The sequence below is a fragment of the Neovison vison genome, chromosome 7 (assembly GCF_020171115.1).
Source record: "Neovison vison isolate M4711 chromosome 7, ASM_NN_V1, whole genome shotgun sequence".
Lineage (NCBI taxonomy): Eukaryota > Metazoa > Chordata > Mammalia > Carnivora > Mustelidae > Neogale > Neogale vison.
In genome coordinates, this window is record NC_058097.1 from 195,249,928 (window position 1) to 195,322,016 (window position 72,089).

Sequence of the window (72,089 nt, forward strand, 5' to 3'; positions counted from 1 at the left end):
CCAGGGACACACTCAGAGAGGGCAGTTACCTTTGAGAGAAATCCAGAAACTTGCAGAACAACTTCTACACTTCAGGTGAATGAGAGAAGAGCCGCATTGAAATGGATAGGATGGGCTAAGATATGCTCACCATAAACCCCACCCCACCACAGCACCTTACAATCAAGAGAGAACCCCCATCTCCCAGTTTCTTCCTGAGAAGCAAAGGGTTGGACCACACAGCTAGTGCCCAGTTTTTAAGGCTACCACCCAAGGGATGGGTCCACAAATCACTTTGCTCTGAGAGCCATTGTGGCTTGGCATACATGAAACTCACAGGGACACACCAAATAAGGAAGTTTTTAAATGGGTGCATGAGCATTTTTTTGTAGCTATCCCTTCCAAGATCAGCACAGAAGGAGCAGACAAAATGCCATCTCCCAGTTTCTCCCTGAAAAGGATTTGACCATATACTTTCCCAGTCACAGCCTTAGGTTCTGGCTTCTAAACAACCCACATGTGGAAGCTCATTGGGGGTATTCCCAGCTATCTAAAAGAGCTGGGGGCTACATCAGCTTTCTCTCCTCAGCTAACCGCAGTAATAAAACAGTCTCCAGCTTCTTCCTGAAAGGAGTTTGTCTATAAATCTAGTACTTCATCATCTTTTCTCTACTCCCTTTTTTTTAAGCACCTCATCTTCTAAGGTTGCCTTTGATGGACTGACTTCTAAATTACCTAGCTTTAGGAGGTGATGAGGTTCAGTATTCATTGTGTGTTCCAACCCACAAAATAGAGAGGTAGCTCTAAATAGGTACAAAAACATTCCCAGAGGGTATCCCTTCTGCCTTAGCACAGAGTAAGTAGACAAAAACACCCAGTTCCCAGTTTCCCCCCGATGGGCTAGATTGTATATTTAATATCTTGACTTTCCTGGGTGCTGCCTGGAGGTTGGGCTTCTAATTAGCTTGCATTGAAAGCTAAAGGGGCTGGCAAATAATAGCTCTCTGGGAGCCTAAAGAGGCATGTGGGCAATTCCCACGCTGTTGGGACACCAATAGATCTTGACAGACCCTGATCTCCTGACCACAAAAAACAAAGACAGTGGTTTAGGCAAACACCGAGGCTTGAGGGAAATAAAGCCTCAGGTCAAGGTTATTTTTTTTAAGATTTTATTTATTTATTTGACAGACGGAGATCACAAGTAATCAGAGAGGCAGGCAGAGAGAGAGGAGGAAGAAGCTTCCCCACAGAGCAGAGAGCCCAATGTGGGGCTCGATCCCACGACCCTGGGATCATGACCCGAGCCGAAGGCAGAGGCTTCAACCCACTGAGCCACCCAGGTGCCCCTCAGGTCAAGGTTATTAACAAAGATTATTTCCTACATAAGGCAAGTCTGTCAAGACTGGGAGATGGGACTGTTTTATCTAATATGCAAAAACCAATATAGAAAGTCAAGGAAAATAAAGAACAGAGGAATATGTCCCAAACAAACAAACAACAACAAAAGAACAAGATAAATCTCCAGAAACCAATCTTAATGAAACATAGATAAGTAATTTACCTGACAGGGACTTCCAAATAATGGTTGCAAAGATGCTCACCAAGGTCAGGAGGGCAATGCATGTGTACAGTGAGCATTTCAACAAAAAGACAGACTATATTTTAAAAGTACCAAACAAATCCCAATAACCAAACTGAAAAATTCAATAGAGTGGTTCAACAGCAGATAAGATCAGATGGAGAAAAGGATCAACAAACTCAAAGCTAGATCAGTGGAAATTATCTAATCAGAAGAGCAAAAATTAAAAAAAATAATTAAAAAGAGTGAAATAGCTTAGCTAATTTATGGAACACAATCAAGTGGACAAATATACCTATTATAGGTGTCCTAGAAGGAGAAAGAGAGAATCGTGCAGAAATGTGTTCAGAAAAATAGTGATTAAAAACTTCCCAAATGTGGGGAGAGAAACAGACACTAAAATCCAGGAAACTCAAAGAGAAACAACAACAACAAAAAATTAATCCAAAGAGACCCACACCAACACACATTATAATTTAATTGTTAGAAAGTAAAGACAAAGAATAAAACACAACAAAAGAAAAGTGAGTTTTTACAAACAAAAAACTCTCTTAAGACTATAAGCATATTTTTTCAGCAGAAACCTTTCATGCTTGAAGGGAGTGGAATGATATATTCAAAGTGCTAGAGAAAAATAACTACCAGCCAAGAAATGCTTTATCTGTGAAATTTTCCTTCAGAACTGGAGGGGAGATAGATTTTAGCAGATAAACAAACCTGAAGGAGTTCATTTCCACTAGATCAGGCTTACAACAAATGTTAAAAGGAATTTCTTCAAGTTGGAATATATTCAGTACAAATGGAAACCAGAAGAGAGTAGGACTATCTATACTTATATCAGGCCAAATAGACTTCAAGGTGAAAGTATGGTAATAAAGAAGGCCATTATGTAATGATAAGAAGGTCAGTTTATTCAAAGAATATAACACTTAAAAAATGCATATGTACCAAACAATGGAATGCCTGAATATATAAAGCAGATATTGACAGATCTGAAGGGAGAAATAGAAAACAGTAAAAATAAGAGTAAGGGCCTTCAATATTCCACTTTCAAGAATGACTAGATCATCCAGGGAGACAATCAGTAAAAAAATATTGGATTGGAGCTACATATTAGACCAAATGGACCTAACAGATACATACACATATTCCATCATACAGCAGCTGAATACACATTTTTCTTCATTTGTTAGAGAGAGAGAGATACAGAGCGCAAGTACAGGCAGACAGAGTGGCAGGCTAGAGGCAGAGGGAGAAGCAGGCTCCCTGCCGAGCAAGGAGCCTGATGTGGGACTCGATCCCAGGACGCTGGGATCATGACCTGAGCCGAAGGCAGCCACCTAACCAACTGAGCCACCCAGGCGTCCTGAATACACATTTTTCTTAATTGCACATGGAACATTCTCCAGGATAGGTTATATGTTAGATCGCAAAGCAAGTCTTCACAAATTTTAAAAGATTGGAATCATACCCAGAATCTTTTCTGACCACAATGGCATACAACTAGAGATCAACATCAAAGACAAAAACTGGAAAATACACAAATATGTGGAGATTAAACGATATGTTCCTAAACAACAGTGAGTCAAAAATTCTTTCTAATTAAAAATTTTTTCAGGCAATTGAAAAAGGAAATACTATATACCAAAACATACCATGCAGCAAAAACAAGTCAAAGAGAAAAGTTTATGTTGATAAATCCTTATCTCAAGAGAAAGATCTCAATCTCATCTCACACCTCAAAAAACTAAAAAAAGAAGAAATAAGCATAAAATTAGTAAAAAGAAGAAAGTAACTACCAGAGCATAAATAGGTAAAATGAGACTAGAAAAATAATGGAAAAGATAAATGAGACTAAGGGTCTTTTTAAAAAAGATAAACAAAATTGATTAACCTTTAGTTAGACCTACTAAGAAAAAAAGAGAAAAGACTCAAATGAATAAGACCAGACATAAAAGAAGGGAGATTACAATAATGACACAAAAATGAAAAAAATCATGAGACCACCATGAACAGTTATTAACTAACAAATTGGATAATCTAGAAGAAACTGTTGAATTCTTAGAAACATGCAACCTGTAAAAACTAAATCATAAAGAACTATAAAATTTGATCAAACCAAATACTAGTAAGAAAGCCGAATCGCAACAAATAAAAGCTCAGGACCAGAGGACTTCATTGGTGAATTCCATCAACCATTCAAAGAATTAATGCAAACCTTTCTCAAATCTTTCAAAAAATTAAAGAGGAGGATACACCTCCAAACTCATTTTATACGGTCAGCATTATCCTGATACCAAAGTTAGACAAGGATACAACAAGAAGATGCAAAATTCCTCAAGGACGCCACATTCAGCAACATATTAGGAGGATCATACACCAGTAGCAAGTGGATTTTATCCCTGTATATTAGCCCACAGCTAACATCATACTCAATGATGAAAAGCTGAAAACTATTCCTCTAATATTAGAAAAAAGACAGAGATGTCTACTCTTGCCACTTATCTTCAATATAGCACTGCAGGTTGGGAAAAGAGATAAAAGTCATCCAGGTAAGAAAGGAGGAAGTGAAATTGTATCTACCGATAACATTATCATATGTATAGAAAACCTTAAAGATTCCATTCCCCCCACAAAAACCTACTAAAACTAAGAAGCAAATCAGTAGAGTTGCAGAATACAAAGTCAGGATACAAAAATGAGTTGTATTTCTAGACTCTAACAATTGTGAAGAAGAGAAATTAAGAAAGTACCAATTATAATAGTAACAAAAAGAAAAAAATGCTTAGGAATAGTTTTAATCAAGAAGGTCAAAGATCTGTACACTGAAAACTATAAAACATTAATGAAAGAAGTGTAAGAAGATGCACATAAATGGAAAAAGATTCTGTGTTCATGGACTGAAAAATTATTATTGTGCAGATGTCCATTCCACCAAAAGCAGTCCTTATTAGGGCAATCCTTACCAAAATTCTGATAGAAATAGAAAAAATAATCTTAAAATTTGTATGGAACCATAAGAGACTCCAAATACCAAAAAGTTGTTGGGAAAGAAAAACAAGGCAGGAGACGTTATACTTCATGACTTTTAACTATGTTACAAAACTATAATAATCGAAAGAGTTTGATATCAGCATAGAAGCAGACACATAAATTACTGGAACAGAATAGAGATCCCAGAAATAAACCCATGTATATATGGTCAGGTAATTTTAATCAACTTGGTTATGGGAGGTCTTTCACAACGTGTGTGTGTGTGTGTGTGTGTGTGTGTGTGTGATCACCACTTTTTACACTTTACATTACAGTGTTAATTGTGAATTATACCTCAGTGAAGCTAGTTGAGGGTAGGGCAGGGAGCGGGAGGGTAAAGGCAAGAGAGAGGAAAATTATACTACCCTTGAGATAATGTCACATCTTGGCAAAAGTGGCAGGATATGCTTATTAGCAATACCTCGCTTGTAAGATAGGCGATCCAGGAGAAGCAGGAGGGCAGAATGTAGCGGAAAAGAGTATCACTGAGATCCAGAAGTGTAGGAAACTGAACAAGACCGGAGTCTGCCGCAGGAAGGTCTGGCCATGCCAGATCTTCCAGACCCAAAGGGGAGTACTACATGAATGGTTTGAGAACAGGGACTGTGGTGGTTCTGTTGACCTGGTTTGAGAACAGGGACTGTGGTGGTTCTGTTGACCATTTGTACTGCTTCTCAGAGCCCAGACAACACATATCACTTTACTACTGATTACAGTTTGTTCTTTCTCCCTGTCCGCCCAACCACTTCTCCTGCCACATCAGCCCACCCAACTCGGTCTTGTGCTCAGGATTGCTTCACAGTGGCACACAGTGCCACTGGTTCCAGTTACAAGGCAGGGTGATATGATTCAGACTGTGACTCATTTTCTGAATGATTTTGTTGGTTAAAGCTGTATGGTAATAGCTAGGGTAGTCAAGTTTGTCCAGAGCATGGATGTGAACATCCATGAGATAGGAGATGAGACCCTTGCCCCGGTACTCAGGCACAGTACCCCCCATCCGTATCTCGCCTGTCTGGTCCATCAGGCTCCAGGACACCGGGGTCCCCTCAGGCCCCAGCAGGCAGAAGGTGGGGAAGGTCCGGATGCAGCGCTCAATGAACATCTGGCTCCTCTCATTGCCCCCAAAATGCCAGAATTTATTCACCAACGGAGCATGGGTAACGTCCAGGGAGGAGAGCTGAAACATCTCTTGGTTGCTATTGAGAACAAGGAAAAAGAATACCCCAAAATATCACATATACTGTGGAGTATTATGTTTGTTTTCCCCCAAATTGTCTTCAGGCAATGCAGAGTGGAGTGGAGTAAAGGCATAGACTCTGCAGCCAGATTGCCTGAGTTAATCATCTTGTTATAAAATGGAGATATTAACAGAGTGGTGCTATTAATAGCAGCTCTGTAAATAATATAAGAGCTATCCCATGATTAGTACCTAGGACCCATGCCACACAAAAAATAATTACACAAAAATCAACATTATTTTTGTCAATATTACTGTGACTCTCCGCTTAAGATGGGAGAATTGATAACATCCCTGTTCTACACATAACAGTAGGTAAGCAGAAAATAAGCAAGTGCCTCAAAGCATACGCTAGCAAGATATAAAGCCAGGGCTTGGAATCTTGTAATCCTGGAATCTTTGTCTGTTGGTGTCAGAGGCTCCTTGACCACTGTGGGAGAGCTGAAGCCCAGGGAAGGGCAGTGATGTGGAGTGTGGACAGCCCCCACTTGACAGAACACTGAAGTCTGAAGACTGCTACAGGGGTGGAGAAGGTTTCTCTCTCTCCTGTAAAGAGCCCAGAGTGTGGAAGCAAGAGATGTAAACATGAGCCCCAGTTATGTCCTTAACCATCCACATGACTCTGACAAGCTGTTTTATCAACTGGACCTGTTTTCCATCAGGAAAATGGGGATAATGTCTCCTCCCTTGTCTGTCTCATGGGATGAACAAGAAATCAAATGAAAGTATAGATTTGGAGGTGACTTTCAGATGTAAGTTGCAATACACTGTGAATAAATCTTTTCCAAGTGTATTAACACAGAGAGGGCTATAGGATTGGATATCTCAAGATAAAATCCCTATATCGGTTTTAATTCTATTCAGGCATAAGTGGAGGGCAATATATAACGTGTTTTGCTCTGGGATGTAAATTCATTGCATATTTATGAAGCATCTATTTGACGCTTTGTTGTGGCTCCTGAAAACTTACTGGTGACCACCATGAAGAGTGTCCTCTGCTCTTGTGGAGTTTGAATCGTTGCAAGGGAGGAATCCAACAACAGAGACGTCAATAAATTCACAAATAAGCTGGTTTTGGATAGTGATAAGTGCACTGAGGAAAATAAAAACTGTATTTCGTGATGAAGAATTATGGGAAAGGGTGGTTTTGGGTTGCTCTGAGGAGAACTCTTGAAGGAAATGACATTGGAGATAATGAGTGGCAAGAAAGAAACAGATGTGCAAAATCAGAGGGAAGGAGATTTTAGGCAAATAATAAATGCAACGGTCCAAAGGCATTATGTGAATGTATGAAATCAAGTCGGAGAAAAAAGGCCAAAGCTGCTGGTGCAAGTAAGCAAGAGGGACATGATGAAGTCCAAGAGGTGGTGGATAGCAGGTCTGCTAGGACCCCGAATGTCTGTAATGGGCATGTGAGCTGAGGAACACTGATGGCTTTTAAGTGGATGAATTGACACAATCCATGTCCAAAAGGATCACGCTGTAAATGGATTGTAGGGAGGCAATAGCGAAGATAGGGGAAGATGTTGGGAGGCCTCTTCCATGCAGAAAGATGAGCGTATCCCAGAGTATCTTTTTCCAAAACTCACATGACTTTGTGTCTGCCAGATTTAAGAGGTAAGTTCTTTGCCTCCAGCAAGGAAGGGAGCAGTTTACTTGCTCTCTCGGGCAACATATACATAATCCCTTGTTGTTGCTCGACCTTGACCAGTTTAACAGCTGCAAGATTTTGTATCACTTCGTTCAGGCTGGACTGTGAACCTAGAGAGGGGTAAGGTGAAGTGAGAAGTAAATGGCCGTGTAGATGCTACAGAAGCTTCCTGTGGAAATATGCAGATCTTAAAGTCAGGCAGTGTTGCTTCTGGGGTCATCATTAACCATGTGACCATGTCCAAGTCACTCTCTTCTGCAAGCAGATAATACTAGAAATCCTGACTATATCACTGCACAATCAATGAGAAATGGTATTTTAAAAGTAGTAGCTAACCTTGAGTGTGTGCCTACTTCATGCCCAGTTATTGGTCTAATACTACGTTTAATTCTTCCCTTGAACCTGTTTTAAGTACTTTTACTGCCCTCTTTTTTTACACATACAAAAACCGAATAATAGATACACCACTTGCTCAAATCACAAAGCAGGTATCAGGCAGAGCAAGGATGCCACCCTAGAGAATCTGACCCTGGAGGGTGTGCTCGCAGTCATGGTAGTTGTACTTGTGACCTGGAGGTGTTCTCTGGCACAAGCAACTGTCATTCTTATTCTAGGAATGGAAGACCAGAGAGGGAGGGAGCTCTGCTCTCACACCTAATCCCCCTAAGGGACCCTGAATATGTCTGAAAAATATATCATGAATCCTTAGCTAACAAGAAATTCCATTACTCACAGTCCCTTGTGTCAAGTCCACAGTTCGCAATGTTTGAATTCTGTTCCACTGAAGAGGTGGGAGCAGCTGATGCAAAGAATGAACATCAAGCTGAGTCGGGTTTGGTAGAGCTTCCTACCTACAAAGGCTGTAGGGGAATGTTCTCAGGATGAAAAGTGACCCTGTAGGAGTAGCCAGGAAGAGTCATAGAAGCCAGCACACATCCCAGATCCCAAACTTACTTTGGATCTGCAAATGTTGTTTCCAGTTGATGACACCCGATGCGCCAAGGAATTCTTGACAGTTTGGGGGATTCTTAGAATAGATTTGGTAGGTGTTGGTGTAGTAATCAAAATCATCTGTCATTTCCTGTTTGGTTAGTTAATGTAAAATAAATTACATTGATTATACCCAGTGATTGGAATACTTTGCCTTAGTCTGTCATTATACTGTGCTATTTTATAAACTTATAAATATTTGGTATTATTCTTGATGTACTAGCATTATTCCTGAATCATTTACATCATGAGAGCAAGTAAGGGATTTAATGACTCAATTTTTGGTTAAGAAAAACTTGCTGAACTAGGTATTTATATGGTGTGTTACAATTTCAAATCAACCAAATGTGCACTGGTTTAGAAAGCATTCTTCTATGATTCTGTAATCTTCAGGAGAAAGAAAGTATTACTGTCAAAGGCAAGTTTCCTTTGAAAGAGTAAATTTTATTCTATTTAAGAGTCTCAGAAAAAAAAAAACCCAGTCTCAGAACCAATGGATTGTAAACATAACAATGTTGAAATTGATACAGGTAACCTTATATTAGAATTTTCACTTATATATGACATAGCTACATGAATAAAGACATATGATGTCTTTATTTTTCCTTTTTAAAAAATTTTAAATTTTTATTTAAGTATAATAAATATGCAGTGTTATATTAGTTTCATATATTTATAAGAAATATAAAATATATTTTTTATAAATATAATGATTCAACAAATTTTTTAGTACACGACTCAGTGCTCATCACAATAAATGTACTCTTAATCCCCTTCCCCTACTTCACCCATCCTCCTACACCCCTCCCTCTGGCAACCACCAGTTTTTTTTCTGTATTTAAGAGTCTGTTTTTTTGTTTGTATCTTTTTTCTTTGTTTATTCATTTGTTTTGTTTCTTAAATTCCACGTATGAGTGAAATCATATGGTATTTGTCTTTCTCTGACTGACTTATACACTCTTAAGTACATCTACATTGTTGTAAATGATAAGATTTCATTCTTTTTTAATGGCTTAGTAATTTTTATTATATATATAATATATATTATATATAATATTATGTTTATATGTAAAGTTATCTTTATATTATAAAATCATTTTCTTTATTTGTATATTGATAGACACTTGGATTGCTTCCGTATCTGGGTTATTGTAATAATCTTGCAATAAACATAGGGACACATGTATCTTTTCAAATTAGTATTTTTACCTACTTTGGTTAAATACCCTATATATATGTACATATATATTGGGTAAATATGCAATAGTGGAATTACTGGATATATAGTAATTTAATTTTTAAGTTTTTTAAGGAACCTCCATACTGTTTTCCATAGAGACTGTACTAATATACATTCCCAACAGTATATGAGTGTTCCTTTTATTCCACATCCTCACCAACACTTACTTCTTGTGTTTTTTCATTTGAGTCATTCTGATAGGTATAAAGTGATATCTCATTGTGGTTTTATTTTGCATTTCCCTGATGATTAGTGATATTGAGGATCTTTTAAATGTGTTGGCATCTGTATGTCTTCTTTGGATAAATGTCTATTTAGGTCCTCTGCCCATTTTTTAATTGGGTTATTTGTTTTTTTGGTGTTGAGTTGTATAAGTTCTTCATATATTCATATATAGTTCTTCATATATTTTGGATATACTTTATTTGGCACATGATGTCTTTAAAATGTAAACCATAATGCACTATTATTTTTTAAAAAATAATTTGCATTCCCCCAAAAATTGAAACAAAATTTGTTCAAGAAGTTCTTCTCAAAGTTAACAAATCAGAGTTCAGGTTATTTGAAGTTGGAGGAAAGAGTCAGGAAACAACTACCCAACAAGGGTAGAATAGCTAGAAAGTGCTACTCAGAAATGCACTCATAGTTTTATTTTTCAGTTCAATAATTAATGTAAATGTCTTCATTTTTGTATTCTGTTTAGTTCAAAAGACTATACATTTAAATTTTATTTGAAAATATTTGTATTAAAATGACATTGTATGATTACACATTTTGTATGCATACATTTTTACTTTATATTTTCCAATATGCTTATAACATATTTGTCTTTGAAATATATTCAGCACTTAGTTTAAGTAATCTTTAAAAGTTGACACTGAAAATACATTCCCAAATACAGGCATTGCAGTTTGTTCTTTATATTTTCTTAACTTTCTTCATATTTAGCTCTACACATTTTTAGGTGTTATGTTTTTCTGTTTAAAATGCATCCTCTCTTCTTGTCAGTCTGCCAAAAACCTATTTATTTTCAAAATCCAGTTTTGCTGAAATGTCTGCCTAGAAGCCCTCTGATCCTCTACGTGCATACCCCGACATCTGTGGTTTTAACTGTCTCTTACACAGTATTGCTGGTATCTTATATAGTGTGTGTTTCTATATGTTTTTGTGCATTTTCACTCCATGTTGTAATTTATTCCTTTATCTGTCTTCTCTGAACTTCTTGAGGACAGCAACTCACTTACCATCAAACAATTCATTTCTTTTTTTTTTTTTTTTAAGATTTTATTTATTTATTTATTTGACAGGCAGAGACACAGCCAGAGAGGGAACACAAGCAGGGGGAGTGAGAGAAGAAGAAGCAGGCTTCCAGTTGAGCAGGGAGCCGGATGTGGGTCTTGATCCCAGGACTCTGGGGATCATGACATGAGCCAAAGGCAGACGCTTAATGACTGAGCCACCCAGACACCCCTCACACAATTCATTTCTGTATCCCCTGGGTCTACCACATTGCCAGGTGCATGGTAGGCACATAGCAAATAAGAACACAAAAGTGTACTCATTCTACATCTGGCACCTTACCTCCTCCTGAGGTCGGATAACCACTGTTGTAAAGTCAGGCCACTTGTCCACGAGGGCCGTTAGCTTGAATGGGTTTCTCTGATTCATGTGGAAGACAGTCCCATAAACCTACAGCATCCCAAGAAAGTCAGCTCATTAGGAAAGGATGGTAAAGTAACTTATTTGATCAGTACAATGATTATTTCTATGAAATCAAGGTGATAACTGATAAGCATGTGGTTCAAATCACCTTCAGATTCCACTTCATTACTCCAAATAGAAATAGGTTTGGGGGGTCAAACCATGAACATTATATCAATAGAGTTAAACATCCAGATAAACAAATTAATTAAAAATCATCCACTATCACACTGTAGAACTTAGTATTATATCTTTCCATTTTATTTCATTTATTGACAAATACATACATTTTTAAGCAATGAAATTACTTAATGTATATTAGTTTACCACATACCCCCTCCAGACACACAATATACTATAGACATATTTCCATGTCAATAAATACCAATCTATAGAATCATTTTTAATGACTGTATAATATCCATCATAGGAAAGAACTCCAGTTCAATTTTATTTTCTACATCTATTAGGAGAAGATCATCTGGCTTTTTTCTTTAATCTATTGATACAATGAAATACACTGAATATTAATGTTGAACCTGCCTTGGATTCTCAAGATAAATTTCCCTTGGTTATAATTACTATCCTTTTGATATATTGATGGATTTGACTTGATAGAATTTTGTTGAGGATTTTTGGGTATATGTTCATGTCTTCTAGTCCTCTCTTTTTAAAAATAAAATCCAGGGGCACCTGGGTGGCTCAGTGTGTTAAAGCCTCTGCCTTCAGTTCAGGTCATGATCCCAGGGTCCTGGGATGGAACCCTGCATCAGGTTCTCTGCTCCTTAGAGAGCCTGCTTCCTCCTTTCTCTCTCTCTGCCTGCCTCTGCCTACTTGTGATCTCTGTCTGTCAAATAAATAAATAAAATCTTAAAAAAAATAAAATCCACTTCTGGTTTTCATATTAGAGTAATTCTGGATTCATAAAATGAGTTGGGAAGTGTTTACTCCTCTGATCTATTCTGCAAGAGTTTGCAAAGAATCGATATTATTTCTTCCTTACATGTGTGATAGAAATTGCCATGAAAGCCATCTGAGCAACGGTATTTTCTTTGTTGGAAAATTTTAAATTATAAAATCAGTTTCTGCAATGCATACAGGATGATTTAGGTTATATTTTTCTTCTTTAATGACTTGGTAATTTGTCCTTTTCACAGAACATAAGCTGTGAAATCTATAGGCACAGTATTGATAATGGTGTGTCTTTATTATCCTTAAAATGTTTATGGGATTGGTATTAGTGTCCCTGTTTGTTTCTCTTTTTTTTAAGTATAACTTTTTTTTACATTTCTTTTTAGCGTAACAGTATTCATTGTTTTTGCACCAGTGCTCTATGCAATCCATGCCCTCTCTAATACCCACCACCTGGTTCCCTCAAATTCCCACCCCCCGCCCCTTCAAAACCCTCAGATTGTTTTTCAGAGTCCATAGTCTCTCGTGGTTCACCTCCCTTTCCAATTTCCCCCAACTCCCTTCTCCTCTCTAATACCCCTTGTCCTCCATGATATTTGTTATGCTCCACAAATAAGTGAAACCATATGATAATTGACTCTCTCTGCTTGACTTATTTCACTCGGCATAATCTCTTCCAGTCCCATCCATGTTGCTACAAAAGTTGGGTATTCACCCTTTCTGACAGAGGCATACTCCATAGTGTATATGGACCATATCTTCCTTATCCATTCGTCCATTGAATGGCATCTAGGTTCTTTCCAGAGTTTGGCGACCGTGGCCATTGCTGCTATAAACATTGGGGTACAGATGGCCCTTCTTTTCACTACATCTGTATCTTTGGGGTAAATACCCAGTAGTACAATTGCAGTGTCATAGGGAAGCTCTATTTTTAATTTCTTGAGGAATCTCCACACTGTTCTCCAAAGAGGCTGCACCAACTTGCATTCCCACCAACAGTGTAGGAGGGTTCCCCTTTCTCCACATCCTCTCCAACACATGTTGTTTCCTGTCTTGTTAATTTTGGCCATTCTAACTGGTGTAAGGTGGTATCTCAATGTGGTTTTAATTTGAATCTCCCTGATGGTTAGTGATGGAATAGTGTCCCTGTTTCATTCCTGATTTGATTTGTGTCTTCTCTCTGCATTTCTAAGTCAGAAGTTTATCAACATTATTGATCTTTTCAATGAGTCAGATTTGGTTCATTTTCTTTTTTTTTAAGATTTTATTTATTTATTTATTTGACAGAGAGAGAGAGATCACAAGTAGGCAGAGAGGCAGGCAGAGAGAGAGGAGGAAGCAGGCTCCCTGCTGCACAGATAGCCTGATGTAGGGCTCCATCCCAGGACCCTGAGATCATGACCTGAGCTGAAAGCAGAGGCTTTAACCCACTGAGCCACCCAGGTGCCCCTTGATTAATTTTAATTGATTTTCTCCTCTCAAATTCATTGCTTTCTGCGCTTATATTTTATAATTTCCTTAATTCTCTTTGCTTTGAGGTTAATTTGTTCTTTTTCTGATTTTTCAGGTGGAAACTTAAAGTGCTGATTTGAGATCATTGTTTTTTTTTCCTTTCAGTAAAGCACTTGATGCTATATATTTCTCGCTTATCACTGCTTTAGCTGCATCCCCAAACTTTTGATATCTTTTGCTTTCATCTTTATTCAAATATTTTCTGATTTTTCTTGTGACTTTAAAGTATGGTTTATTTAGAAATGTGTTGTATATTTCTTAAATTTGGATGTCTTTCTAGATACCTTCCAGGGTTTTTTAAAGTTTAGTATCATATTGTTGAAGGACATACTTATTACAATTTCAGTTCTTTATAAAGTCTTAAGAATGTGGTCTATCTTTGTACACATTCCATGTGAACTTGGAAAGAATGTGTATTCTACTATTGCTGAGGGATGTACTCTGTAAATGTCAATTAAGTTGGTTCATAGTATTTTTCAGGTCTTCTATATAGGCTATAGGTTTTCTGTCTATTCTATAAGTTACTCAGAGAGGAGTGTTAAAAATGTTTAATTACACATGTGGCTTTATCTATTTGTTCTTTCAGTTCTATCCATTTTTGTCCTATGTCCTTTGAGCCTCTGTTGTTAGGTGTATACACTTCAGCATTTTTAATGCCTTCATGGTGAATTGATACCTTTATTAAAATGCAATGACAGTCTTTATCCCTGGTAATATTCTAGTACTTTGAAACATATATTATTGCATCCCCCCCAAAATCCCACCTCTTTATATACAAGATCGTTGATCTATTTTTAAAACATATTTCTGTCTCATCCCATATTAAACATAGCCTTTTTGGGTTTGACAAAATAGAATTTGGCCCATCCTTAATTTCGAAGAAAAATCATAATGGTTAACTTCTGTTAGGCACTCAACTGTTTAGAAAAAATAAGTTAAACATTAATGTGTTAGTTCAGTCAACTGTGCAATTCTGGCAACTCTTCCAGTTATATAATTCTCGGAATGGCACAAAGAGATGTTTTGGGTCATCGCACAGCAAAGATCATAGTGGATTTAAATCATATGATTGTCACTCACTAGTGATGTGGTCAAGTCCTAAAACCGAGTTCCTCTTTGGGTTACATGGGTATAAGGTACAGAGTAGGTGCTCAGAGAATGTTTGTTCTCCTTCCTACTTCTTTTATAGGCAGTTACCAGTCATTTTAGTTCCCTCTAAAAATGTTCTGTCACCTTTAAGGACTCTGGGAGGCTCTTCCTCAATGATTTCTCTAGCATCTGCAGCACTTGTGGGCCTTGTAAGTGGAACATCTTACCTTAAACCTAAAGAGAGGATCAAGAAATATCAAGGAATGAGAAGTGATGGAAAACATACAAAGACGCAAAACAGACACAGCAGGTAATTCTGGCTAATGGTCAGGACTTCATTCTTGCTGTTTTCTTGGTGCCCCATTCACTGAACTCCTCACTAAATCCTAGGAAGAATAAGACTGGCACAAAGCACAGGTGTATACTTCCAAAACTATTTTTTTGACATTTTCTAACCTTTAAAAATCTGTATGAAATGTTTATTTTAACTTTATATCATCCAGCATACCAATAATTAAGGATGCACTAAGATTATCATATATAGTATCTAAACATGCATGAACATATTTAAAAAAAAAAGATTTTATTTATTCATTTGACAGAGAGAGAGATCACAAGTAGGCAGAGAGGCAGGCAGAGAGAGAGGGGGGGAAGCAGGTTCCTTGCTGAGCAGAGAGCCTGATGTGGGGCTTGATCCTAGGACCCTGAGCTGATGGCAGAGGCTTAACCCCCAGAGCCACCCAGGCACCCCAACATGCATGAACATCTTAGAGATTAAGTTCCTCTCCATGACAAGCCTGAGTCTGCCAGCTAGAAGCTATAGGATGTTGGGCAAATTACTCAACTTCTCTGTGCCTTGGTTTTCTCATATATAAAATGCCAGTGACTACATGCCTGTTCCATATAGTGGTTATGCCAGTTAAATAAATCAATACATTAGGTGCTTTGACCAGTCCATTTGAGCAAACGCTTTTAGTCCTCTTGAGTAAACATGTAAAGGTACATTTGCATGGTCATATAGCAAGCCTATGTTTAACTTTTAAAAAACTGACAGACTGTTTTTCCAAAGTGGCTGAACTACTTTATATTCCCTTAGCAGTGTTTGAGTTACATTTGGTCCTCATTCTCTCCAGCACTCGTCCAGATGATTTTCTTATACAGCCATATTCAGGAATCATTGATATAATAGGTAACAGATAAAATCCTTAACAAAACCCATCACAGGTCAGATAAAGGAAGATAACTAGGCTGATCCCATCCTACAAACACAACTAGGTAAATATAAAATCATCCTAAATACCCTAGAAATCAACCAGAAGATGGGCAGAACAAACTCCGCAACCAGAGAGAGAGAGAAGAGGCCACACCAAGGAAGGTAGAAGTGTGGAGATATGATTTGGGAGAAAATGGATCAAGGATGCTGTGTAAGGGTGGGAGCCATGGTCTCAGAGAAAGATGAGTGAGAGAACAGGGGATGGGGGGGGGGAACACATGTGGATGTACAAGGAGAATGTTTGTCCAAAGTCATTGGCTTGAAAAATGACAGGGGTTGATTTTTGTGAGCTCTTGCAACCAGTGGAGCTTACAGCTTGGAGTTTTAAAGATCAGCAGGACAAGGGGAGATGGAGAGGAGAAGGGAGTTGAGGGAAACTCCCCCATGGTTCACCAGGGAGGTGAACCATGAGAGACTATGGACTCTGAAAAACAATCTGAGGGTTTTGAAGGGGCGGGGGATGGGATGTTGGGGGAACCAGGTGGTGGGTATTGGAGAGGGCACAGATTTCATAGAGCACTGGGTGTGGTACAAAAACAATGAATACTGTTATGCTGAAAATAAATTAAAAAAAAAAAAAAAGATCAGCAGGCTCAGCTGGCACCATTTTCCTACCCCATACTTGGCTTAAATACAGAACCACCTATGGGAAGCAAGTCAGCACAGACACTGATTACATAATCTGTAATCTTGGTGTAACACCAAGGTCAACCTCCGTGCACTCTGGCAGGACTGTCCTTCTCAGTCAAATTTGCCTTGGACCGAGCATTACAGTCCCCTCCTCTAGAAGACCAGCACAAACCCCTGCCCATACCACATCTCCTAACCAGTGAGTTCTGCAGGGTCTCAGTTCTGGTATAGTAGGTATTAGGTCTCCTTTCACAAACAGACCAGAACACACCTAGTTAAAATTCACCTTCAGGCTGGGGACCAAACACTACCCTCTGGATGAAAGGACTCTCTGTAGATGACTGGCGTGAAGGATAGAACCACCAAAACAACAACAGTGGAACAATGTAGCACACACCAGAGATACTCCCTGATGTATTGGGCCCTGGACACTACATTACTTCTTCTTTATAGGCCATTACTTTCAGAAGCAAGAGACATAACTGGCTTTTCTAATACAGAGAGAAAGGCAGAGACTTAGACAAAATGTCAAGATGGAGGAATTTATCCCAAATGAAAAACAAGATAAGGCCACAGCCAGAGATCTAAGCAAAGCAGACATAAGTAACATGTCTGATGAAGAATTTAAGGCAACAACCATAAGGATACTTGCTGTACTTGAGAAAAAAATAGAAGACATCCTGATGGGAAACCCTTACTACAGAGATAAAAGAGTTAAAAAAGAATCAGAGAAGAATACAATAAACAAGACTGGAAATAGGCTTGATACATTGAACAGCGGGCTGGAAGAAGTAGAGAAATGAACAGTGATCTAGAAGACAAAATAATGGAAAATAATGAAGCTGGACAACAGAGAGAAAGAATAATTATGGAACACAAAAATAGACTTAGGGAAATCAATGACTCCATCAAACATAATAACACTTGTATTATAGAAGTCCCAGAAGAAGAAGATAGAGGAAAAGGGGGCAGAAAATTTATTTCAAGAAATAATAGCAGAAAACTTCCCTAATCTGGGGAAGGAAACAGATATCCAGGACCTGGAGGCACAGAGGACTTCCATCAAAATCAACAAAAGCAGGCTGACACCAAAACATAATTCAAGTTGCAAAATACAGTGATAAAGAAAAAATCTTAAAAGCAGCAAGACAGAAGCCATCCTTAACTTACAAGGAAAACTCATAAGACCACCTGGAGATTTCTCAACAGAAACTTGGCAAGCCAGAAGACAGTGGCTGATAGATTCAACATACTGAATGGGAAAAATCTGCAGCTAAGAATAGTCTATCCAGTAAGGCTATCTTTCAGGATGAAAAGAGAAATAAAGAGTATCTCAGACAAACAAAAACTAAAGGAGTTTGTGACCACTAAACCAGCCCTGAAAGAAATATTAAAACAGACTCTTTAAATGCAAAGGAGAGACCATAAGTAACAAAGACAAGAAAGTATCAGAGAAAATCTCCAGAAACAACAACAAAATAAGTAATAAAGTGGTAATAAATATATATCTATCAATAATTACTTTGAATGTAAATGAAGTAAATGCTTCAGTCAAGAGACACACAGTGTCAGAATGGATAAAAATCAAGAGCCATCTATATGTTGCTACAAGAGACCCATTTTAGACATAAGGGCACCAGCAGACTGCAAATGAGAGGGTGGAGAAACATCTGTCATGCAAATGGATGTCAAAGGAAAGCCTGAGTAGCAATACTTAGACAGACTAGACTTTATAGATTTTATTTATTTGTGTATTTATTTATTTATTTTTTAAATTTTTAAAATTTATTTTCAGCGTAACAGTATTCATTGTTTTTGCACCACACCTAGTGCTCTATGCAATCCGTGCCCTCTCCAATACCCACCACCTGGTTCCCCCAACCTCCCACCCCCCGCCCCTTCAAAACCCTCAGATTGTTTTTCAGAGTCCATAGTCTCTCATGGTTCACCTCCCCTTCCAATTTACCCCAACTCACTTCTCCTCTCTAACTCCCCATGTCCTCCATGCTATTTGTTATGCTCCACAAATAAGTGAAACCATATGAAAATTGACTCTCTCTGCTTGACTTATTTCACTCAGCATCTCTTCCAGTCCCAGCCATGTTGCTACAAAAGTTGGGTATTCATCCTTTCTGATGGAGGCATAGTACTCCATAGTGTATATGGACTACATCTTCCTTATCCATTCGCCCGTTGAAGGGCATCTTGGTTCTTTCCACAGTTTGGCGACCATGGCCATTGCTGCTATAAACATTGGGGTACAGATGGCCCTTCTTTTCACTACATCTGTATCTTTGGGATAAATACCCAGTAGTGCAATTGGCTCAAAGATACAGATGTAGTATTTATTTATTTTTTGAGATAGAAAGAGAGAGAGTCGGGGGAGGGGGAGAGAAAGAGGGAGAGGGAGAAGCAGACTCCCCACTAACCAGGGAACCTGAACCAGGGCTTGATCCCAGGACCCCGGGATTGGGACCTGAGCCAAAGACAGATGCTTAACTGACTGAACCACCCAGCTGCCTCCAAACTAGACTTTAAGACAAAGGTTGTTAAACGAGGCAAAGGAGGGCATTATATAATTATGAAGGGGATAATCCAACAAGAAAATATAAAAGTTATAAATATTTATGCACTAAACATAGGAGCACCCCAAAATATAAAACAACAACAAACATAAATGAACAAATTGATAATAACACAATAATAGTAGGGGACTTTAACACCCCACTTACATCAATAGACAAGTCATCAAAAAGAGAAAATAAACAAGGAAACAATGGCTTTGAATGACATATTGGACCTGATGGACTTAACATATATTTAGAACACTCCAACCTAAACAGTAGAATACACATTCTTACCAAGTGCACATGGAACATTCTCCAGAATAAATCACATATTAGGTCACAATACAGAATGCAAAAAATACAAAAAGATTGAAATCATACTGGGTACCTTTTCTGACCACACTTTGAAACTAGAAGTCAACCACAAGAAAAAAAAAAGACCACAAATATATGAAGGCCAAACAACATGCTAGTAAACAATGAATGAATCAACCAATCTTGGATTTCTTTGAAATCAAAGAAGAAATTTTAAAAATACGTGGGAAACATATAAATGAGAATACAGTAGTCCAAAACTTTTGGGATGTAGCAAAAGCAGTCCTAAGAGAGAAGAATATAGCAATACAGGCCAACCTCAAGAAGCAAGAAAAAAATCTTGAATAAACAAAATAACTTTACATCTAAGGAGCTAGAAAAAGAATAATAAATAAAGCCTAAAGCCAGCAGAAGGAAGGAGATAATAAAGATTGGGACAAAAATAAATGATATAGAAACTAAAAAACAGTAGAACAGATCAATGAAATAAGGAGTGGATTCTTTGGAAAAAATTGATAATTTCCTTCATAAATTAATATTAATAAGCATAAAAAGAAAAAAATTAATAAAATTGGTAAACCTCTGGCCAGACAGATACATGAATTCAGGAAAGTCACAGGATACAAAATCAATGTACAGAAATCTGTTGCATTTTTATACACCAATAATGAAGCAGTAGGAAGAGAAATTAAGGATTCAGTCCCACTTACAATTGCACCAAAAACAATAAGATACCTAGGAATAAACCTGACCAAAGAGGTGAACGACCTGTACTCTGAAAACTATAAAGCACTGATGAAAGAAGTTGAATGCCACCAGGGTGGCTCAGTCAGTTAAGCATCTGCCTTTGGCTCAGGTCATGATCCCAGAGTCCTGGAATCCAGCCCCAGTTCGAGCTCCCTGCTCAACATGGAGTCTGCTCCTCCCTCTCCTTCTGCCCCTCCCCCTGCTTGTGCCCCCTCTTTCAAATAAATGAATATAATCTAAAAAAAAAAAAAGAAATTGAAGGAGACACACACAAAAAATGGAAAAACATTCCCTGCTCATGGACTAGAACAACAAATATTGTTAAAATGTTTTTACTAGCCAAGGTAATCTATACATTTAATGCAATCCCTATCAAAATATCAACAATATTTTTCACAGAACTAGAACAAACAATTCTAAAATTTATATGGAACCACAAAAGACCTAGCCAAAGCAAACTTGAAAAAGAGAAGCAAAGCTGGAGGCATCACAATTCTCTATTTCAAGTTACATTACAAACTTTAATGATCAAGACAGTATAGTACTGGCACAGACAGTATGGTATTGTAACATAGCTCAATAGAAGACAATAGAAAACCGAGAAAGGAATCCACAACTCTATAGTCAGTTAATCTTTACCAAAACAGCAAAGAATATCTAGTGGGAAAAAGACAGTCTCTTCAAAAAACAGTGTTGGGAAAACTGGGCAGCAACATGCAAAAGAATGAAACTGGATCATTTTCTTACACCATACACAAAAATAAATTCAAAGTGAATTAAAGATCTAAATGTGAGACTAGAAACCAAAAAATCTAGAGAAGAAGATAGGCAATAGCTTGTCATCAACCGTAGCAACTTCTTCCTAGATATGTCCCTGGGGGCAAGGGAAACAAAAGAAAAATGAACTTTTGGGATCTCATCAAAATAAAAGTCTTCTGCACAACAAAGGAAACAGTCAACAAAACTAAAAGGCAATCTGTAGAATGGGAGAAGATAATTGCAAATAGTATATCTGATAAAGGGTTAGTTTATTAACCATATACCAAAAAACTCATAAAACTCAACACCCAAAAAATGAATAATCCTATTAAAAATGGGCAGAAGACATGAATAGACAATTTTCTGAAGAAGGCAGACAGATGGTCAACAGGTACATGAAAAGATGCTCAGTATCACTGACTATCAGGGAAATGCAAATCAAACCTACTATGAGATGCCACCTTTCACTTGTCAGAATGACTAAACTCAACAACACAAGAAACAACAGGTGCTGGTAAAGATGTGAAGAAAGGGGAACTCTCTTGTACTGTTGGCGGGAATTTAAACTGGTGCAGCCACTCTGGAAAATGGTATGGAGTTTCCTCCAGAAGTGAAAAATAGAATTACCCTTTGATCCAACAATTGAATTACCAGGTATTTACCCAAATATTTAAAAAAAATACTAATTCAAAGGGATACATGTACCTCTTGATTTATAGGAGCATTATCTACAATAGTCAAATTTTGGAAAGAGCCCAAATGTCCATTGACGGATAAGTGGATAAAGAAGATGTGAATACACACACACACACACACACACACACACACGACTATGACTCAGCCATCAAAAAGAATGACATCTTGCCATTTGCAGTGACATAGATGGAGCTAGAGAGTGTTATGCTAAGGGAAATAAGCCAATCAGAGAAAGAAAAATACCATATGATTTCACTCATATATGAAATTTAAGAAACAAAACAAATAAGCAAAGGGGGAAAAGAGAGAGGTAGAAGCCAAGAAACAGAGTCTTAACTATGGAAAACACACTGAGAGGTACCAGAGGGAAGGTTCGGAGGATGGGTGAAATAGGTGTGATGGGGATTAAGGAAGGCACTTGCTGTGATGAGCACTGGGTGTCACATGGAAGGGTGGAATCGCTGTATTGTACACCTGAAACTATTATTACGCTGTATGTTAACTAATTAGAATTTTAATAAAAACTTTAAAAACCACAGTACCTTCAAAGCAGTAAAGCAAGATTTATAGAGCTAATTCTGAAGGCAGACCAAAAGACTGAGGTCAAGTTGTATTTCAATAAATGCAATTCTCCAAGGGACTTATGATGTTGAGTTTTACCCAAGTCCTTGTTATCCTAGAAAATACAAGAGTTAAAGAAATCCCTCCATCTACTTTGTGTTCCCGAAAGGGCTTACTGCAAGGAATCTTACTTCCTCCCACCTGCCTTAGTAAAACTCACTGATGCGCTGCTTGCTTACCTATGACAAGGCCAGACACCGGTCCTCCAAATTCTCAATCTCTGCCTTACAAATGATTAGCTGAGCTGTGAGCCACACACTGATATATCAAAGCAAACTGCTTGTTAATCAATGTTGGTCAAATTTCTCTTCTTCCTCTAGACTGAACCAACATATAACCCCTTCTTAATAGCCCCTACCAAGAATAGGCTAAACTTGGATAAAACATTCTCTGAGCTATATTGGTCCCGTCCCTTCTACTTCCCACTTCCCCACATGGGATTTTCCAGCCCTGTTTACTCTTCATAAATGATTAGGTTGACTGTTTATCCTCACTGATCCATCTAAAGTTTGTATAAACTTTAAGCTTCTGCCCCCCACACAGGACTCTGGACTTTGTGCCACCCTGAGCCTGAGCCCTCACTCGCATGCAGAAAAACACTCTATGAGTTTTGCTTACTCCTCTCTATTAAAGAATAGCTCTTCTCTGACTGACCTCCAGTTGTTTTTAGATCTTGTGACCTGAGATTTACTCCTGATGAAATTGATCTATTCATCCATTCACTCATTTAATCACTCAATAAATCTTGATTGAGAGCTCACTATAGTGGCTTTGTAAGGCATCACCCCAGCTAGACTGAACTGTCTTTCCTGGAATTCCCTTCCTTGCATGGTTCTAGCTAGAGTGGGCCACATGAGAGATTCCTAAGAGATATTTGGAGGACAGAGTTACAGCAGCAGGCATTTAGTTGCTAACTCCATGACATGAGGTCTTGCTGGGCTGGCAAGTGCTTCAACATCTCCTAGGTTTGGCTTCAGCTTCTCTGTCATTGGAACCAGGGTGTTTAATCCCTTAATGAAGGAACCTGTCCTCTACACAACACACAATCTACCAAGGTCAGAGTCAGCAAGAACTGACAAGATTTCTGTCCCTATGAGCTTCAGTTTTAACATGGTGGGAAGTCCTTGTATAAACTAATGTTTTGATTTTTCTTTTTTTTAACTTTTAAAAAAATTTATTTTGAGAGAGAGACAGAGTGAGAGAGAGCATGAGAAGGGAGGTCAGAGGGAGAAGCAGACTCCCTATGGAGCTGGGAGCCCGATGTGGGACTCGATCCCAGGACTCTGGGACCATCACCTGAGCCGAAGGCAGTTGCTTAACCAACTGAGCCACCCAGGCACCCTGTTTTGATTTTTTCATATGTGCTCCTTTTTCCCCAGGTTCTTGTCAGTTATTTGGATTCTTGCTAATGAAGTAGTCCCTGCACTTAACCTTGAATTCCTTTCATGATTTAAGGGGAGAATCTTGACCAGAACCACTAAGGCAATGGTTGTATTATTTTTTTTTCTTTATTTCCCCCATGGTTGGGGGAAATGGTTGGCACAATAATGTTGGTTAACACCTCCATCTCATCACATAATTACCTCTTTTTTTGTTATGAGAACATTTAAGATCTACTCTCTTAGCAACTTTCAAATATCATATTAATTATCATCACCATGCTGTACATTAGATCCCCCAGAATTTATTTATCTTAGAATGGGAATTTTGTACCATTTGACCAATGTTTCCCCATTACCTCAAACTCCCAGTCCCTGGCAACCATTATTCTACTCTCTGTTCCTTTCAGTTTGGCTTATTTAGATTCTGTACAAAAGTGAGATCATACAGTATTTGTCTTTCTCTGGCCTATTTAAGTTGGTGTGATGTCCTCAGGATCCATTCATGTTGTCACAAATGGCAAGATTTCCTTCTTTGTTATGACTAATATTCTACTGTGTATGTATACCACAACTTCTGTATCCATTCATCCATTTGTGGACACTTAGGCTGTTTCCATGTCTTAGTTACTTAGTTATAATGCTGCAGTAAACATGTAGATACAGATATCTCTATCTTTTTTTTTTTTTAAGATTCTATTTATTTGTCAGAGAGAGAGAGTGAGCACAAGCAGGGGGAGGGAGCGGCAGGCAGAGGGAAAAGCAGGCTCTGTGCTGAGCAAGGAGCCCCATGTGGTACTCAGTCCTAGAACTCTGGGATCATGATCTGAGTGGAAGGTAGATGCTTAACTGACTGAACTACCAAGGCATCAACAGATATCTCTTTGAGATTGTGATTTCCATATATATACATATATATATATCTCCAAATGCCAAGCAAGCACGTGGCCCAAATCCCTAGACAATGTGTGCCAGTTCTCCCGAACTTTACCCAAACTGATATTGATTTGGGTAGAAACCTCGTGAGAATTGGCTGGAGACCTCTGGTGAACTCGTAGAACCTTTATATCTATATAGATATATAGATATAACATATATGCATCTATATATCTATATAGATAGATATATGGATATGAAGGTAATGAAATATAACCTTCATATGAAATATAACCTATGTGTGTGTATATATATATATATATACACACACACACGCACACACACACCCAGAAGTGGGCTTGCTGGATCATAAGATAGTTCTAGTTTTAATTTTTTGAGGAACGTACATACTGTTTCCATCGTATTTTACACCACCTGATACAAAGTAAAGACTCAATAAATTATGAAGAATTTATACCAACATAACCATCTATTTAGCCACTCCATTTACCAAGGGCAAAGACTCATTCACTCCACAAGTAACTCTAGAAAGCCTACTGCGTGCTGGGCATGGGGACTTGAAAAAGACCTCAGACCAGAATGAGGCAGCTGTGCTATATCTCGGATGCTTTTAAGACAGTAGAAGTACAGTATTTCTGAAGATTAATCTGACATTAGCTCGGAGCATCTCACAAAAAGGTCACATGACAATAAGAAGCCAAGTTGAATTTGATGTCAGATTACCAGGGACATAACATTGATGTATTGCGAAGTACATTTGGGATTACCTTCAACGTGTGCATGCGCACAAACACACACACACACACACTAAAAACAAAAACATGATGTTCAATAAATACATTTGGCTGAGACAGGAGATTCAAGGGAGTTGGCACATTTTGGTATTTGCCTGTATTGATAATGGACAAAGCCCTATACAGGACACTTTGAAATCTTTGATGAAACCATTCTAATATTTGGAATTTATCCAAAGGAACAATTCAAATGAAAAATGCTCTATGAATAATTTTGTAAAGCAATACTAACTCATGGAGAAGTATTAGACACAGTCTCAGTTTACATAAATAATGGACTATTATTATTTTACCAATCTAAGGCCCATTAACATGAAAGATATGATATATGTGCTGGTATATGGAGTCTCAAGATGAACACAAAAAAGGCAGAAAATGACAATACATAAATTCTAATCAGATATGTAAAGTCTTTTTGTATGCATATTTATATAAATCACATAAGTATGATAGCAGCAATGTCCACAATAGCCAAACTATGGAAAGAGCCCAGATGTCCATTCACAGATGAATAAATAAAGAAGATGAGGTGTATTATGTACAACACACATGACGGAATATTAGCCATTAAAAAGAATAAAATCTTTCCATAGTTTGGCGACCATGGCCATTGCTGCTATAAACATTGGGGTACAGATGGCCCTTCTTTTCACGACATCTGTATCCTTGGGGTAAATACCCAGGAGTGCAATTGCAGGGTCATAGGGAAGCTCTATTTTTAATTTCTTGAGGAATCTCCACACTGTTCTCCAAAGAGGCTGCACCAACTTGCATTCCCACCAACAGTGGAAGAGGGTTCCCCTTTCTCCACATCCTCTCCAACACATGTTGTTTCCTGTTTTGTTAATTTTGGCCATTCTAACTGGTGTAAGGTGGTATCTCAATGTGGTTTTAATTTGAATCTCCCTGAGGGCTAATGATTCCCTTCAACAGACGAATGGATAAGGAAGATGTGGTCCATATACACGATGGAGTATTATTCCTCCATCAGAAAGGATGAATACCCAACTTTTGTAGCAACATGGACGGGACTGGAAGAGATTATGCTGAGTGAAATAAGTCAAGCAGAGAGAGTCAATTATCATATGGTTTCACTTATTTGTGGAGCATAACAAATAGCATGGAGGACAAGGGGAGATGGAGAGGAGAAGGGAGTTGAGGGAAATTGGAAGGGGAGGTGAACCATGAGAGACTATGGACTCTGAAAAACAATCTGAGGGGTTTGAAGTGGTGGGGGGTGGGGTGGGAGGTCGGGGTACCAGGTGGTGGGTATTATAGAGGGCACAGATTGCATGGGGCACTGGGTGTGGTGAAAAAATAATGAATACTGTTTTTCTGAAAATAAATAAATTGGAAAAAAAAAGAATAAAATCTTACCATTTGTAACGATATGGATGGAACTGGATGGTATTATGCTAAGCGAAATAAGTCAATCAGAGAAAGACCATTAGATGATTTCATTCCTATGTGGAATTTAAAAAAGAAAGCAGAGGATCATAAGGGAAGGGAGGGAAAAATAAAACAAGACAAGATCAGAGAGGAAGACAACCATAAGGGACTCTTAACTATAGGAAACAAACTGAGGATTGCTGGAGGGGAGTTTGGTGAGCGGATGAGATAACTTAAATAATGGGCATTAAGGAGGGCACATGATGTGATGAGCACTGGGAGTTTTTTGCAACTGATGATCACTAAACTACTAAACTCTACCTCTGAAACTAATAATACACTATATGTTAATTAATTTAATTGAAATAAAATTTTTAAAAATATGAAAATATAAAAGGAAACACCAAATAATACCATAGGAGTGTTACAGTTAAGACTTTTTTTAAATTGAAATTTTATGGCTTTAAATTTACACTTAATTTCATCTGTTCTGTGGTCCTCTTACTAGAATCTACCTCATCCTTTTGCAACTTCAAGCAGGACACTTATTTTCCCTGGTCATCATTTATCCAAGGGAAAAATTCTGACTACCTTAGAATGTTACTAGAGGATGGAATAAGATAATGTTTACATAGTATGTCTGTAAATTGTGTTTTCTGTCACCCAAACCAGCATATTCCTTCTAGAGGCTGTTTGAGTGTCTCCCCTCTACCAACAGCTAACTCCCAATTCTCCTTGTATTTCTTTTTTTTTTAAAGATTTTATTTATTTATTTGAGAGAGAGACAGTGAGAGAGAACATGAGTGAGGAGAAGGTCAGAGAGCGAAGCAGACTCCCCGTGGAGCTGGGAGCCTGATGTGGGACTCGATCCCGGGACTCCAGGATCATGACCTGAGCTGAAGGCCGTCGTCCAACCAACTGAGCCACCCAGGCGTCCCTCTCCTTGTATTTCTTTATCAGTTCAGAACAAGAGCCTGGCTTTGTCCTGTCAAGAATTTCTCACAGAAAAGGGTATTGCCCTATGCACAGTGGGTGCCTGATATAGGTATCTGAAATGGAAGACCTTTTTAGCCCAGCACAATTCTCAACCCAAACGAGTTCAGCAATTCTTACCCACATCCAACAGTAGCATTTTGATTCATTCTCTTACAGTGGGGAAAGCAAAAGGAGATGAGGGGTCCCAGAGCAATGATTCTCCCTTGTTATCACCTGCAAAGCTGTCAATCTTATTCAGTATCTGCAGAGATCCCCAAGTAAAGACAAAAGGCTGCAGGCCATTCTAGAAGATGAAAGGCACCATCAGCACAAACGTTTGGCAGCAGGGTATGAAAGTCAGTCCCTCCCTCAGGATCCCATGTTCAAAGAGGCTCCAAAATATTGACATGTTGGAAGCTTGCCCTCTGAGACTCTTTTCTCAGAAGGCTCAGGTGTTCTCTGGTCTTACAGTTCCTTCCATTACTCAGCACTTCTGTCTGGACTATGCAATCAGCTGGCCAAGCACAGGAAGGTAGATGGACCTCTATAAAAAATACCTCTTTTCCTTCATTCCCCTTTCACAAGCACCAACAAGAAGAGAAAGTTATTGTTAAGATTTGACTTTTAGAATCAGAGTTTTTAACTGTAAGTAAAGAAATTACTTATTTGAGGGGGGGCCCTTGGGTGGTGCAATTGGTTAAGCATCCAACTCTTGGTGGGAGGTCATGATGTCAGGGCCCCTCTTTGGGTTCCACACTCAGTGCAGAGTCTGCTTGAATTTCTCTCTCCCTTTTCCTCTGCCTCTTGCAAATAAATAAATCTTAAAAAAAACTAATAAAAAAAAACAAACTTAAAAAAATTTCACTGATGACCACATAATTTAATTCAGTAGAGTATCTCAAAACTCTTGAGAGGGTTTTGATCCTCTCAATCAAAGGCTGTGGGGCTTTGAGAGGTTCTTTGGAAAATTTTGTCAGAGGAAGGGGAAGATACCAGAGAAGACACTTTTCAAATCAGTCTTTTAATTTTCAAGCATCGAAGCATGGAAAAACAGGATTCTCTCATGAAAGAAGACTTCAAAGAGGAAAATATTGTTTTGAAAGGTTTATCTTGGCAGTAATGATTGACGTTGGATGATTTTAATTCTGAGAGGTCTGTCAACATAAAGGCAAAACATAACACCAAAAGTTCAAGCTTCCATTTTTCTCTATTATGGAGGAGGACAAAAATATTATGCAAGAGTGGGTTAAGTAATGCATGGAGCCCAAATAATTGGATTTTTTTCTGCTAATATAAATTATAATGTTTGTTTTTGAACTGGTATTTTTTTCACTGGTAAGAAAGACTTGTCATGGACAAGTAATCAGTAACATTTTCTAGGAGTGCGTTTCCCACTGATGCCAGCCACAAGGAGCAGCCTTAAGCCCTATACTTCTCAGTGCCTGAAGGTTTTCTTCATCTCTTGACACATGGAAATAAAATGGCATTTTTTTCTGAATAAAATACTTTATGAAGTGAAAACTGATTTTCTTCATGTAGCCTTTGTCTCGGTATTTGGGGACAGTGTAACCCATTCTCATCTCACAAGACTGTTCCATCACAATCCAAGAGATGGGATCCCCCTCTGGACCCAGCACACCAAATCCTGGAAAATTTTGGAGACAGCATTCAATATATTTCAAGTTCCTTTCATTTTTTCCAAAGTTCCACTGCTCATTCACAGGCCCCACATGGAAGGCATCCAAGATGTTCTGAAAGCTTCCTTTCCTGTCAACAAAAGAATGTGCATTTATTCAGCCAACATTTACAAAACACCAGGATTGCAGAGAATAAGACATCAACCCTTTCCTTGAAGATCCCACAGCCTAGAAGAAGAAACAGAAGGGCAAAAAAAAAAACAAAAAACAAAAAAAAAAAACCCTACTAATTCTTTGTCTGCTTCAAAAATGTTCCCAAATAATTAAGAGGGAGCTAACTGTATGTGCTTTATGATACACATAGTATAATACATCTCAAAAAAGTCTAATCGTATATCCAAAGAAAGAAGAAAATAAGATATGTCTTATAAAGAGGAAGGATATAGATAGACCAGAGTAGTCCTTGATTTTGTTTGCCTGAATTTTGTTTGAGGATGCATGTATGAACACACAGATTTTGAATTCTACCCACAAAATATCTAAGTGTATAAGATAATATTCCTTTCAACAGATATTTCAATAAAATATGTATCACAGGAAGGTGAAAGACATATTGATCTTATGATTTCATGTGTCCGAAAGCCCATTCATCACCATATGCCTCTAGAGAAGTGCCAAAAATGCAATGTAAGAAACACCAGTATAGGAAAAAGAATATTGGAATTTCCAATGGTAATGGTTACAATTTAATCCTAATTCTCTCACTGGACAAATTATCTGAGACTGAGTCTTTTCATCTGCAGAATCAGAATCACATCCTCTGTGGGTGGAGGAGGTTGGGACAGGTGGAAGAGTCCTAAGAAGTTTCACCTATCCCCAGGGAGGAGGAGTTTTCCAGAATTGGTCAGTTTCAAGGTCACCCAGATATTAATGGAGAATTCTTTATTTTTTCTTTGATCCCTTATTATCCAGTTATAACCTTCTCTAAAGACTGCCAGTAATGCCACTTAGTTATGTAGCCTTCCAGTAGTGCTCTGTAATTTTAGATGTTTACATATTATGATAGCATACTATATATGTTACTCAATTTTATTTGTTGTTGCTTTTCACCTAGCCATACATTTTGAAATTCTTCCCATATAGTTCATATAGAGCTGCTTCCTTCTTGTTAATGGCTGCTTATTACTCCATAACAAATCAACCTGTGTTGCTACTGAAGGACACATTTGTTATTTCATATGTTATGCTTTCACATATTGAATTCATCTAAATCTTAAAATCCAATTTGGGAATATCTTCCATAATATACATATTCTTTTACCTAACTATTTCAATTCCAGGACTCTTCTTTCAGAAATAGTTATACAATTTGGGCAATGATCTCTTTATTGAAGATATTTCTTACAGAATTTTTGTTACTAGGAAGAACTGGAGATAAATTGAAAGTGTGCTAAAATGGGAATACTTAACTGCATCTCCCTCTTATAGAAATCTATGCAACTGCCAAAATGAATGAAAAATATCTATATGAGCATACATGAAAGGTTTACATAGCATACTGCTGAGGGAAAAGAAACTGCAGTACAGTATCTGCATATGTTGTCAAAAAAAAAACCACAAGAAAACAAAACCAATTCATACATGTAGAGTACTAAAAGCACACACACCAATTTTTAAGAATATTTACAACTACACCGCCATCAAAAAGAATGAAATCTTGCCATTTGCAAGGATGTGGATGGAACTAGAGAGTATTATGCTAAGCAAAAGAAGTCAGAGAAAGATAATTATCATATGATTTAACTCATATGTGGAATTTAAAAAAGAAAAAAGAGATGAACATAGGGAAAGGGAAGGAAAAGTAAAATGAGATTAAAACAGAGAGGGAGGCAAACTATGAGACCCTTTTAACTATAAGGGCAAACTGAGGGTTGTGGAAGGGGAGGCGGGGGTGGATGGATAGGGCAATTGGGTGATGGGCGTTAAGAAGGGCACTTGATGTAATGAGCACTGGGTGTTCTATGCAGTGGACGAATCCCAAAATCTATCCCAAAACTAAAAAAATACACTCTGTGTTAACTAAACTCAATGTAAATTTAAAAATTTTTAAAAAGAATATTTATACCTAGACAGGAAGATTGTGGGGAATCCAAGTGAACAAACCTTCACTTTTTACTTTGAATACTTGCATAGTTTGTAGAGCATGAGGTATTTTTGCAAGAAATACGTAATTTCAGTAAAGACTCTCTAATCACTCTAATCACTATGATGTCCAGGACCCTCCCAGGAGGACTCGTATGAGAACTCAGTAGTTATACATGGAAAGGACCTCATCTAATGAAGACCCTTCTCCTGCTCAGCAAACTTCTGCTAATAGAGTTCCCTTCTGTTACTCCTACAAATGTGTACTGCATAGTTTATTGTCAAACTGTGCATTTCTGAGTGTGGTCCTTATGACAACTGAATGATTTGTTATTAGGAATTTGGGAAGCAACACAAAAAAATCTCACTTGCTATCTTCATCCACTTTGGGCATGCTAAATGATTCCACCAAACCCATCTGGTCATCACTTGATGTCTTGGGTTCCACTGGTATTTCTGTCATAATGACTGTGGCCCTCAAGTGATCTTCCTGCACTGATTTTGCAGCTGAAATCTTTCTTATTGCTGCCCCCACATTCACTTGGCAACCTGGAGAGAGCAGAAGAATGGGCAGTGCCTATCCCCTTCCACATCTAATGTGAAAGAACCAAGGGTCTTTGCCTTTTAACTTGGATCAGTTACCTTGGATCTAGAAAGTTTGTTCCCAACTGATAACCTGGGGGCGTGCCAGGACTTCCTCTAACTTGTCAGGAGCTTTGGTGAAGATGTGGTAAGTGTTGGTATAATGATCCAGGTCATCTTTCATCTCCTGATACAACAAATATTAATCATACTTATATGACAGTATGATTTACAAATTGTTCTTGCATATGTCTGGAGTGCGAGAGGCTCAATTGCTTAATACCCTCTGTTTGGGGGATGCCTGGGTGGCTCAGCTGGTTAAGTGTGGCTCAGTCGGTTAAGTGTCTGCCTTCAGTTCAGGTCACAGTCCTGGGGTCCTGGGATTGAGTCCCACATCAGTCTCCTTGCTCAGAGGGGACACTGCTTCTCCCTTTGCCTGCTTCTCCTCCTGCATGTGCTCTCTTTCTCTCTGACAAATAAATAAATAAACAAATATTTTTAAAAACAATATCCCGTGTTTTTCCTAGAGGTGCAGACAGAAGATGGCCTTGGAGTCCCTTGAACAATAATCACTAAGGACAGACTGAAGGTGGTGTCTTGAGGCAGCTCTTGGTAAGGTGGGAAGCAGCTCCATTGTCTGAGATGGAAGTTGCACCAGAAATAGGGTGTGTTAAGGGTTTTAAAGAGACAGTGCCTACCTTGTGGAGAGAAATATAGGGAAATATAGGAATATAGGTATCAGGACTTGAGGTCTGTGAAGAGACCATGTCCAGGCTAATTCGGACTCAGCACTCTGGTGCTGGCATGGTGATTGGCTCTTTTTTGTTTGTTTGTTTGTTTGTTTTCGCTGTCATAGATATATTTTTTCCAGGGATATATATTTTTTTAATTTATTTTCAACGTAACAGTATTCATTGTTTTTGCATCACACCCAGTGCTCCATGCAATCCGTGCCCTCTCCAATACCCACCACCTGGTTCTCCCAACCTCCCCCCGCCCCTCCCCCCCACCCCCACCCCTTCACTCTTGCTGTGCATGTGAATAGAGAGGACTTTCAGGAAGAACTGGAGCTCACAGCACTTGGAGGGAAGGGCCCTTCTCCCATGCCCCACATTCCTGCTGACCTTCTGCAACTTACACTCCCTTAGAGGTTGTTACAGGTGAGTTGTGCTCTAATTTTCCTGATAACTATGTAAATGGAGAAGTGTGGGCAGAGGGGTTAAAAAAAATCCCTATTTTGGGGTGGAAGAGATTTGCTACTTATACCCCACAAATCTGTAAGATGGGAAAGATATTTTCTCTAAATACATAGTTGTCTCTTTTTTCTTTTCTTTTCTTTTTTAGATTTTATTTGTTTATCTGAGAGAGAGCGAGCGAGCGAGAGAGAGATTATGTGTGTGCATGTGCACAGGAGGGGTAGAGTGAGAAGCAGACTCTCCACTGAGTGGGGATTCCCCACATGGGACTCTACCCCAGACCCTTAAATCATGACCTGAGCTGAAGGCAGACACCCAACAACTGAGCCACCCAGTCACCCCACACAGTTGGCTCTTGAGCAACACTAGTTTGAACTGTGCAGGTCCACTTTCAAGCAATTTTTTAAAAATAAATACAATATAATGCTGTAAATGTATTTTCCCTTAGGATTTGAATAACATTTTATTTTCTGTAGCTTACTTTATTGTAAGAATCTGGTATACAATACAAGAGCATATAAAATAGACTGCTTATGTTATTGGGAAGGCTCTGGTCAACAGTAGGCTACTAGTTGTTGAGTTTTTGAAGACTTGGGAGTTCTATACAGATTTTTGACTGCGGGAGTTGGTGTCCCTAACATCTGTGTTGTTCAAGGGTCAACTATACATGACTTATATCATGTTTAACAGTGCTCTGACACAGTAATTTTTATCAACTTTGCTTTTATAGCTAAGAAAGCCACAGTCTTCTAACGTCACACAACTAGTCACTTGACAGATTTAGATCTGAAACCCAGCATTGATTCAGATATTATTGTATTATATTGCTTTAGTCCCAGGGAAAGCAAAACATTTCCTAATTCTCTCCAGCCACAAACATCTATCTTGCAGTATATGCCTGCTACAAGAATCTCAATGGAAAAAAACTGACCAGATGGGATCCCGATGTTATTTACAAGCCCTGGATTATTGGCTATTTAGTTTATACCCATGACTTATTTCACTATCCTCCCCTTCTCTCCAAGAAGCCCTTCCAAAATCTATATGGGTCAGGGGTGCCAAGGTTCTTCTCTGCAGCCCCCAGATTCAGTTCCCTCATATCCACACGGTAACCATCCTGATTGTGACTGGCTTGGTATTCAGTAGCTGGTGCTCTTACCTCTTTCCGATGCCAAGTAATTACCATCTGATAATCTGGCCAGGTGTCCACCAGCACTTCCATGTTGAATGAGGTTTAAATGTTGAAAATGGCACCATATGCCTAAAAAAGAACAGATCAACAGGTGAAAATGACATTTTCCTTTGAGATAGGGTCTTAGAAGTAGTTGGGAAATAATCCAAGATTAGGAGCACTAAAAGGGATAGAGCTAGTGATTTCAGGATGGCTCCCCAAATACCCATTGGAGGGTATGCTGGGAAAAAAAAAAACCAGGAAAGGTCCACAAAATCTAAGGAAATAGCCGATTCAAGAGGAACTGGCTCCCCTGACATTCATTCATTCTTCTTTTTTTTTAAATTCATTCCTTTTTTTCCCCACTTCATAATATACCATTTTTTGGGCACCTGTTGTGTGTCAAGTGTGAAGGATTCCAAGGTAAGTAGGACATGGCTACTGCATGGATGTAGGATGGAGTAGGATGGAGCACCTGGGTGGCTCATTGGGTTAAGCTTCTGCCTTTGGCTCAGGTCATGATCCCACGGTCCTGGGATCTCTGCTTGCCAGGGAGTCTTCTTCCCCATCTCTCTCTCTGCTTGCCTCTTTGCCTACTTGTGATCTCTGTCAAATAAATAAATGAAAATCTTCAAAAAAAAAAGTCTAGCAGGATGGAGAGGTACACAGTCTGATCTTAATAGGACACATGTTCTGATAGATGCATGCACATGGCTGTGTGGGATCTCAAGGAAGAAAAGCATTACCTGTCAGGGAGTGTTGGGAGACTTACAGAAGAAGTAATATTTGAATCTGGTCTTCAGGGACAAGGTAAGTCGTTTCCTGGCAAAACAAAGAAGGAGGGCAAGTAATTTTTGGTGAGAGAAAAAGCATGTTTGAGTAGCTGATGGTGTGGCAGATTGTATCATACCTGCTGAGCTCTGAGAGGCTTAGTGATTGTACCTTGTGGTACGTAGCAGGGATGTGTTGCAAGATGAAGTGGAGAAGCTGGGACATTTTCTGATCAACATCACAATTAAGGGGTGTGGATTTTATGCCTTGAACTGAAAGTTTAAACAAGGGAGAGGTATGATCATATTTGTGTCAAATAGATGACTCTGATCACCATCTGTAGGTGAATTAGTAATACTGCAGAAAAGCAGGTATTGCAATAGCCCGGAGCAGATAAGGAATTCTACTAGAGATAGCGGTAGAATGGATTTGAACAAGTTTTAAGAGGCCAAAGAAGGAGGAAAAGGACGAGGCAGCTGAGGACGAGGAGGAAGGAGGAGGAGAAGAAGAAGGGGGGAGGATGAAGAAGAAAAAGAGGGAAGGGAGACAAGGAAGAAGAGGAAGGGGAGAGGGGGATGAGGAAGAGGAAGAAGGAGAAAAGTAGGTGCCTGATCCAGGTATTAAGACCATCCCTGCAGAGGGAATCTGACTTCAGATTTGTATTTTAATCTGCCCTGGGCAGGTTCTGAACCCTGAATCTATACTCCCACACTTTACTCCTCTCTCCCAGGTTTCTCCCAACTCTCTCACCTTCAAGGACTCAGGGATGCTCTTTTCCAAGGATTCATACAGAATCTGCAGCTTTGGGGGTTCATGAAGCACAAACATCTTGTATAGCACTTCAGCCCTTTTCTCTTAGGAAGATGACTTAAGGAAAAAATCATGCAAACAGAGATATCTTGAGGGATGAGACAGGTGTCCAGGAAAAGGAGGAAAGAGGAATCACCTAGGACATCATATATTGCCAGAAACAAAGGGCTTTGGAAATTATCAAACCCAGAGCTTTCATTCTGTAAATGAGAAACTAAAGCTCAGAGATGCAACTCAACCCTGGGGCTCCTGGGTGATCTTCCTACAATTCCACAGAAAGTACCATAACACAACTTGTGAAATGAACCTCTTCATGCCCATTTGATTCAAATTAGGCCAAGACTCTAAGAAGCAAATGTCACTAGCTGTCCAGCTGCAAGTGAAGAACAATGAATCTTTCAGAAAAACTGTCCCAGAGGACCCTGAAGTCCTTGGGCATTGAAACACTTGCTCTAATGTTGCTGTAAAATTAGTATTTTCAGGCATCATGAAAGAATGCGATCTTCTGGAAAAGATTCTAAAGACCATATTACATGTAGTTGCTTTTTTCTGAGGAACAAAATCATGGGAAGGAAAAATTATTGATCAGCGATGATATTACCCAAGTATAAGTTGGCTAAATATAGAAACTGGAATTATGTCCTAGAAACCTTAAAAATAGAGCAAACCTTTTCATTCAATAATTTCACTTTTAGAAACTCAACCCAAGGAAGCAATAATAGGTATCTGTAGAGATGTAAATACAAAGAAATTCATTGCAGTATTATGATATGGTAAATTTAGAAATTATCTAAAACTGGGACATGAGTCTGGCTCGGTCAGAAGAGCATGTGACTCTTGATCTCCAGGTTGAGAGTTCGAGTCCCACATTGGGTAGAGAGGTTACTTAAATAAATAAAACTTTAGAAAAATAGAAATGATCCTAAGCCCATTATAGAGGAATGCTTAAATTAATGGTGGGCATATCCAAATTGTGGATTACCAGGCAACCGTGAAAATGATGTCTTCAAAGTATATTTAAAGACAGAGAAAAATGACCATGTTATAAACAAAGGGAAATATCTAATATAATCCCAAATGAGTAATATAAAGATGGACAAGTAAATGGTTACTTATGTATATGTATGTATGTGTATATCCACCAAATTCATTCTAAAACAAAGTAGTAATTAAACAAGATACACATATGAACTTTTTTCCAGTCTTATTCACAAGAATATCTGACTATAGGGGTGCCTGGGTGGCTCAGTGGGTTATGCTTCTGCCTTTACCTCAGGTGATGATCTCAGGGTCCTGGAATTGAGTCCCTCATTGGGGTCTCTGCTCGGTGGGGAGCCTGCTTCCCCTCTCTCTCTGCCTACTTGTGATCTGTCTTTCTCTCTGTCAAATAAATAAATAAAAATCTTAAAAAAAGAATATCTGACTATAAATATAATTACATAATATATATTTATATTACATATACCTGATCAAGGTATATATGATACATAAAGACATTGATAAGATAAACCATGTTTTCTAAAAACCAACAAATACAAAAAATTCAAAGCAATTTTGAAGGCTTAGAGTGGAGCCATCAATTTATTCATTTTTAAGGTTTATTTATTTCCTTATTTTATAAATATTTTATTTATATATTTGAGACAGCGAGAGAGCACAAGCGGGATAGAGAGGAGTGGAAAGAGAGAGAGAAGCAGACTCCCTGCTGCTGAGGGATCCAGATGTGGGGCTCAATCCCTAGACTCTGGGCTTGATCATGACCTGATCTGAAAGCAGATGCTTAACTGACTGAGCCACGTCATCTCCCTGGAAATGAGAGACTTTAAACTAAATTTAACTTATGGGATCTAGAAGAAAGAAGGACAGAAATAAAGGATGATGGAGACCAATCAAGTGGCACAGTATGGAAAGAACAAGGGATGAAAGCACTTTATAAGGTCAAAGAATAGCAATGGTGATAGACAAGGGAAATGAATTCAAACCATAGGAGATTGGGGTCATAAATTAAGCTATTAGAGGTTAGGATTTCAGAGGTGGGTTAGTTCTGAACGTATGGCTATTGGCTTCGACTTCAAATCAATAGAATCAGAGCCAGTAAGGGACTAGGAGTTTTGGGTATGATAGACATCACGATGATGTGGCAGGAGTTTTGACAGAAAAGTCTGTGAGTCAGATGCCAAATGCATCTGTCAATGGAGAAAAATTTGGCAGAAAACAACAGGAAAGAGTCAGACTTCATCTTAGTCATCTGGCACAGGACTCAAAGGAAGGTTTTCTGTGCAAATGAATGAACGAAAAACACTTTAGAGGCCAGGAGAATGCTGATTCTTATCTTTACCACAGTTTTCATGGGTGTCTAGAGGGTGTAGGAACAGGTACATGGGTATCAGTTATTTTTTAGTTCAAGGAAAGGATTTGAACTGCTTACCAGTTTAAAATGACACCCACTAGTAAACGGTAGATCCTTAAAGTACTTCCTGGGCTCCAGAGACATACATTTTGAGGACTTGGTTCTTGACAGTGGAATTTGTGGGTACTTCTCCCAATGATTCCAAGGGTGGGAAAGTGAATTAACAAATACAAATTATTTAGAACCATGATTCTGATTAGTTGAAAAGCCGAGGAAAAAAATGCTTTGGCTGTCCAAAACAATTCTGCATACCTGAAGTTTCTCCGTAGACGTGGATATACACCAGCTTCTGTCATTGTTCAGTTTGACAGTGGAGACGCTTCTGGAGCTATCACCTTACAGTCTCATCCCCACTAAACTTGAACTGACTCAGGTTGTCAGTGTTTAGCATAAAACTGCAAGATGTTGTGGGTTCCTGTAGAGCAAACTGGAGGTCCTGACCTTTGACATTAAGTCAGAGGAAGACCAGGAATATGCTCTGTATAAATAACTTCTACAATTACAAGAAGTTTCCCACTGAAGTTTTTATTTATGTGCAGTCACTTACAGTCTATTGGCTATTTCAAAGCAATAAAAATAAGGCAACTGTAGAGATGGCAAAAATGGCTTAGCAGCCGCATTATTTAAATGGTATCATTAAGACAAAGAAAAGATGTGGAAAATTTGGCTTCACTGTGAAATGCTTGGTTTACCACCTTCCACCATTTATGACCTGGAAAACCTGAGAACACCCTTGGGCAGTTGTTGTTAGTATAAGAACTGAGTTCATACACCTTGCCCTTCCTATTGTTTACAGGGAAGAGGACAAATGAGAGGGGAGGTATAGTAAACACAAAAAGAATAAACACTTAATGGATAAAAAGCATGAGAGGGGCTGGAATTCATTTTGGAGAGGAACGAAAGTAAAATGTCTTTTCTAAGTGTTCTCCTCAGCCATCTACCTCAAGATCATCTGGCCTTCCTTGTTCAAATTATAGGAATTTCTCCAAATCAATGGAATCAAGGTCTTCCAGAATGCTTGGGAATATGATTTCATACAAAGCTACCTTAAAGAGTCCGGTCTACGTTAACATTTGGGACACTGAGAGAGAGGAGAAGGTAAATAAGCTTTCAACGTTTTACCTACTTTCTGGAATGCTGTGAAACAAGGTAAAAAAATTAAATCATTCATGAAGTGAGAACAACAAGAGTTATTTCACACAAATCAGGAAGATGATGCTGGGAAAATGAATATCTTCAAGAAAATTACAAAACTAGATGATGTTGGGAGAATGAATGTCTTCCACAAAATCACAAAACTAGCCAAGAACAATGCCTCAACTGAAGCCAAAGACCAGGTTCTTTTAACAACATCATGATTCTTCAGTGAGTCATTCCCTACCCATGGCTAGTCTATGTTTTTTATAAACATACTTCATTCATTTAGATAAAATTGTAAATATCACAGATATATGTGCTTGTTATATAAGGTCTTGCAGTTTCAGTAATTCCACTTTTTGAGCCAAAAATAGTTTACACAATCTATCAAAGAATTTTGACACACTTGTAATTTTCTATGATTAATTCATTCACAAATTTACATTAGCTACCATATGTTAATTCATCCTCTTTTTACATATGTTGCTCTATTTCCTGACACTAAAAGCGTATTTTCTTTCATACTTGAGATGGTACTGTGGATAGCTGAGATCACACAATTTTGTGTCCCACACTGTACATCACATAAGTAATTTCTCAAGCCACTAAAAATTTTTCTAAAGATAATCTATAATGTTTGCACAATTGAAATGTCCACTTAAGAAAGAATTTTATTTCACGATATTTGGACTCATAATAGGAGACCTAATTACTAACATAACATTCCTGGGTGCTCTTTCTTACTTCCATAGATACGTATGGACAGTCACTTTTTGTTTCTAATGGCTTATTCTACCAAATATTCCTATCCCAAATAGACACTCTTATTACTCACACCTTTATGGAACTTGGACACTTTGGGATTTTTTGTATGCAAATTTCCAGTCTTCTGTAACTGTGTAGAAAAGAAGATAGAAAGGAGAAAAGGGGGGAAACCAGATGGTAGAGTGGAATAAGAAGAGACCTTCTCATGGAGACATTGCAAAGACAAGTGTATTGGGGCAGGTCACCTCAAAATTTCAGTAACTTAAGATACAAGTAAAGTAAAACTTTACTTCTTGCCCACATCACAGTGCCATATGAGGGAGAAGAAATTCTGTCCCACACAGTCCTATAAGAATGAACTTTTTATTTAAATTCCAGTGAGTTAACATACAGTGTAATATTAGTTTCAGGTGTACAATGTAGTGATTCAACACTTCCATATATCACAGAGGCTCATCCCATCATGTGCACTCCTTCCTCCCCATCACCTACTTAACGCATCCTCCCCAACCCCATCCCCTCTGATAACCATCACTGTGTTCTCTATAGTTAAGAGTCCATTTCATGGTTTGCCTCTCTCTCTTTAAGATGTAGGTTTTTTCCATATTGTTATTCTGTCTTCCTCTAAGACCTGAGTTTTCTCTAATAAGCTCATAAGTAGAGGAAGAGAGGAAGGGTCAGCCCTGGAAAGGGTGCCATCACATCACTAAAATTCCACTAGCCATAATCAGGCCCATGACTATACTTAACTATAACTGAGACTGGACAATTGTTTCTAGCCATGGTCTCAGAAAAAAAAAAGAAATAGAGACCATGGTATTGATGAGCACGTGAAGAAACTGCCACAATGAGGGAAGATAACCTGCTGTCAAAAGAGAAGAAGTCAGAAAATGAATAAAGAAGCCTGATGGAGGAAACGATCAACATCTTCCAAATCCTAAAGTCAGTAAGCTGTTGGTATATCGATGGAGAACCAAACAAAGAAATGGGTATTCCCTGCAATAGACTTCAGTGAACCTATTATAGGGAAACTATAAAGGAGAGAAGTACTGATTCTGTCCAGAAAAAGGCAAATAGAATCAACTGCCTGAATCCTTTCTTTCTTTCTTTTAAAATATTTATTTATTTATTTGACAGAGAGAGAGATCACAAGTAGGCAGAGAGGCAGGCAGAGAGAGAGGAAGGGAAGCAGGCTCCCTGCTGAGCAGAGAGCCCGATGCGGGACTCAATACCAGGACCCTGAGATCATGACCCTAGCGGAAGGCAGCGGCCCAACCCACTGAACCACCCAGGTGCCCACCTGAATCCTTTCTTGAACAGGTACAACAACCCATTCACTTGCCATTCCTTTATCACAAATACTAGTTGAATACCCACTCTGTTAGACACTGTTCTAGACTGTGAGGTTCAAAGGAGCCAGGCAAGTGAAGGAGAGGAGAGATGTTGGAGTAGGTGAAGACCATGCTCCAGGCAGAGGAATAGCATCTGAGTAGAGCACTTTTGGAAGATGTACCTGAGCAACTCAGGTTTGACTGGAGCATAGATGAGAGGGTGAAAGAGGGTGCCAAGTGAGAAGGCAGTTATCGGTCCTTAAGTTCTCAATAAGAACTTTCAAAATTCATCCCCAAGATGATAGAAGCCAGTTGGAAAGTCAGGACTGGAGAAACATGGCTGGGAGGTGGGTGTCTGTTGGAGGGATATGCACAAAGGTTATGGCCTCCTGAGTGATATAATAGCTGTTGTTGTGGAAAGAGGAAGGTTGATTTGAGATAGGGCAAATGTAGGATTGACAGAATTTGGTGAGTGATTGTGAGAGAGGGGAATGTAAAACATGACCTCTAGGTCTGTGGACTGACCTAATGGAAACATGGTTAATTGTTTTTTATAATTTTTTTATTATGTCATGTTAGTCACCATACAGTACATCATTACTTTTTGATGTTGTGTTCCCTAATTCATTGTTTGTGTATAACACCTAGTGCTCCATGCAATACATGCCCTCCTTAATATCCATCATTGGGCTTGATAATTTTAATTATTTTAAAGGAAAGATACATGAGTAGGTAATGGTGTCACTTCACCTGAGGTCCCTATTATGGTTTTAGAACAGCTATAAAGCCAAATCTCTCTATATACTTATAAATGTCCTTAGTTTTGATGGTGTTTTCATGGTCTCAAATCTTCTAAAGTCAGTTCCCTCAATCCAGTTCTTTCTATGAGAATACATATTTCTCTACAACAAATTCTGCAGTCTTCATGAGACTGCATACTTCCTCATACTTCATGATAAAGGATTTGCTATTTATCAGGGAAGACTTTTAAATCTGCTTAGGAACATTCTGTTAGAAAACAGGAGAAGGGAGTTGGGGGAAATTGGAGGGGGAGATGAACCATGAGAGACTGTGGACTCTGAGGAACTAACTGAGGGTTTTGGAGGGGAGGGGGCGTGGGAGGTTGGGTGAGCCTGGTGGTGGGTATTATGGAGGGCACATATTGCATGGCGCACTGGGTGTGGTGCATAAACAATGAATTCTGGAACACTGAAAGGAAATTTTAAAAGTCAGTAAAAATTTAAAAGTAAAACAGAATGTAAACAACAGAAACTCAAAAATGGTCTGCAGTTGCTAGGACTGTAGTTTTTGAATAGTAAAGACTAACCCTGACTAATTAACAATACACTAAACACAGTTTTTATAAAGATTTTATTTATTTATATACTTTTTTGAGAGAGAGAGAGAAAGCCGGGGGAGGGGCAGAAGGAAAGGGAGAGAGAGAACCTCAAGCAGACTCTGTGCTCAGTGCAGAGTCCGACGTGGGGCTCAATCCCACAGCCCTGAGAAATGCCCTGAACCCAAATCAAGAGCCAGACACTTAAACAACTGAGCCACCCTGGCACGCCTACTAAGCCTATTCTAACTAGTGAATGTACTGTTTTATTGTTCCTCCCCTATGAAGTAAAAACATCACTAGTCTCTATATTTTATAGAGGAGTACATAAAGATACAGAGAGATTAAGAAAATTACTCACGATTTTACGTGATGGAAATTGCTGAGCCGGACCTCAGATCTAGATAGTTTGTTTCCAGAGCCCAAGGCTCCAGAGCCTTTGCCAAAGGCCTCCGGTGTAATGAAGGTAAACATCATCCTTCAACTTCTGATGGCCACAGCTATTTGAACCACATGAACTGCCAGTTTCCTCATTGATGTGGAAGCCAACAAAAAGGTAAAAAGAGGTAAATATTAAGAGCTTTTGTTTGTTCAACTATTGAAAGTGTACTGCCAAAACTATAAGACAGTCCTTGACTCAAGAATATTTTCAGGGGTGCTTGGGTGGCTCAGCCAGTTAATTGTCTAACTCAGGATTTCACCTCAAGTCATGATCTCAGGGTCATGAGACTAAGCCTGGGGTCAGGCTCTGAGCTCAACACAGAGTCCACTTGAGATTCTGCTTAAGAATTCCTCTGTCCCTCCCACTGCTTGTGGGACCTTTCTCTGTCTCTCTCTTAAATAAATAAATAAACAAACAAACAAATAAATAAATAAAATCTTTTTTTAAAAAAAGAATATTTTCAGATCAAGCTAGTTTAGAATAAATGCATCGAGGTCCACAGTGTTCAGGGTTATTTCTAGGAGATTAGCAAGTAATCCAAAAGGAACTTGGACCGGAGGTTGTGTCCTTCCCCTTTTCCATTGAGTCTTCCCTACCCAGCACTGGTAGAGTCATAATACAAATCAGTAGTTAAAACCAGGAGTTTCCAGTGATTGGGTGATCCTGGTTCTCGACTAGGTCCTGAAACTGAGCATCTACAGGACACTGAGCAAGCCATGTACACACCTGAAGCTTTTATAGAGCAGTGATATATAAAGAATCATACTATCTACTTCACGGAGCTGCTGAAGATGATAAAATAATTCACGGGGTGCACAAAGCAAACTTTCTGGAGCATACTGCATGTTTTTAAAGCATGGCTATCTCCACCCCTGTTTCCTAATCAGGTCACATTCTTATTCAGTAAAACAGTTTTTTCACCTAGACCCCTGGTACGGATGCAAGATCAGCCAACCAGGTGCTTTCACTGGATCTGTTGAATCCTGAGAGAGTTGCTTGTGGGAGAATGCATCTATACTTCATGTTTCCTGGACCTCCTGAACTTTCCTGAGATACTCTCTGTTCCCAGTACTGGTTCTAAGGTCTCTTTCACCACAGTGAACTCCTTGTTACTTAAATCACCCAGAGAGATGCTAACAACCAATAACCCTCATTGATGAAGTACCTTTACACGATAGCAGTATATTTGGTATTCATTCATATGGCATTCCCTTGATTTTCACATGTATTCAAGAGTTCTACTCATGTAGTCATTTATTCAAACCTTGTTTTAGCTCTGCCATTTACTCTACTGTGTGACTCAGGGAAAGGAACCTAAATCTCAGACTCTTTTTCTGTAAAATATGGACATTTAGACCAGCAAGATTGTTTGCAGGATTACAGCTATCTGAATATATATAATTTTTAACTACCATGGCAAATAATATTGACTTGAGCTTCCATGTATCTGGAAGAGATATGGCTTTTGGTAGAAAAATAATGCAATGAAGAAGAAAGAATTAATGTTTACTTTTGGTTTCTCAAAAAAAAAAAAAAGAACTAAGAAGCAAAGCTTTTTCTTTTCCCCTTTTTATCTCATCAGAAACCAAAACTGGAAGCCTCTTCTCATAGACATCTTCCTTTCTGTTTAAGGCATCAAGACCTATGATTTGCTGCTCTGGGGGATATAACAATGAGGACACCTTTGGGTGCTGTAGGTTGTGAGGGAGAAGGAGGAATCAGGTGGTGAGGAAGACTAGCCATCAGAACTATGATTTTTCCCTTGAGGGTTTTTGCTTTGGAGCAGGCACAGGGGGTGCTGGATGAGGAAGGATTCTTGACTCCACTTTCCTACTTGATACCTGGGATTCCCTGTACAACTCTGGGAGCAGAACAGGTGAGTATATTTGGTGGCACATCATAATCACCAGGAGACCTTGACACTAATTGTTTCTGGGTACAAGTGGCCCCTGACCTGGGCACTATACTTTAGAGGGATTGGCATATTACAATCATTAACTTACTCAAAACAACATGCCTCCTTTACAACATAGGCTTCTTCTCAGTGTTCTTGTGACTGATACTATTCAGGTCCCAGGAAAATGTTTCACATTTTTAGAACTAAAGACTACCAATCTAAGACTATGAAGGTTAGTAGGTTGTGACATTATTAAACGTTGTAAGAAAAAAGACTTAACTTACATTGTTTATTACTTAACTTAGATACAATAGCCCAGATACAATACATGATGACATAAGGTAGCCCCTGGTGCCCATTTTCTTTGCGCTCCAAATCATGAGTCTAGAGGTTCTAATGACTTAGTAGAGTGTTTGCAATAGTTGCATAAAGGAGATAAGGGACAGTTTGCAATACTAAGTAGTTAATTTTGCTCTTCAGTTAGTCGTCATGTAGATGTAGAGAGAACATGTATGAATTGTGACATCAATTCTTTATATTGTTTAAAGCATCCAGATGTTGTTTGAAGACATGATAAAGTGATCACTTTATCATGAAGTGATCATGATTGATATGCTGAAATCAAATAATTGGGAATAGCTCTACAGTAATAATTTATCTTACATGACTACCTTATAACAGCATCTGAACATCATATATAAAATTCATGTTTTATTTATGAATATAGGAAATACTTTAAGAATTTTAATACCTGTTGCCACTGCCTTGGCAATGGAAGATTTGATTGATAGAAATCAGTCTCAGTGCTGTAATGATTCAAGAAAAAAAAAAAAGAAAGCTTAGCTAACTCATCAGTGTTGAAAAAGAAAAAATTACGTGACATTGTTTATAGAGAACATTTTGTAATTTTGATTAAATGGAAGTAAAGAAAAGAAATTTTATTAAATAAATTTGTAATAACTGATAAATTATGTAGATCCCTATTGCTTCTCAGCCTTTTGGCTAAGATCAGGTAAAATAACACAATCAGACCTTATTGTGTTAGTCACCTCAATATCATAAATAGAATACCCAAAGGTACTCAGTATAACCAAATCCAGGCATTTTTGATACGTTGCCAACATTGTGTTGTTATCCAGGTATATTTTTCAAGGTGGGAGCACAAAACATCATTTAATAGTTTGATAACTAACTTCTACCATATACGTATTTAGATGTAGGCATTTGAGCCTCCAACTGCACCCTTGTCCTGGGTCCTATAAAGGTGGCGATGCACCTGCTGGAAGCTTAACCCTCCTTTGCAGTGTTCAGCTTTTTCATGGCAGGGAAACTGAGTTGACTGGGACATGACTGGTGGAGTTTTCTAAGTAAGAGAGACTAGAGGAAGGACAGAGTGGCAACTACAGGGTCAACAGCTAGACAGCTAACACAGGGGCCACCCAGTCAGTAAGAGGGAGGTGGCTGGTATTCCCAAGGAGCATTGTGTGAGTCAAATAATGGCCAATCAGTTCCCCATATATTAATGCCAGAAGGGAAAAAAGCTACCAGACAGATAGGTCTAGAAAAGCAACAAAACTTCCAGCCTGAAAACCTGAATCTTTTCTTCTTCCATGAAGTTGCAAAAACTACTCCCCTTCTCCTGTACATTCAGAGAGCATCTTGTAAAGTTGCAGAGAGAGGAGAAAAATATCAGAGACTGAATATTACCTATCAAGAGTATTTAAGTAAATTAAAGGCACATGGAACTTTTCATCTAACAAACATATAGGTACTAAAGAGGAAAAACAGAAAAATTATATAGTAAATAAAGAAGCTGTGGAGGCCAAGAAAAACAAGGCTGTATCTACCTTGAGTCTAGCCCTGACATAAGTACAGCCGTCTTAGCAAAGCAAAATCTGGCACGTTGCACCCCCCTATCCACCCGCTCCCTCCCCTCGGTAGAATGTGTGACATTCTTTGGCCACCCCTGGCTGCCCTAAAAGAAAAACAAATAGTTAACTTGCAGAGATCACAATCCTGCAAGATAGGAGTCTCCCTTGGTTTGCAAATGTCCTAGTGATTTACAGCAAAGAAGCTATCTTAACAATAGCACAATTTCCAGAGGCAAATAACTCAGTTCCTTAAGCCCTAATGTCATCTTCCCCACCATAAAACTGAAGGAGGCTGAGGCAGAAGGAAATGTAAATAAAGTTAAATTTCTTCTAAACCTAGATCTCACTAACAAGGACACTTGATAGGAGAAATGTGAAACTTTAGCTCCAAACCTCCAAGATAGTGTCAGTGATCATTCCCAAGCATTCCCACATCTAAAGGGTCTCACAGGAAGATTTTTATTATTGGTAATGAATAACCTTTTCCCCAGACAATAGCTAGCCCCTCAAGGTCCTGGAGACCTTGCTTCCAAAATCCCTTAGAGACTTACATCATCCATAACCCCCTTTTGTCCTTACCCACCACTGAGTCCACCCCTACTCTGCCCTTAAAAACTCTGACTGTAATCTGGCTCAGGGTCCAAGTCCCTACTCCACTGTGTTGGGTATACTTGGGCCCAAGCTTAAGCTTGTCAAATAAACCTCGCTGTGTGAGTTGCATTATCAAGAGTGTTCTCTGTCTAATTGAGGGGTGGTCGACTCTGTACCCTAACAGAAGCCACAAAATATTATGTAAGAATTAGAAAAGATGCTTATGAAGACTGTATTGCAACATGAAGAAAGATTCATTAATATGATAAATGGAAAGAAAAGTTATTCCAACCTGTATTCAGAGGATTGCTCAATCATGATAAATAAAGATAATAATTGAAAAAGGCTGGGGGAAATACATAAAAACTTTCAATGGTTATTTAGGGTTTAGGAGCTTTGCATATTAGTTAAGGTTACAAGAAGCCAAAAACTTTTTTTTTATTTCTTAGTGTAGAAATGTGTTTTGAGTGGTGGGGTTCATAGATAATGGTCAGGAAGTAATCTTGGAACATTCCTGGTGCAAAAAGGGTGTTTTTTTATTATAGCATGGGGACAGGACTCTTGGGCAGAAACAACCGCGCTGGGGTTGTGAGGAGTAACTGATTTTATGACTTTCCATCCTATGGAAGGGAGGGAGGGTGATGTTAGGATTCCAGGAAATTGAGTCTGTAGATTTCTGGAGATTGCTTTTTTCTTGTAGTCATTAAGACAATTGCAAACTGGTGGAGGCTCAAGTCCTCAGTGACCATGAGCTCTATCAGTTAACCATTTGTTTTTCCCTTTTCTTTGTTTTCGGGCAGCCAGAAGTGCCCGAGGACATATCTCACCTTGGCTGGTGGGGGGAGAAGAGGTTGTGGGGTATTAGCTTGTGTTTTGCCCTCAGCTTTCCTTTTGTTCTCTCATCATAAAGAAAAGGGAAATATTGTAGAAGGAATCTCTGAATCTGGAATCCCAAGCACAGCCAATCCAATAGAAAACCAACCTGGAAACATGTCCAGAGAAAGCCAAGATAACCTCCATATGCAGCCACCATGACCAGTACTACCGCAGTGGGGAGCTCTGGTCTGCCTTAAACGCTGCTCGAAAGCATATAGGTTCTCCTTGACCTAACTTGGATTAGGCGTCCATCTTCTCTCCAGGTGGCAGAGACCAGAGTAGCCGGGAAATGTGCTACAAAGTACCAGGTCTACTGGACTGCACACATTTGTGTCTGGGAGATAATTTGTAGGAAGAGAATGTGGTAAGCAGATAAACATACTCTGTACTCCCCAAAGCTATCTACTACAGTGCATTTTTATCCTGCTTTCTGTTTTGTGCTCTCCTAGGTACTGTGGGAATCAAGAGCATGTAACTGAGAGCTGGATACTCAGGTGACCCCTAGCTTGGCTACTGATTGGATATGTAATGTTGTGCAAGGAGCTAAATCTTTCTGGTGTTCCTATTTCCTTAAATGTAGAAAATGGTGCAGGTTTCCCTCATTATCTGAAAGTAGAGGTTTCCTATGAAATGTTTCATAAGCAGAAATGGTTTAAAGCAAAGAAGCATTTATCATTAATTTATATGAAAAAAATTTTGAGCATTCCCAGACCCAGAGAAATAACCTTTTTTAGGATTTTCTGATACCTTAGGACACATCTTGCTAAGAGATGCACAAAATAAATTGAGATAAAGTAGACGCTCAGAGACATCTGAACTCTGGTGGCTGGATGCCTAGGGGCCCATTGCACTTCCCAGGCAAGGAGGCTGGAGGACCCACTCTAGCTGCCTCTGTAACAGCTTACTGCAGAACAAACTATAAGGGCCTGCTTAGCCAGAGTGAGCCATTTTGTTGTTTATGCAGTAAACTTAGATTGACCCTGCCCCCACAGAGAAACTTACTTAGAAACAAGTCTGGGAAACCAGTCAAATATGACTGACCAGTCCCTGATAACAGAGCCCATATACTAAAACATGTCAGGTTAGGGGGAGGTAACAGAGCCCAGAATACAAGGATGAGTCAAGCCAGGTGGAGACAACTAATCAGGAAAACACCTCCCTAACCACCCAAGAATGTGGGCCTTGCCTTTTGGGCGCCAATTCTGACCAGAGTGATAGGCTAGTTCAGATAGCTGCTATAGGGTGAATTGTAATTCAGTTGGTCACCTGTGTGTGGCCAGGCTCGACCACATGGCCTTTGCTCTATAAAAGTTAGTCTGTGAGACTGGGAGGGGTCACCTCTTTGCAAGAGACGGCCCTGGATTGTTAGTTGGAGTCTCAATGCTTGGTGAGAAATAAAGCTTTGCTTGACCTTCAATTTGTATCAGTCTCACTCCTTTGACTATGGACCCAACATTGGGGGCTCGTCTGGGATCAAACGACGAGCACTGAGCCAGCATCGGAATTTCTGGGAAAAGTCTCCGGAGGTAAGATCTCAAGACCCCTTGAGATCCTGTCTGTCTGTCTGTCTGGTTGCGGAGCTCCAGGGTAAAGCCCACCAGGGAGAAGCTGGATGCCGCACTGCTCCCCAGCACTAGAGTGGATGCGGGGATGCCCTATCCCTCCAGAGGGGACCGCCAGGGGGTACGGGCCCTCCCAGGTGGTCAAGGGACCAAGAAAATCCCCACCATCGGGGGTCTATAGGGGACCGAGAAAATCCCCTCCAGCCGCTGGGTCTGCAGACACTCATAGGGGACCGAGAAAATCCCCTCCAGCGGCAGGTTGTATTTTTGAGTTGGGATTATATCTTGCACACCTTTGGGCTTGATATCTGGTCAAAGAAGGGCCGCTGGGTCTGTGGCTGTCTTTGTCTTATCCTTTTCTTGTCTGTTGTGTTGTTTTTTGTGTTTAAAGAAATAGGGCAAGCAGAGAGTAAGGGGATGACTTTCATCTCTCTGTTCCTCCTAATTGATGTGGGGCTCCTCCCTTACTCATTTCATGTGTTAATGGCTGGCTATAACTGGAGCCACCTGGGGTTAGTCTAACTCGAAACAGAGACTTTAAGGAATATTCCCAAGCAGCTGCCAAAACTTCCTTTGTTTGGGGGAAGTTCCTTGATCTCTCTGGCCCAACGTGGACTGCCTAGCCCCTCCCCCTTGCTGGCAGGAAACCACGGCATCTGCTCCTCTCTTGGAGCTGATGAGCTCTAGAACTAGGAACCCTTTCTCTGCCTTCTGGTGGCACTTTCTTCTGTTCTTCACTGTTGGGAAACAAGAAGAGCCGCCCTGAGACCTAACACCCCCCACTCCAGATCTTCCCACCCAAGTCTCAGGTAAACATTCAAAGTGGAATGGGCCTAGGTGGAATGTAAATCAGTATTTGAACTAAGTTAAGTTTTTTGGGTTAATTAGGATGAACATGTCTTTTGAGTTAACAGCACTAAATGTGAAACTTCAATCAAAGTTTACTTAAGATCAAATAAGCTCATGTTATTTCTGTTAAAATCTGTTAAAGTCTATTAACAAAGAGATGACTGAACTGGTGGTTAATTGTCTGTCTCAAAGTTTTAATGGGTAATTTGTTAAAGTAACTTTCAAAGTCTTTGATAACCTGAAACTTTAAAGTTTTGGTTGGATGACAAATGGTTTTAAATTATGGACATCTAGGCCTTAATCAAACAGGATAAAATGCTAAGTCATTAATTACTGCATGTAGGTTTGTGCTTTTGACTTTTTACTGCAAAGAAACGAAGAATATTTAAATCTGTTGGTAAACATGTTTTGTGCTTAACTGATTGATAAATTTGTCATCTAAAAAATTCTGTTGTAACAGTTCACAATTGGTTAATGTTTAGTTTTTGCTAGAGATTAAGGTGTTTCTAAGAGTACAAAATTCTCCTAAGTGTAACTAAGCTGATAAAAATAAGGAAAGCCACTCTGTATGTGGAAAAGTAGAAGATATGTAAAGAAATAAGAAATGGGAATACATCTTGTTAAAAGTAAGAAAAAATAATTTTGTCCTAAATGAAATAGTTGTTTAAAAGGAAATGGCTTAGGACAAAACCTGAATGTAAAGGAAAATTATAGGTTTGTGAAGGAAAATCTTCAGGGAAAAAAAAAAATTTAGATATGGCCAGGACAGACTAAGGAAAAAAAAGGGAGAAAAAGACCAGATGCCTGATCCTGTTTGAATAAGAAAGAAAGAAAAACAGCCCCCAAGGTGATTTAACACTCTCCTGCCATACCTCCACATAGATTATGCTTCCAAGTGAAAGGGCCATTTGGCCTTGAGAGATTGGAAAAGCAGCCGGGCCTTGAGAGACTGGGGAAACATCCCATTACCATCCCCCATTGCCTGTAACCATAGAAACTCACCCTTGTTCGTATAGAATGGAAAGGGAGACTGATCACCTCCCACTAGCCAGGGATACACAGAGTGGGGAGTTCAACCTGTTTGAATCTGAAGAGTGCCTGACTGTGTCTGTATGGCTCCACTGCTCTACGGAGTCTAAGTGGGCTGCACCCTGAATCTCATGGGGCATCATATGGCATAACAGTCATCTACTCCACGGAGTAGCCTGGTCCAGGGTTTATACAGCAGACCTTAGCTAAGATGCTCCTAAGTTCCCACGAGGTATGAGAGCAGGACAGCATCTGAAAGATTCCCCTCCCTTTTGTCTGTGACATCATTCACAATGGGAGGGAAACCCAGAAAACCCACTATCTTAAAAGTACATGCTAAAAAACAAAACAAAACAAAAAACCAGACAGACACTGTTATAGAAAAACTGGTTTTCTCTCTGCTTAAATAGGCAAAGTCTTCTTAGGTTAATTGATCTGTTATGGTTTTCTCTTTGCCTGCCTAGAAAACACAGTTTCTATGGTTTGTCTTATCAGGTGTTTAACATCCCTAATTATATTTAGGCATGTGTTTTAAAAGTTTCTAAGGTTTTAGCAATTGTTGACAAGATTTAAATTGTAAATGAGATCTCTACTCATAACGATGAAGTTCTCGAACCTAGGTGAGGTTCAGTGGGGTGAGGTTCGGAGCCGACGGCTAAAGAAAGAATTCTTAAGACGTCTCTGGTGCAAAAAGGTGGTTTATTAGAGCACGGGGACAGGACCCGTGGGCAGGCAGAGATGCGGCTGCCCCGGGTTGTGAGGGTAGGCGTGTTATATACCTTGTGGTTGGGGGGAGGTGGTGAAGGGATGGGAGATTTCGACAGAGCTCTCACGTGCTAAGGTGGGCCTACAAGGTGCCAGGGGGAGTCCTTGCCCTTATGGCTTGATCAATGTCATTTTTAGGTCAGGCATTAACATTAAGATAGTTGGGAGATTCTTAATGGGGTATTATGACCCTGCTGTCATTCACATTCCCTTCTATCTCAGTCTCCTCCAGTTTATCGTGGGGAGGGGGACATTAGGGCTTCAGGAAATGAGAGTTATTTGCCTCTGGAAATTTGTGCTATTGATAAGGTAACCTCCCTGTTTAGATCTCCAGGGCATCTGTAGAGCAAGGGAGATTCCTGTTCTGCAGGATTGCGATCCCTGCAAGTTAACTATTTATCTTTTTATGGCAGTCAGGGGTGCCTGAGGAATGCTACACATATGGAGGGGAGCGGGTGAAGAGGGGGTGCAAGGCGCCAGCTTCTACTCTGTCCTCAGCCAGCCTCCTGCTCCCTCATCAATAAGACTTTTCCTTGGTATACTAAGTTACTCAGTAAGTACTGCTAAACCAATAATAAAACGTGGGTTACATTTGGGTAAATGCTGTAACTATTCTAGAGAGTCTATGCATTTCCTAAAGTTTTAATGTTTTGATAAGATCATCACCTGGTAGTTTAATCATACCTATTCTGAGTTTTAGTCATTTGTAATTGTTTTAATTCTCTTATAAGATGAATTCTGCCCTTAAAGAACATCATATGGGAGACTTTCAGGACAAATACAGGTCTTTGATATGTTAAAATCCTGGGAACTGAAATGGGTAAAAATTTACAGAAGTAAACTGGCTAAAAAGTCAAGGATTTTACTAATCTCCAAAGAAAAGGGAATGTCAGAGCCTGCTTAGCCAGAGTGAGCCATTTTGTTGTTTATGCAGTAAACTTAGATTGACCCTGCCCCCACAGAGAAACTTACTTAGAAACAAGTCTGGGAAACCAGTCAAATATGACTGACCAGCCCCTGGTAACAGAGCCCATATACCAGGACGTGTCAGGTCAGGGGGAGGTAATAGAGCCCAGAATACAAGGATGAGTCATGCCAGGTGGAGACATCCAATCAGGAAAACACCTCCCTAACCACCCAAGAATGTGGGTCTTGCCTTTTGGGCACCAATTCTGACCAGAGTGATAGGCTAGTTCAGATAGCTACTATAGGGTGAATTGTAATTCAGTTGGTCACCTGTGTGTGGCCAGGCTCGACCATATGGCCTTTGCTCTATAAAAGTTAGTCTGTGAGACTGGGAGGGGTCGCATCTTTGTAAGAGATGGCCCTAGCTGGTCAGTTTGATTCTCGATGCTTGGTGCGAAATAAAGCTTTGCTTGACCTTTGCTTTGTATCAGTCTCGCTCCTTTGACCGTGGACCCAACACACAATAGATGTTAGCTATTTTTATTCTGGATTATCTTTAATGAACAAGTATATTGATTAAAGTACAACCTAACATACTGCTTTGCATATCACCACAAGCAATACACATTGTACCACGCATGGAGCCTACAGCACTTATAAAGTAAAAATGTAACCATGTCTAGAAATAAGAAGGTATAGAACTTAGCTTCAGTTGTAAAGAAAATTAAAATTTTTAGATAAAAAACTATAATCCTGGATATTGAATTTAAGAAATAAAGGTGCTATCTTCTGAAGAAGGAGTTAGTCAGCCTAAAGATGCTTGGAACTCTGTGCCAAGAGCAGAACTGGATGCAAGGAGATTGAGATAAGGAAGATAACCTCAGAGCAACATCCAAGAACAAAATTTGGGGGAATCACAAAGCCTTTGTAGGAATAGTCTGGGCATTCCCACAGGGAAAGCAGAAACAGCTGAGTGTGAATGTTGTTGTAAGAAGGCTCACATGTAAGACTAAAGATGGCACAGTGATTAGCAACATTGGGTCACTTTATCTCTTTCTTCCTGTGCAAGACAAGAGCTTAGTGCTATTACCAACTTCTTCCTTTCTTCCTGTCCTTGAATGCTAGAATCCTTCAAGGTTCTAACCCAAACCTACTGTTTTACAGCTGAGCGAGCTGAAGAGAACTGGAGGAAAAAATGTACAAATCATGAAGGGCTCTGCTGTTGTGAGTCACTGGGATGACTGTCCATGGGCAAATGGCATGTTTGTGGTTGAGTCTAGAGGTGGAGCCAAGAGTGAACATCTGTGGAGTCAGGGGTGGAACGAGGCAGAAGGGGTGGGGTGGTGAAAAGGGAGTCTGCAGGGGCGCCTGGGTGACTCAGTGGGTTAAAGCCTCTGCCTTCGGCTCAGGTTATGGTCCCAGGGTCCTGGGATGGAGCCCCACATCAGGCTCTCTGCTCAGCGGGGAGCCTGCTTCCCCCCCACACACTCTCTCTGTCTGCCTCTCTGCCTACTTGTGATCTCTGTCTGTCGTTATAGTTTAAAAAAAAAAGGGGGGGAGTCTGCAGAGTTAGTTCAGTAAGAAGAAGTCAGCAGGTAAAAAAACAAAAACAAAAAGAAACACAAAAAAGCACCATTCTGCTCACCTTTTCTATGCCTCACAGCCTTGTTTTCATACCATATTCCTTAATACTTTGATGACATTTCAACATGTCTTAGCAAATGTCAGGGCATCATAATACCTCAAAATTGTCGATAAATCTCAAAAAGAATAAAATATCTAGGGAGAAAACTTAATCAAGGAAGTGAAAAACCTGTCTTCTGAAAACTATAAAACATTGATGAAACAAATTGAAGCCAACACAAATAAGTAGAAAGATATTCCAACAATTACTATTATTAAACAGGCCAATAGATACATGAAAGATATTAAACATCACTAAGCAACAGCAACATGAAAAGCAAAACCAGAATGAGGTCTTCCCTCACACCAATCAGAATGGCTGTTGTTAGAAAGGCAAGAAATAACAAGGGTTGGCAAGGATGTGGAGAGGGAAATCATTCACTGTTGGTTGGAATGCAGATTGGTGCAGTCTCTATGGAAAACAGTATGGAGGGTCCTCAAAAAATTAAAACTAGAACTACCATATGATCCAGTAATTCCACTACTGGGTATTTATCCAAAGAAAATAAAAACATTAATTTGAAAAGATATGCGCCCCTATGATTTTTGCAACATTTACAATAACTATGATATAGAAGCAGCCCAAGCTTCCATCAATAGACAAATGTATAAAGAAAATGTGGTATATACACAATGGCATTTTATTCAGCCATAAAAAGCAACGAAATCTTGCCATTTGGGAAAACATGGATGGACATAGAGGGTAATTTGCTAAATGAAATAAGAGACAGAGAAAGACAAATGTCTATTGATTTCCCTTATATGTGGAATCTAAAAAACAAAACAAAGACAAAACAGACTCTTCAGTATAGAGAACAAATTCCTGTTTGCCAGGGGGATGGTGGGTGGGGAATCGGCCAAATAGGTGAAAGAGATTAAGAGTTACAAACTTCCAGTTATAGAACAAACTAAGTCATAGTAGTGAATAGTATAGCATAGGGAATATCATAACATCGTATGGTAACAGATGGTGACTACACTTGTCAGGAAAGAAACAGTATGCCTTGGGCTAGACAGGACAGAAGATATGTATAAGGATGTATTCCTCAACTTTTTAACCTGGACACAAAAAGAATATTCTTCTAAGTTATTTAAGTTAGGACTAGGCTACAGGAAAGGGGAAAATTTCCAGACTTAACAATTGTGCAGATTAATTAAACTAAAAGGGGAAGAGGCTCAAGATAATATGTTGAAAGTGTTTTTTGAAACCACCACATGCAAAATGCATCACAAAGCAGGAGCAAACATCCTACCAAAAAAAAAAAAAAAAAAAAAAGTGACCTGGGATTCAGAGTATGTGTGCAATCATGTATCCATCTTCTGGACTTAGTTTCTAAAAGTGAAAAAAGGATGCTAAGAGTAGCCAATCTCTAATCTACCTCCTCTCCAATTCTACTGTCTTAGCTGGAAGAAAGTCAGGGGCTGAGGTCAACTGGTTGGTCCCAGAGAACAAATGTAGAAGGCATTGGTTATCCCTTGTATCCACAGTTATAGAACATGGATTTAGAAACTGAATAACTTACACATCAGAAGGGACTAGAAAAATACTAAAAGCTGAATTTGGGGTAGGAAATTGAGGAACAAGTGATTGAAGAATCAGGGAAGAAAATTTGAAGAGAAACAGAGAAGATCCTCTGAGGCTTTGTAGCAAAGCTGATAATGTGTTTGCTTTGCCCTTTCTTAGACACCAAGAGATAACCTTAGATTGCTACAGAACTCTAAAATGTTCTAGATGCCCCAAGATAAGGAAACATGTCCTGCAAAGCCTATATTTTTCCAAATCACTGATCCATCCATGACTATATCCCATTTCCCTATCTCTCAGGAGCCACTGAAATTTCATCACCTCCCCAGAACAATTCAGAATGACTTGTCCTGTCCATAAATTCCTTTCTCTTCCCCTGTGAAGTTCTCGGAATTCTACTCTGGGGTGTCTAGTTTTTCTAAAAGGAGTGGGTTGTTGCTTGCCTTAAACTCCAGGACCTCATTGCATTCCATTCTGGGATCTATTCACATTGGTGCTATTAGTCTTTGTGCGTGTGTGTGTGTGTGTGTGTGTGTGTGTGTGTGTGTGCCATTAATCTTTTAGCCCAAGGAAATCTGTGTCTACTTGCCTCTTTTATGCGTTGCCTCCAGCCACTCACTGGTTAGCTAGAAGAGCTTTCTTCTGCCACAAAGAAGTAAAAGCACACCTTAAGCTATCAGCATTCCAATTTCCTTCCACTGGTTGAACAAGCCCTTCCTGAGTGTCCAGACATAGAGAATCTACTCACTTACCAAAGTTCTGGAATTGAGAATCAGGCTGCCCTTTTGCACCATTAAATAAAAGGAACATCCCAGAGATCACTGACACATGGTGAGAGAATGCAGAGGGTACAGCTACACCAGCCTCCCCTAGCCACTGGTCCTGAGATCTCAAACATTCGGAGTCAGAGCCTCACAAAAGTTCAGAGATGGCCAGTTCATGGCCATTCTTTGTGCTACTAGGTATATTCAAAGAAGAACGGACAATATAGATGTATCTCAAAGTTCATAGCAGCAATGTTCACAATCACCAAACTGTGGAAGGAGCCGAAATGTCCTTCAACAGATGAATGGATAAAGAAGATGTGGTCCATATATACAATGGAATATTACACAGCCATCAGAAACAATGAATACCCAAATTTTGCATCAACATGGATGGGACTGGAGGAGATTATGCTGAGTGAAATACGTCAATCAGAAAAAGTCAATTATCATATGGTTTTACTTACTTGTGGAGCATAAGGAATAATATGGAGGACATTAGGAGAAGGAAAGGAAAAGTGACTTGGGGGAAGTCACAGGGGGGTGATTAACCATGAGAGACTGTGGACTCTGAGAAACAAACTGAGGGTTTTAGATGGGTGAGCCTGGTAGTGGGTACTAAGGAGGGCAAGTATTGCATGGAGCACTGGGTGTTGTACGTTAACAATGAATCTTGGAACACTATATAAAAAACTAATGATGAATTTTATGGTGACTAACATAACACAATTAAAAAAAAGAAGGACAGACAAAAGCATGGTTAAAAATTATAGTAGCTTTATTTCATAGCTTGAAAATGTGTACATTTTATAAATGTATGCCTAGAAACAACAAAAAATACCATACATTAATATCATGCAATTGCTTTCCTTGCAAGCTTGGCCCAGGAATTATAAAACATTAATTCAGAGTGGACTCTTGGCAGTAAAAGTTTATGAGTTTTATTTCTGTTCTGTTGGAGCCCTTATATGTCACATAATTGGGAGATACCATCAGAGGATCATGTTTGGAAACCTTTTTGAAAGAAAGCCCATCCCCAAATGGCTCTCCTTATCCTCTATTCCACCATCATTCCATGATGGACCTGAAAAGCACTAATGAATGGAAAGAAGTACAGGGTTAGCTAACTGTGAGGGTCCTGAATCAGAGAGGGAGAGAAGTCACCTTTAAACTTCTAACCTGGAAAGCTAGAAGTGATTAGCATGGATTCAGTATCTGTGAAACCAGAACCCAGGGACACCACTGAGAAAGCCCACATTCCTGCAAGAGGCCAGGCTACTGTGAATGGTTCAGAAAGTTTCCTTGAGTTTTTTATCCAACCGAGTATTGTGGGATTTCAGAACCATACTGGTCCCAGAGAACCCTGAAGAAATGTCCAGGAGGATAAACTTTCTGTTCTAACTCACAGGCTAGATGCATCAGAGAAGTTGATACGAAGTCCTTCAAAGTGACTACTCTCTATGAAATAATAGATGTTCCCAAGAAAGGAAGTATAAGGATATCGGTAGAGCCTTAGCCCTCTGGCTGAGTTCCAAAGAGACTCCAGAGGTGTTTATAAGGGCTGGCGCAAAGAAGGCTGTTTTAGCCAAATAACCAAAGGAACTGGCAAGCTCAGCAGCTCTACAAGCAGGAGGGAAGCCCACAAGGAAGTCTTTCCTATGGCCAGGATCCCGAGACATTGCATCTAGAAACCCAGGCAGCCTTGAGGCAGATTAAAAACTAACACTGGGACTGGAAATACACACAATGGTGTAGATCTTGTTCTGCCACTGTCTTAGTTGAATGACCTTCAATAAACCACTTTTTGAGCCTCAGTTTCCTCATCTGTAAAATGAAAATAACTTAAGCTATGGAGAATATTAAAGAAAATATCATATGTGAGGGTCATTAACACAGAGCAGAGGTTTCATAAAGGCTGGCTTTTACATGTTTCCAAAAAGAAAATATTAACCACTTGTGATTCTCAATTTTAATTCTTGAAATGCAATCTAAGGAAATAACTGGCTATTTACTGTGATTTGAAAGCATGGAAGATTAATTACAGACATATTTAGAAAAGTGAAAACTCAGAAACATATTTAAGTGACCAACCATAGGAAAGTGGTTCAGTAAGTCATGTTGTTCTCCATAGTAGTATTAAGTAAAAATACCATTAAAGAAGAAAGATGACAGCAAAACAATTTGGGAGGGCATATTAGTCTTACAAAAAAATGATACCTGTGGCAGTTTTGTTTGGAGACAGGAGTCTCTAGACTCCTGTCTGGATCCTGTCCCAAGCCAACACATTGCCCCCTCCCCCAAGATTAGGAAGATGCCCAGGCACATCTGTATCCCCAAGTATAGATGATTCCTGGGCACACATTTGCCCTATTGCAGAGATCTGTCTGTGGACAATTCTGTGTTTCCCTCTGGAGGACAGGACCACCCTTACATTTGTGGCACTCAGGGCAAAATATAGGTCCATGCACCATACTCTAAATATTCAGGCATAAGTCCTGACGGTAGTTGTTGCTGTAGCTGTTTTCATTTTATTTTCTTATTGTGCAAGCACCTGACCTAAGCTTTGATTGCTGAGGCATCCATTTCAAGGAGGCATCCCCTTGAAAGAAGGCTTTTGTAAAGAAACACATGTCAGCCACACAACTGGATCCAGAGCCAGGCCACCTCCCCTCTCCAAGTTTCCTTGTTTTAGAGATCTTGGTTGATTTTGGTAACTAACCATTTGTGTCACTTTCTTTTTCTCTGCCTGTGCAAATTCATGCTCTTACATTATAAATTTATCAAGACGAAGCCCATGACATATCGGGCTCCCAACCCTTAAACTTAATTAAAAAGCGGGGTGGGGGGAGGTTGAGGTACCAGGTGGTGGGTATTATAAAGGGTAGGGATTGCATGGAGCACTGGGTGTGGTGAAAAAATAATGAATACTGTTATGCTGAAAATCAATAAAAACAAAACAAAAACAAAACAGAACCCTAGGCCCCTGTGTGTTCTCTTGCTTTGACCTCCCTGAGTACCTCCCAGGGTGCTGTGTACTTAGGTCATGTGAGCAATAAACCTCTGTTTTTTTTCAAGTACCCTGGTGGTTGCTGCAAAGGGCATTGTTTTTTTGGGTTTTTTTAAAGATTTATTTATTTGACAGGCAGAGATCACAAGTAGGTGAAGAGGCAGGCAGAGAGAGAGGAGGAAGCAGGCTCCCTGCTGAGCAGAAAGCCCAATGTGGGGCTTGATCCAAGGACCCTGGGACCATGACCTGAGTCGAAGGCAGAGGCTTTAACCCACTGAGCCACCCAGGCGCCCCAGCAAAGGGAATTTTGCAATCGTAACAGGAACCACAAGGGCTGTTTGAACCACAATACTGGTTATTGGCAGGCTGACACAAACACAAATCAAGTCTACAAAAAAAAAAAAAAAAAAAAAGAATCTGAAGCTTGTGAATAAAGTATATCTCTCCTCTATCTTGATAAGTGTACCTTCATATCTAAGGTGTCAATCATAGAAAATAACTTTGGAGATATGTACATTACAATGTCAGCAGTAACTCTGTCTAGATGGTGGGGCTGTGTGCTATGTATAGGTACCACAATTTCCATGTTGTATGAGGAACTTGAGACTCAAGAAGTCAATGGTGGCTAGTAACTGGAGGAGCCGGAATCTGACCCAGGCATTTGGACTCCTGAGTTTCCACCTGTACTTGTTATGCTGAATTTATAAGGTGAGGAAGGTGGTTGTTTGCCGAATTGTCAACTATTACCTGGTCTACAATTTTTATAATTTTGTAGCAAGAAAGAGACTCAATTGGATAAAGTTATAATGATGAAAAGGAAAATGGGATTTTTTTTCTGATTTGATAATCCTGATTTCCAATATATAATTACAGCATGTTACATGCTTTTTCTACCTTGCACAAAAATAAGATTATACCAATTTTATTAGAGGAAATTCTGAAAGCCATGTTACCATCACCGCCAAAACAATTTTCATGTTTATTTGTTCCTTCCAAGGCCTTGTCCACATGCATGCATATTTTGAATAGATACCAGCTACAAGTGTTTATATAGTTAGCTTTGTACCTATGTAGTTATTACAGCTGCTCTCATAATACAGCCTTCTTAGTGACTACTGTGTGAGATTCATGTTTACTAACTGCTTTTTTGGTTCTTTGGTAGACTGTAAATTCTTAAGGAAGCTATGCACACCTTTTATCTCTGTATCACAAACACTGCTGCTTTAGATGGCCCCAGCCAGAGTCTAGGGCCTCCTCTTCACATCAGGTGTTCCCACTATCTCCTCACACTGGCTCTGCCTCCAACATTTACCTAAATACAAGTTTTCTTGAGCTTCACCGTCAGATTTTTCTTTTTTTTTTATAAATTTATTTATTTTCAGCATAACAGTATTCATTATTTTTTCACCACACCCAGTGCCCATGCAATCCGTGCCCTCTATAATACCCACCACCTGGTACCCCAACCTCCCACCCCGCCCCGCCACTTCAAACCCCTCAGATTGTTTTTCAGAGTCCACAGTCTCTCATGATTCATCTCCCCTTCCAGTTTACCCCAACTCCCTTCTCCTCTCTAACTCCCCATGTCCTCCATGCTTTTTGTTATGCTCCACAAATAAGTGAAACCATATGATAATTGACTCTCTCTGCTTGACTTATTTCACTTAGCATAATCTCTTCGAGTCCTGTCCATGTTGCTACAAAAGTTGGGTATTCATCCTTTCTGATGGAGGCATAATACTCTGTAGTGTATATGGACCACATGTTCCTTATCCATTCGTCCGTTGAAGGGCATCTTGGTTCTTTCCATTGTTTGGTGACTGTGGCCATTGCTGCTCTAAACATTGGGGTACAGATGGCCCTTCTTTTCACGACATCTGTATCTTTGGGGTAAATACCCAGGAGTGCAATGGCAGGGTCATAGGGAAGCTCTATTTTTAATTTCTTGAGGAATCTCCACACTGTTCTCCAAAGAGGCTGCACCAACTTGCATTCCCACCAACAGTGGAAGAGGGTTCCCCTTTCTCCACATCCCCTCCAACACATGTTGTTTCCTGTTTTGTTAATTTTGGCCATTCTAACTGGTGTAAAGTGATATCTCATTGTGGTTTTAATTTGAATCCCCCTGAGGGCTAGTGATGATTAACATTTTTTCATGTATCTGATAGCCATTTGTATGTCTTGATTGGAGAAGTGTCTGTCCATATCTTCTGCCCAGTTTTTGATATGATTGCCTCTTTTGTGTGTGTTAAGTTTGAGGAGTTCATTTATAGATCCTGGATATCAACCTTTTGTCTGTACTGTCATTTGCAAATATCTTCTCCCATTCCGTGGGTTGCCTCTTTGTTTTTTTGACTGTTTCCTTTGCTGTGCAGAAGCTTTTGATTTTGATGAAGTCCCAAAAGCTTATTTTCACTTTTGTTTCCTTTGCCTTCTTGAAAGAAGTTGCTGTGGCTGATATCGAAGAGGTTACTGCCTATGTTCTCCGCTAGGATTCTGATGGATTCCTGTCTCACTTTGAGATCTTTTATCCATTTTGAGTTTATCTTTGTATACGGTGTAAGAGAATGGTCGAGTTTCATTCTTCTACATAGAGCTGCCCAGTTTTCTCAGAACCATTTATTGAAGAGACTGTCTTTTTTCCACTGTATATTTTTTCCCGTTTTGTCGAAGATTATTTACCCATAGAGTTGAGGGTCCATATCAGGGCTCTCTACTCTGTTCCACTGGTCTATGTGTCTGTATTTATGCCAGTACCATGCTGTCTTGGTGATCAAAGCTTTGTAATAAAGCTTGAAATCGGGTAACATGTTGCCCCCAGTTTTATTTTTATTTTTCAACATTTCCTTAGCGATTCGGGGTCTCTTCTGATTCCATACAAATTTTTGGATTCTTTGCTCCAGCTCTTTGAAGAATGCCGGTGGAATTTTGATCGGAATGGCATTAAAAGTATAGATTGCTCTAGGCAGTATAGACATTTTAACAATGTTTATTCTTCCGATCCAAGAGCATGGAATGGTCTTCCATCTTTTTGTGTCTTCTTCAATTTTTTTCATGAGTGTTCTGTAGTTCCTCAAGTACAGATCCTTTACCTCTTTGGTTAGGTTTATTCCCAGGTATCTTATGGTTCTGGTACTATAGTAAATGGAATCGATTCTCTAATTTCCCTTTGTATTTTCATTGTTAGTGTATAAGAAAGCCACTGATTTCTGCACATTGACTTTGTATCCTGCCACGTTGCTGAATTGCTGTATGAGTTCTAGTAGTTTGGGGGGTGTAGTCTTTTGGGTTTTCCACATAAAGAATCATGTCATCTGCAAATAGAGAGAGTTTGACTTCTTCCTTGCCAATTTGGATTTTTCTTTCTGAACGTATCTCCAGAGGCAAAGGAAACAAAAGCAAAAATGAACTACTGGGATTTTATCAAGATAAAAGCTTCTGCACAGAGAAGAAAACAATCAGCACAACTAAAAAACATCCTGTAGAATGGAATATTTGCAAATGACTATCTGATAAAGGGTTAGTATCCAAAATCTATAAAGAACCTATCAAACTCAACACCCTCTGGCTGGGGCGGAGGGCTGCAGAAGGAAAGGGGATGTGAGGCATTTTGGCGGAAGTGTTTGCTGACAGAGCGGTACGGGGAAGGAAGCTCCAGGTCCTCCAGGGTCAGCACAGGCCACTGTGGAACCACAGGTTCTTTCTGTAGGGTGACATATTACCATGAATCCAGAATTAAGAATTCTAAAACCTTAACCAAAAGTTAGAAGGATAAAATAATAGTGAAAAAACTGGCAATTTTAGATAAATTGAGGAAGAAACAGAGAGCAAGAAAAGCATGTGAAGGTGAAGAAAAAAGTAACTTTTTCTGCCAGCTACAAGAACAGCCTAACAAAGTAGGGTGCTTACCAGACACCCAGTTCTATTTCCAAGTATTTGAGACATTCAAACATTCTGAAATTCTCAGTTCATGCAACAGGATGTCTTTGTTTAGACATGGCTTCATCAAGCCACAGAAGAGACCACAGCTTTGGCGAAGCCTTTACCCCCCGCAGAGGAGACAAGATATATTTAACCTTGCAAGCCTTTAACACATGTGTATTAGCTATTTCACCTCTATGATAAGTTTTTAAACATCTGTATATGCTAATTGGCTAATGAATGCTTTACATGTCTGATCCAGGCTTCTTCCTCTTAAAGTTAATTAACACAGTAAGTTTCTCATTTTTTTTCATTATTCTTCACATCACTGAATATAATTGCTAATTCTGTAACCTGGCATGTTGATGATATACTCAATACAACAAACTAACATATCTTAATGACTTTGTGCCAGGTATAATGCTCAGCATTTGACATGCGTAGCCTTGTAGAAATACCATGCCTCTGAAAACTCTGCACTCTAATTTCCAGCTTACTGATGAGAGAGCGTTTTGAGACTCTGAATGGTTAAACAGCTGGGCAATGAAGTAGGAGGCAGAAGTAAAATTTGGACCCACCCTGAGCTTTGAATCACTCTCAGTTCTGCTGATGGCCTTCTCCCAAGGAATTGTTAAAATCGTGGCACGTTTTCGAAAATTGTGCTTGTCATTTCAACTGCACTTCATGCGTGCGGATTAACATTTTTCCTTGTATATCAAATATTGTAGTGAAACAGGCAACTACAGGCATGGCCACTTGGCATAAAATATTTACAAGCTGGACCTTTCAGAAGACGTTTGCTAACTCTGCTCTAAGTTTTCCTTTCTTAACTGCCCTTGGAGGGCTGACATTTTCTATTTCCAATGAAAGAAAGCTTGTTAGACATCTGGTGACCGAGCTATAGGAACGGGGTATAGGAGTGCTGGAGAGTTCTGTTGTGGGCATTTGGGAACCTCCAGAATGTTTAATGTTCACTTTCAATATTCATTCCATCCTGGGGGGAAGGGTGCGGGTTTCAGAGTCATTCGTACACAGTCTCAAACTCTGCCTCTGCCTCTCATTTCTAGATGAACATAAGGAAATTACTCAGTATCTCTAAGCTTTGGTGTCTTTGAAATGAGGAAGATCAAAGCTTCATGAGGATTACATGGTGAGTGCGTGTGCAGTGCAGTGTTCAGTTCTGTCTCTCTTTACTTATTTTGGAACAGTTTCCCTTTACGTAACTTGTCGGAGTTTCTCCTTGAAGAGCTCAGGCTGAAGCATCCTGCAGAGTGCTTCTGCTGCGTGATTCCCAGAAGCTCCTGACCTCATACAAATCCGTGGCCAGAAACACCCCCGAGTCTCTGAAAGTGAGGGAGTGGCGCGAGGTCAGGGTTTGAAGTGGAGCATTGGCCATAAGGAAGTAGCAGGCTCCTGATTCTGGTCCTTCCCCCCTGCTTTCTGCAGATGTTTGGAGCTGCAAGGAGGATGGAGGGGGAGTCCTGTCTAGACTGTTGCAATTCTAAGAGGGAGGCAACTTGGACCATTCTGCAGGTTTTATCATTCACATGGGGAAGCAGTGGAGGATGATGGCTAAGGGCATAAGTTTTGGAGCCGGATTGAATGGATATGCATTCCAAGGCTGCCACTTTCTAGTTGTGTCCCTTTACTTTCCTGCATCTTGTTCTCTTCATCACTCATCTTCATGGGAATAAAGTTAGCGCCTTCCTCTTAAGCTGAATTGAGCACTACAGTCCCTAGGATGTAAGTACTAACAGCCTAGCAGATGTCCAGTTGGCGCACACTGGCTACTCACTATCATGAAGACGCTTGTGAATTTTCCACCTGCCTGCTGGTAACTTCACTTCCATCATTATGGTTCCAGAGTCACATTTCATCTCCCCTGTCCCTGACTTGATCCCAGTACCCCCTCCTGGCCTCTGTGTCTCCCTTGCTCATCACATCCAGGCCCCGAGGTCTGAGGAGGCCAGTGCAACCTTCCCATCCTCTCCTAGTCCCTTCTCTCCCTCCAGTTGTATGGCTCTATTAATCACATCAGCCATGGAAACCCCTTCAGCTTGGATGTTCAGAGGAACCCCTGGCTTGAGTGTCAGATGGTCATTATCTGGCCTCAGAAACAGGTAAGCACACAGACCAGGACGGGTGGGACTGGTCAGCTTCAAAGGGCCTGAGGAGCCAAGCCAGTTCCGACTCACCATGGCTGCCTGCAGGGTCAAAGAGAAGCCGAAGTGCTTTCTTTCACTCCTTTGGTGCTTGATACCTTGGATGAACGTCACATCCCCACCCCACCTGTCATAGCATAGCACTCATCAGGGCAAGGGAAGGGTGTGAGGAGAAGGAGGAGGAGGAGACCAGCACTGAAGGGCACCTGTGATCTGATGGAAATTCAGCGCTGACTGAGGTGGCAGGTGGCAGTGACAGGGGCTGGGACAAGGCCAATCAAAAGGGTGCAGTGACTTAGAAACAAACACCAGACAGGTTCACTCCTAAAATCTGCCTCTCAGGGAACAGCAACAGGACTCATAATGACTTGGGTCAACTATGTGGAGGCACTAACCCCTGATAGTGGATGACATCCTCGGGACAACCTTGTCAAGTGAGCCCTAATATCTCCAAATTAGAGAGGAGAAAGCAACGCAGAGGGAGGGAGATTAAATCACGTGGCTGCGGGAGACCATGTGTTAAAGCATAGTCTTCGGCTTTGGCTAGTGTGAACTGAATTCAAGTTTGAAGGACTGCCGATTTTTCTAGGTCTGTGACCACAGGCACAGATTTTTCTGAGCCTCAGTTTCCTCTTTTGTAAAAGGAAGATAATACGAGTAACTGAGTAACTTCTTCATAGAATGAAGTAACTTCTTCATAGAATGACAAAGTTTAAATGAGATACCATATATCAAAAATTTAGTCTATAGCACATGCTTTTAAATATTACCATAGAGGGGGCCTGGGTGGCTCAGTGGGTTAAGCCTCTGCCTTCGGCTCAGGTCATGATCTCAGGGTCCTGGGATTGAGCCCTGAATTGGGCTCTCTGCTCAGCAGGGAGCCTGCTTCCTCCTTTCCCTCTGCCTACCTCTCTGCCTGATTGTGATCTCTGTCAAATAAATAAATAAAATCTTAAAAAAAAATATTACCATTGGTACGGGTTGAGGTCACTCAAGGAGAAAGTGATTACGCTCTACATCTGTTTTTGCCCTAAAGTCTCTGAACTTCCCTGGACATCTAGTCAATGAACTGATGCTTTGTAGGCCAGCTGCCTTTATTGTGAGTACAGAAGCTGGGTCCCCAAATAATAATCTAATCCAGGTCAAGCTGACCTTGCAGACCAGGTTAGGCCTGGAATGCAATGGTAATGAAGCAACCCCAGCTTGAGGAACCCAGGGAGGCAGGCTGGGCCCTGCACCCCCACATCTTTCTTGGCTCTTTCCCTAGGTATGTTCCTTTGGCCTCCTGGCTTCCTGACAGGCTGTCCTTTGGGGACTAACACCCAGTTTAGTAAATTCCATTATCCAGTTTCTTAGGAGTATGGTGTGCTAAAGAACTATAGGTGGCCCATGGTTACAGATTTGTTGGAGTCCGCCGCGCCAGAGCGGAAATCACCTGCTCCTCCCACTTCCGCCCGCGCCCGCCCGCGCCCGCCCGCGCCCGCCCACCTCCCAGCCCTTCAGAAGAGGCGCGAAGGCGGGAGGGCGGGAGAAGACTGCACAGTCGGCCTCGTATCAGGATGCTGGCCCTGGGGCAGGCTGCGCACTGCGTGCGTGGGCGAGACCGAGCGCACCAAGAGGCCGCTAGCGCACGCCCGGGCTCATTCCGGGAATCTCCCCCGCCCCCGGCCTCACCACCTCGCGGGATGGGGTCCACTCCAGCCTCTACCGCCCGCCCCCTCGGTGGCCAGACTCGGCCAATGGGTTCCCGAAGTGGCTGTGTTCCTGGCCAATGAGAGCAGACCGCCCCCTCGCCGCCAGCTGACTGAACGAGAGCGCGGAAAGCTCACTTCCACTTTCCCCGAAGGAAGAGTTCCCGCAGGAAGCCGGCCCAGCCCCATCTTCCCAGCTCTTGCGAATCCCGGGACAGCGGCCACCGGCTGCGTGGGCACTCTTGACGCATCTGTGAGTGGTGCTTGGGTCCTCAGTCGGACGTGGAGTTCTTAGAGGGCGATTGTGAAGAGCACTAGGCAAAGGACCCTGGTCCTGAGCCAAGAGGTTTTGGGGATAAGGGATAAGCAGCCTCCCATTGTGGGAACCCCCTTTTCGGCCGCCCCCCCCCCCGCCAGCCTCAAAGATCAAGACTTTTCCTCCTAGAAAGACACTTGGAGATCAGCTAGGAAGCTGTTTCAGCTACCCTGCTGTGTGCCTGGGCATCCGGAGGGGAGAGAATAGGCGGGTGGGGCAGGTCAAATAGCAAAACCGCTGCCCAGGGTCACTGAATCATGATCTTTGAGGGTAGGGTCCGATATCTTCCTTTTTAACAAGCCCAGAGGGGTAATTCACAGAACTCTTCTCAGGCCTGTGTGAGCCTCAGAACTGTTAGGCTTTTCCTTTAGCGGGTTCTTCCCCTGGCTTCCAGTAGCTTCCTCAAATGTGTGGACCGACCGATATTGAACTGAGATTTCAAGGGGTACCCACTTGTATATCTCCGATTCTGTGTGTAGCTGTAGCTCTTTCCTCTCTAGTCTGCCCCACAAACTCCAGCCACTGAGGCCTCCCATGATCCTGAACTTGTCTTCTCAACTCAAGGAAACTGCTAGTCTTCTGTTTCCCTTCCCTGAGATATGGTCTGGAAATGCTCCCCAGGTGGAAAGCTAGATGTTCATAGGGATTACCTCATTTGATTTCTCTCTCTGAGGGATGGGAGATCACTGTTCTGCACTGCCTGGAATCCAGTGTTTGAAAGTTGTTTCACGTACCCTGTCTTTCCTTTGTTTTTAGTCATTACAAGTGGGGGAGGAAATCCACTTCTTGTTTCTCTGACTTGGCCACTAACAGAAGTGAGTCATAGTTCCTTAGAAGTCATCATGAACTCCATGAAGCCTGAAGAGAACAAGTCATTCACTACTACAGAAAATGGCCAGAGTAGCAGATCTGAAGATTCAAAGGTATGTCTCCTTTTTAACAACTCAGCATATTCTAACCATAGCACAGTATTAGGATCCTGGTAGAGGATAAGCTGATAAAGAATGGTGGTTAGAAGCCCTTCCTCTGTGTTGTGGAAAGTATATTTGGAAGGTCACATCTCTAAATACTTGTGCAAAACCAGATGATAGTGTATGAATTAGCAGTGCAAAGTGTGCCTTTTTAGACAACAGGATGACTAAAAAACACTGTAAGACGCTTGATACCAGAAGGACAGACAGGCCAAAATAATGCAGTTACTACGTATTGAGAAATTAGTGTGTACCTGAAATTATTTTCACAACTTCTTGTGGATTATCTCATTCACCATTTAATAAAACAATACATATTGTCATCATCCCTTTTTCAAAATTGAAGAAACTGAAACCCACTTTTCTTAAAGTTGCAAAAATGATGAACTTGATGGTGAGGATTTGAATTCAGGCAGTCACACTTCAGAGTTGATTTTTGGCCAACACAAAATATGCAAAATGATAATACTGACTCAAGATACAAACAAGTGTTTTGGAGTGCAGAGAGGAGAATGCCTCATTCACACTCAAGCAGTTTCATCTGAGACAGATCTTACAGGATGAATAGAATTTCACCAGGGAAGTGTATCCAGCATGAGGGAATATTTGAGTCAAGTCATACACACATGAAGACATATCTGGAAGCAGTCTAGATAGACTTGATGATACGGAAGAACTCAAGAATATGGTAACGAATAATGCCGGGAAGATAGTTTGGGGAAAGATTCCAGTAGGCTTTATTTTAATCAGAACTTTTTTCTCAGGAAAAAAATCTTCTAATTATGAAATAATGAAGCGGGTTCATTGAATTAGAATTAAATGAAATGTAAGATTAATTTCTTCTAATCACTAGCCACATTTCAGGTCCTCAGTAGCCATGTGTGGTAAATGACCGACATATTGGACAAACAGATATAGAAAATTTCCATCACTGAGGAAAGTTCCACGAGACAGTGCTGCACCAGGTTCAGGACATCTGTGGCCTTGCTATGCCAAGTGTGATCTACACACACCAGCAATACTGATCTTGCCTGAAAGCTTATGACACCTCTCTGATCTGCATTTTAACAAGACCCCAACCCCCAGATGATTCACAATTTCTCAAATTAAAATTTGAGAAACACCGATCTGAGATACCCTTATAGTTGGATACTCCTTATGGTGAAATATTTATTTAGCTTATATAGTATTGTTTCAAAAGGGGAAATTTTTCTTTTCCTGTGAGAAAAGAAAAGGGATTCATGGTCCCTGTGTCAGGAAAGTACAGAGAACTGGGCTGAGCTTCAATGAAGCACCACGCGATTGTTTCAAGGATTCATTTATGTTTCCCATCACTACGCTCTGCTTCTCATGCTGTCGTCTGGCTGGTTTTCTGCATGGTGACAACAGAACTTCGGTAATTTCAGAGTGCATACCTGCATTCGCTGCCATTTATATCATGAGTCCATCCTGGGACTCTGAGAAAAATTCCTTTGGCATGTAACTTTCCACCATTGCTATACCAAACTATGCGGCTCAAGGAGACACTTGAGCAAGCAAGGCCTGTCCCCGAGCTGGCATGAATTCATTTCTGTAGACATTTGTAGTTGTAACGAAATGGCAGAGCTGTGCAGTGGATTTTTTTTTAAAGATTTTATTTATTTATTCGACAGACAGAGATCACAAGTAGGCAGAGAGAGAGAGGAGGAAGCAGGCTCCCCACAGAGCTGAGAGCCCGATGCGGGGCTCGATTCCAGGACCCTGGGATCATGACCTGAGCCGAAGGCAGAGGCTTAACCCACTGAGCCACCCAGGCGCCCTGTGCAGTGGATTTTTGGAAAAGAGCAGCAGTATCCTTTAAGTCCTTACACTCCATGCTTAAGGATTTGGGTTTCGTTCTGTATGTCAAGAAGTGTGTACAGGTTTTATCCTTGAATTTTTAAAGAGGAGATTTTAACTTAAAATTTTGGATAAATTATTCATCTTGAAATTCCTATGGCTACACTGTTCAGAGTGATAGCCACTA

General features: G+C 40.0%; 3 protein-coding genes across 5 annotated transcripts in view; 1 reads left to right on the top strand and 2 right to left on the bottom strand.

The window, feature by feature from the left end:
• Positions 1-2,897: 2,897 nt before the first annotated feature.
• Positions 2,898-22,959, bottom strand: LOC122912952 (glycine N-phenylacetyltransferase-like). Of its 3 annotated transcripts, none has more exons than XM_044259375.1 (7): positions 22,714-22,959; positions 15,071-15,160; positions 11,294-11,401; positions 8,437-8,563; positions 7,421-7,592; positions 6,802-6,924; positions 2,898-5,790 (listed from the first exon to the last, which is right to left on the bottom strand). In XM_044259375.1, the coding sequence occupies exons 2-7, from the start codon at positions 15,146-15,148 to the stop codon at positions 5,388-5,390; spliced, it is 1,011 nt and encodes a 336-aa protein (XP_044115310.1). In that variant the 5' UTR covers positions 15,149-15,160; positions 22,714-22,959; the 3' UTR covers positions 2,898-5,387. The 3 variants fall into 3 exon arrangements, with proteins under 3 accessions (XP_044115310.1, XP_044115309.1, XP_044115308.1); XM_044259374.1 differs by lacking the exon at positions 6,802-6,924 and adding an exon at positions 22,456-22,589 and having other exon boundaries at positions 22,714-22,956; XM_044259373.1 differs by lacking the exon at positions 6,802-6,924 and having other exon boundaries at positions 22,714-22,952.
• Positions 22,960-29,293: 6,334 nt separating this feature from the next.
• On the bottom strand, positions 29,294-36,295 carry GLYATL2 (glycine-N-acyltransferase like 2). The gene is given in 5 exon segments (XM_044259376.1): positions 29,294-29,735; positions 32,116-32,296; positions 32,390-32,516; positions 34,685-34,786; positions 36,218-36,295. Coding segments are annotated over 5 exon segments (879 nt in total). The 3' UTR covers positions 29,294-29,344.
• Positions 36,296-68,856: 32,561 nt separating this feature from the next.
• The window catches only part of FAM111B (FAM111 trypsin like peptidase B), a 10,141-nt gene continuing 6,908 nt past the window's right edge, over positions 68,857-72,089 (top strand). The window contains exons 1-2 of the mRNA XM_044259377.1: positions 68,857-69,050; positions 69,870-70,036. Of these exons, the coding sequence (XP_044115312.1) occupies positions 69,956-70,036 (81 nt within the window). The 5' untranslated portion in view covers positions 68,857-69,050; positions 69,870-69,955. The remainder of the gene's footprint in view (positions 69,051-69,869; positions 70,037-72,089) is intronic.

Bases quoted from the DNA above. Each gene is read 5' to 3' on its own strand.
- LOC122912952 (XM_044259375.1), bottom strand. From the start codon at position 15,148: ATGTTCCACTTACAAGGCCCACAAGTGCTGCAGATGCTAGAGAAATCA. The intron at 7,593-8,436 runs GTAAGTTTGGGA...ACCCCTCTCTAG, and splicing joins ACAACATTTGCAGATCCAAA to GTTCACAGTCCAGCCTGAAC. The intron at 5,791-6,801 runs GTAAGTTTTCAG...TGTTCTCAATAG, and splicing joins ACTCTTCATGGTGGTCACCA to CAACCAAGAGATGTTTCAGC.